The sequence below is a fragment of the Chlorocebus sabaeus genome, chromosome 5, assembly GCF_047675955.1.
Source record: "Chlorocebus sabaeus isolate Y175 chromosome 5, mChlSab1.0.hap1, whole genome shotgun sequence".
NCBI lineage: Eukaryota > Metazoa > Chordata > Mammalia > Primates > Cercopithecidae > Chlorocebus > Chlorocebus sabaeus.
The window spans coordinates 23,352,585-23,424,673 of record NC_132908.1 but is presented as its reverse complement, the minus strand read 5'-3'; the positions used below and the strand labels follow the sequence as shown (position 1 = coordinate 23,424,673).

General features: G+C 40.1%; 1 protein-coding gene and 1 long non-coding RNA gene across 2 annotated transcripts in view; both read left to right on the top strand.

The window, feature by feature from the left end:
* The first annotated feature begins 47,370 nt into the window (after positions 1-47,370).
* Positions 47,371-47,736, top strand: LOC119621145 (cytochrome c-like). Its single transcript, XM_037989590.2, has one exon. The coding sequence runs from the start codon at positions 47,371-47,373 to the stop codon at positions 47,677-47,679; it is 309 nt and encodes a 102-aa protein (XP_037845518.2). The 3' UTR covers positions 47,680-47,736.
* A 20,790-nt stretch (positions 47,737-68,526) lies between these two features.
* LOC140711740 (uncharacterized) overlaps positions 68,527-72,089 on the top strand; it is a 15,944-nt gene continuing 12,381 nt past the window's right edge. Inside the window, exons 1-2 of the long non-coding RNA XR_012093034.1 lie at positions 68,527-69,489; positions 71,262-71,456. This is a non-coding gene — a long non-coding RNA (uncharacterized lncRNA). The remainder of the gene's footprint in view (positions 69,490-71,261; positions 71,457-72,089) is intronic.

The window sequence follows — 72,089 nt, the reverse complement described above, 5'->3', positions numbered from 1 at the left end:
AAGACACAGTTGTAAAGTTCAAAGTCCAGAGGCATAGGCTTACTAAAAGACTAAAACCTAATAACAGGACTAGAGAATGCTTCTCCTTACTCCATGCCTTACCACTACATTATTAGAGATCTATTTACAGGAGTTTATATGCTGTAAATAGCATATGCAGTATATATCAATAATGACTTTAGACACCAATAGTCTAAATGCACTAGTTAAAATACAGATATTGTTAGAGTGGATGGAAAAACACAACCTTCTTTAAATTCATTTTAGTATAAAAACATACTTAGATTAAAAGTAAATGAATGGAGAAAGACATGCCATGTTAACACTAATCAAAAGAAAGTAAGAATAACTATGTTAATTTCAGACAGAGCAAACTTAAAAGGAAGGAAATGTATCCAGGGACAGAGGGGGCATTATGTAATAATACAGGATCAATTCTCTAAAAAACGTAACAATCTTTATAACATGTATACACCTAACAACAGAGCATCAAACTAAATGAGGGAAAAACTGACACAACTGCAAAGAGAAATAAATGAATTCAACACCCCTCTATCAAAAAGGGACAGATTCAGCATGCAGAAAATCAGTAAGGACACAGTTGAGCTCAGCAGCACAATCAATGAACTTGATATAAATGATACCTACAGACTACTTTATCCAAAAACAGTAGAATACACATTCTTCCAAAACTCACATGGAACATTCACCAAGATAGACCATACTCTGGATCATAAGACACACCTTAACAAATTTCAAAGAAGAGAAATTATATAATATCTGCTTTCAGATCATTTTTCCAGTTTTTGAAAAACTAGAAATCAATAACAGAATAACTGGAAAATCTCAATATATGTGAAGATCAAACAAAACACTTCTAAACAACACAGGTCAAAGAATAAATTTCAAGAGAAATTTTAAAATATTTTGAAGAAAGTTAAAAGGAAAACACAACTTATTAAAATTTGTGAGATTCAGTGAAAGCAGTGCTTACAGAAAAATTTATAGCATTGAATGCATATATTAGAAAAAATAATCAAAATCAATCATCTAAGTTTATACCTAGAAAAAGAAGAGTAAATTAAATTCAAAGTAAACAGAGGAAAGAAATAAGCATTACAGCAGAAATCAATAAAATTGAAAGCAAGAAATCAATAGAGAAAATCAACAAACCAAAAGCTGGTTCTTTACTACCTAGGCTAAGTAAAAAAGGAAGAAGACATGAATTACTAATAGAAATGAAGGAGGAGACATCACTACAGATCCATTGACTTTAAAAAGATAATAAAGGAATTGCAAGACCACAAATTTGAAATCTTGGATGAAATAGACCAGTTCCTTGAAAGATATAATCTGCCAAAACTAACACAAGAAGAAATAGACAATCTGGATACGCATATATATGTTAAAGAAATTGAATCAATAACTAATAACTTTCCTAAACAGAAGCAACAGGCCCAGAGGGATTCACTGATAAATTCTATCAGACATTTAGGAAATAAAGTTACCAATTCTCGACCATCTCTTTCAGAAGATAAAAGCAGCAGATGCTTCCCAACTCATTCTATGAGACTGGAATCACCCTAAAACCAAAATCAAACAGAGGCTTTACAAGAAAAAAATAGCTAAATATGAAGATCTCTCATGAACATAGATGCAAAAATTTTCAAATTTTTCAAATTATTTTATTTCAGCAAACTATTAGCAAATTGAATCCAACAATGTATTAAAAGAATTATACACCACAACCAACTGGGATTTATCCCAAGTATGCATGCCTAGTTCAACATTCAAATATCAATTAATGTAATCTATCACATCAATAGGCCAAAGAAGAAAAATTGCATGATGTTATCAATAGATGCGAAAAAAAAAATCATTTGACAAAACCCAACACCCGTTCATGACAAAAAAAAAAAAAAAAAAAAAAAAACTTCCAGTAAATTTGAAATATATAGATTACTACAGTGGTGGATACATGTTCAAACCAATAGAAGGTACAACACCAAAAGTGAACCCTAATGTAAACTATGGACAATGAGTGATAATAATGCATTAATGCAGGTTCACCAGTTGTAACAAATGTACCACTCTAGTGGTATGTACCACTCTGAGAGGACTGATAATGGAGGAGGCTATACATGTATGGAAGCAGGAGCTATATGGGAAATCTCTGTAGTTTTAAAAAATTTTTGCTGTGAACTTAAAACTGCTCTAAGATAAAAGTGATTTTTAAAAAGTAAAATCTAATCATAAAAGAATTTTTTGTAAAAAGAGTCTTGAACCAAGAGCAGAATCCATCTGACTATAGGTCAGTTCAGGTGGCTACAAGGGGTCTCTGATGGGGACAGTTCTCAACCAAGTACTGTGAGGAAAGATGGCAAAGAGAAGGAGAAAGAGAGATTGAGAGAGAATATTTTTTGAAATTTTAAGTCTAATCTATAGAAAAGTGCACAAATCATGAGTATACAGCTTCAAAAGTTTTCTCAAAGGGAATAAACCTTTGTAACTAGCATCAAGATTAAGAAACAGAACATGACCAGCACCCCAGAAGTCCCCTTTGTTCCTCTGATAGGTACTTCTATCCCGACTTCTAACAACTTAGATGAGTTTTGCCTATTTTCAAGCTTTGCATCAACAGGAACCAGACTGCACGTTTTCTTTTATACTTGGCTTTTTAAATTTCACTTCATGTTTGTGAGATTCAGCCACGTTACTGTGTGGAGCTGTGGGTGCAAATTCTCAGAATGGTGAAACCAAGGGTGAGAGAGGCTGCTAAACACGCCAACCTGCTTCAACTAACTACCTATAGAAAAATCCTGATGAGACATAGCTAGGAGGAATATCCGCCACCAAGGGACCATGACACAGGGAAGAACAGATCTTTGGAAAGAAGACACTGACAGTGAATGGAAAGAGAACACAGACACTGGGCTGAAGTGAGAGGAAGCTGGGAATCCTGTATGAGGCTACCATGCACCAGGACTTATTCCTGGGCCGTAACAACTGGGGAAGGGGCAAGTTGAGCAGGCGAGGAGCAACCCATTCTCACCACGGACCTCAGGAATTCTGACCACAAGAGACCCTACGATTCCCATGGACATTTGAGCTGGCAGGGAGAGCTGCTTAGAGAGGTGGTAGGGAAAGGATTCTAGCCTGTGTGGAGCCCAGAGGGTTTGGTGCAGGAATGTCTGCAGAGGAGCACAGCCAGGGATGTCCATCCCTCAAGGCTCACCATACTGCTCTAGGAGACTCTGACCTTAGGGGAACTGTAGGACCTGAACAGAGTAAGGCAATCTTGACTATGAGATGGGTCCAGTCTTACCTGCTGCTCTCTCCCTGAGATTCATCCTCACCATGCCTGCTTGCAGTGCAGCCTCAGATGCCCAATCAAAGTGCTTCCCAGGGGCCCACATCATAGCTCCTGTGCTGGCAGACCATGCCTGACCATTGGAGAGCTCCAGCAGAGTGGCCCCCTCCAACATGCACTAGCCTACCCACAACCTCTCCCCATAGCAGCCTCCCCTGTACCACTTCACTGGCATGCACTTACCCATGGCCACTTTGCTGGCACCTGTGTGCATAGGCAGACCTCCCCCCTTCCCCATTGCTGCCTGCATGAGTGCACCCACACACCCCCACAACAGTGCTGTTGTGCCACCATTGCTGGCATGAACATACCCAGGGAAACCAGCAGCCCCACCCCCTGCTCCATGGCACCACCACCACTGGCATGAACACATGCATGGAGGTCACTAGCCCCGTGCCTGCCAGCACCGCACCCTCACTTTGATAATGCCACACACGTGAACATGCACACAAATTCCAGTGGCCTCACCCATTCCACCCCCATCCCTAGCACCGCCACTTCTGCTGCTGCTGTCAAAGTCCACACTAAGGCCAGCAGTCCCAGGCCCACCAGTGCCCCACCCTAGCTGACAAGCATGCACCCTGCCACACAGCTGCTGTTACTGACATGTGCAAATGAGCACAGATCCCACTGCCACTGCCTGATGAAGTACTTTGACTGGCACTGCCCTTCAAAGTGTTGTAGCCAGTAGTCCGGGAACACCTCAGACCCTCCAGGGCAATAGGTTGCCAACCTTGAGGGGCCAGAGAACCAAGGCTGGAGGACTGATACCAGCCCCCCAGAGTTAGAACATGCAGCCCAGGAGTGCTGAGCTGAGCCTTGAACCCCCCAAAATCGATCAGAAACAAAGCTAGTTGATTGACTCTACCTTATGCCACAATCAAAATCCCAAGCACATCAAAGAAAGCAAAATATGTATATACGTATATACATATACACACACATATGTGTGTTTGTGTGTGTGTGTGTATATATGACAGCAATTTCAATGATTGAAGGAACACACAGATGAGAAAGAACCAGCTCAAGAACTCTGGCCATTCAAAAAGCCAGAATGTCCTTTTACCTCCAAATGATCACAGTAGTTCCCCAGCAATGGTTGTTAACCAGGCTGAAATGGCTGAAATAACAGAAATATAATTCAGAATGTGGATAGGAATGAAGATCATTGACATTCAGGAGAAACTCGAAACCCAATTCAAAGATTCTGGGGAACAAAATAAAATAACATAGGAGATAAAAGACAAACCGGCCACTTTAAGGCATAATTAAACTAAGCTAATAGAGCTGAAAAACTCACTTCAAGAATTTCAGAATACAATTGCAGTTATTAACAACATAATCAACCAAGCTGAGGAAAGAACCTCAGAGCTCAAAGACCACCTCCAAGAATATGGGATTATGTAGAGACTAAATCTATGACTCACTGGCATCCCTGAAAGATAAAGGAGAGAAAGCAAGAAACTTGGAAAACATATTTCAGGATATTGTCCATTAAAATATCCCCAACATTTCTAGAATGACCAATATTCAAATTCAGGAAATGCAGAGAACCCCTGTGAAATGCTGAATGAAAAGAAAATCCCCAAGACACATAGTCATCAGATTCTCCAAGGTAGAAATGAGAGAAAAAAATATTAACAGCAGGTAGAGAAAAGGGGAAGGTCACCTACAAAGGGAACCCCATCAGGCTAACAGTGGACCTTTTGGCAGAAACCCTATATGCCAGAAGAGATCAGGGGCCTATGTTCAGCATTCTTAAAGAAAAATACTTTCAACTAAGAATTTCATATCCATCCAGACTAAGCTTATAAGCAAAGGAGAAATAAGATCCTTTTCAGACAGTCAAATGCTAAGGGATTTTGTTACCACCAGACCTGCTTCATAAGAGGTCTTGAAGAGGGTGCTAAACATGGAGAGGAAAGACCACTACTAGCTAATACAAAAACACATTTAAGTACATAGACCAGTGACACTATAAAGCAACCACACAAACAAGTCTGCATAATAACCAACTAACAACATGATGACAAGAACAAATCTGCACATGTCAATACTAACCTTGAATCTAAATAGGCTAAATTCCCCCAATTAAAAGACAGAGAGTGGCAAGTTGGATAAAGAAGCAAGACCCACCAGTGTGCTGTCTTCAAGAGACCCATCTCACGTGCAGTGACACCAATAGACTCAAAGTAAAGGGATGGAAAAAATCTACCAAGCAAATGGAAAACAGAAAAAAAAGTAGGGGTTGCTATTCTAGCTTCAGACAAAAACAGGCTTTAAACCAACAAAGGTCAAAAAAGATAAAGAAGGACATTACATAATAGTAAAGGACTCAATTCAACAAGAAGGCCTAACTATCATAAATATACATGCACTCAGCGCAGGAGCACCAATGTTTATAGAGCAAATTCTTTGAGACCTATGAAGAGACTTAGATAGCCACACAATAAGAGTAGGAGACTTCAACACTCCCATTAACAGTATCAGACAGATGATTGAGGCAGAAAACTAACAAAGGTATTTAGGACCTGAACTCAACACTGGACCAAATAGACCTGATAGACATCTATAGTACTCCACCCATTCTTCTCAACTGAATATGGCACATACTGTAAAATCAACCACACGACTGGACATAAAACAATAAGCAAGTTCAAAAAAAACTGAAATCATACCAACTATGTTCTCAGGCTACAGCACAATAAAAATAGAAATAAATATTAAGAAAAATGTTCAAAACCATATAATTACATAGACATTGGACAACCCTCTCTTGAATGACTTTTGGGTAAATAATGAAATTCAGGCAGAAATCAAGAAATTCTTTAACACTAATGAGAATAAAGATACAACACACCAGCATCTCTGGGCCACAGCTAAAGCAGTGTTAAGAGGGAAATTTATAGCACTAAACATCCACATCAAAAAGTTAGAAAAATCTCAAATTGACAATCTAGTATCGCACCTAGAGGAAATAGAGAAACAAGAGGAAACCAACCCCAAAGCTAGCAGAATACAAGAAATAACCAAAATGAAAGCTGAACTGAAGGAAACTGAAAGGCAAAAACAAAACAAAAAACACCCATAAAAATAGCAATGAATCCAAGAGATGGTTTTTTGAAAAAATTAATAAGATAGTCCACTAGGTAGACTAATAAAGAAAAGAGAGAAGACACAAATAAACACAATCAGAAATGATAAAGGGGGCATTATGACTGATCCCACAGATATACAAAAAAAAAAATCCCTCAGAGACTACTTTGAACACCTGTATGCACACAAACTAGAAAACCTAGAAGAAATTGATATATTCCTGGACACATACAACTTCTTAAGACTGAACCAGGAAGAAGCTGAATTCCTGAATAGACCAATAATGAGTTCCAAAGTGAGATACCACCTCAAACCAGTGAGAGTGGCTACTATTAAAAAGTCAAAAAAATCAGTAATAAAAAGCCTGCCAACCAAAAATGAAACCCAGGACCAGATGGATTCACAGCAGAATTCTACCAGATGTATAAAGAAGATGTTGTGCTATTCCTACTGAAACTATTCCAAAAACTTGAGGAGAAGAGATTCCTCTCTGTCTCATTCTATGAGGCTGGCATCATCCTGATACCAAAACCCGGCAGAGACACAAAATTTAAAAAAAAAAAAAAAAAAAAAAAGACAACTTCAGATCCATATCCTTCATGAATATCAATGCAAAAATCCTCAACAAAATACTAGTGAATTGAATCCAGCAGCACATCAAAAAGCTAATCTACCATGATCAAGTAGTCTTTATCCCTAGGATGCAAGGTTAGTTCAAAATAGGCTAATCAATGTGATCATCACATAAACAGAACTAAAGACAAAAAACATATGATCATCTCAATTGATGCAGAAAAGACTTTTGATAAAATTCAATATCCCTTCAAGTCAAAAACCCTCAACAAACTAGGCATTGAAGGAATAAAATTCAAAATAAGAGTGATCTATGACAAATCCATAGCCAACATCATACTGAACTGGCAAAAGCTGGAAACATTTCCCTCAAAAAACAGAACAAAACAAGGATGCCTTCTATCACTACTATTCAACATAGTACTAGAAGTCCTGGCCAGAGCAATCAGGCAAGAGGAAGAAATAAAAGGCATCCAAATAAGTAGAGAGGAAGTCAAACTATCCCTGTGTGCAGACAATATAATTCTATCCCTGGAAAACCCCATAGCCTCTGCCCAAAAGCCCTTTGGTCTGATAAGCAACTTCAGCAAAGCTTTAAGATACAAAATGAAGTATAAAAATCACTAGCATTTCTGTATACCAACAACAGCCAAGCTGAAAGCCAAATCAAAAGCACAATCCCATTCACAATAGCCACAAAAAGAATAAAATACCTAGGAATATAGCTAACCAGGGAGGTGAAAGAACTCTAGAGGGAGGACTACAAAATACTGCTCATATAAATTAGAGATAACACAAACAAATGTAAAAAACATTCCATGTGCATGGATAGGAAGAATCAATATGGTTAAAATGGCATACTGCCTGCCCAAATTTATAGATTCAGTGATATTTCTATCAAACTACCAATGGCATTCTTCACAGAATTAGAAAAAAACAATGTTAAATTTTACGTAGAGCTAAAAAACAGCCCAAATAGCCAAGGCAATCCTAAGCAAAAAGAACACAGCTGGAGGCATCATGGAACCTGACTTCAAACTATACTATAAGGCTGCAGTAACCAAAATAGCATGGTACTGGTAGAAAAACAGATGCATAGACCAATGGAACAGAATACAGAACCCAAAAATAATACCACACACCTCCATCTGATATTCAACAAGGTCAACAAAAACAAGCAATGGGGAAAGGATTCCCTATTCAACAAGTAGTGCTGGTATAACTGGCTGGTCATATGCAGAAAATTGAAACTGGACTCCTTTCTAATGCCACATAAAAAATTCAATTCAAGAGGGATTAAATACTTACATGTAAAATCTAAAACTATAAAATCTCTGGAAGATAACCTAGGAAATATCATTCTGGACATAGGACCAGGCAAAGATTTCAGGTGTAGAGGCCAAAAGCAATTCAACAAAAACAAAAACTGACAAATGGGATCTAATTAAACTAAAGAGCTTCTGCACAGGAAAAGAAGCTATCAACAGAGCAAACAGATAACCTACAGGATGGGAGAAAATATTTGCAAACTATGCATCCAACAAAGATCTAATATCCAGAATCTATAAGGAACTTAAACAAATTTACAAGCAGAAAACAAACAACCTCATTAAAAAAGGGCAAAGTACATGAACAGACAATTTTCTAAAGAAGACATACATATAGCCAACAAGTACATGAAAAAAATGCTCAATATCACTAATCATTACAGAAATGCAAATCAAAACCACAATGAGATACCACCTCAAACCAGTGAGAGTGGCTACTATTAAAAAGTCAAAAAATAACAGATGTTGGGGAGGTTGCAGACAAAAGAAAATGCGTATACACTGCTGATGGGAATGTAAATTAGTTCAGCCATTGCCGAAAGAAATTTGAAAATTTCTCAAATAACTTAAAATAGGATTGTCATTTGACCCAGCAATCCCATTACTGGGCATATAACCAAAGGAATATAAATCATTCTACCATAAAGACACATGCACTTATATGTTCATCACAGTACTATTCACAATAGCAAAGACTGGAATTAACCTAAATGCCCATTGATGGTGGACTGAATGAAGAAAATGTAGCACACATACACCACAGAATACTATACAGCCATAAAAAGAAACAGATCATGTCCTTTGCAGGGACATGGATGAAGCTGGAAGTCATTATCCTAAGAGAACTGACACAAGAACAGAAAACCAAATACTGCGTGTTCTCACTCGTAAGTAGGAGCTAAACATCAAGTACATGTGGACACAAAGGGCGTACATGAGGATGAAGGTTGGGAAGAGGGTGAGATCAAAAAACTAGTATCTGGTACTATGCTTATTACTTGAGTGACAAAATAATCTGTACACCAAACCCCCAGACATGCAGTTTTCCCATGAAACAAACCTGCACACGTACCCCTGAACCTAAAATAAAAATTTGAAAAAAAATCCAAGATGAGAGAAATTAACTAGTGGGTGAATTAATCAATTTTCAAGCAGAATTTAGAAGAATCGTAAAGGAGCCAAGATTTTTAGAGTTCAAAAATAAAACTACAATTCCAATCTGTCCCAGGAAACGATTCTCAAAGAAAGGGTCTTAGGGCAAGGATCAAGTCCTAGGAGGGACTGTAAGATCCTTTAGTAAGACATTAGAAAGATCTAAGGTGATGCATCATAGATCCTTTCAAATGTACAATAAACCTGTCAAGAATCTCAAGAAGATGTCTCAGAGATCTTTTCCATTAAACAATGGGACTTCTAAGAAATTGAAGGGTGTTCTCCCACAGCAGCATTATAGAAAGCCAAAAATGCAAAGGTCTTATCTCAAACAGATGTGTTGGTGTGTCTTTTGTCTAGTGTAGTATTGTATAAGAATATTTGAAAAAGGGCTAAATAGAGATTATAGGAAAGTATATAGTCCTTGAAATTACAGTCTCAACGATGAGTTAAAATAAAGATTAGAGAGATATGCTAGGCACCTTTACAATTCAGTAAATTTAAAACCTAGTTTTTCTTGGCCATTTGTGATACGATTTAATGTTGACAATAATATCAACAACATTCTTGCCTGAAGGTCAAGCAAAAGCTGAACAGAACATACTTGGATAGATTAATGAATAAGTGGTCCATATGTCATCTTTGTGTTCACTTTTTAAAATTGCTCAAAGAAATTGTTATTGTCTCTACCTCACGAGCTATATTCAGCCCAAATATCTGAGTCCATCGTGCTCAGCCACATTCTGATTTCATAGTAGGTATCAGAACAGGGAGAAGGGTGCAGAGCAGAAACTGCCCATCTGCAAAGCTGGACTCTAGCTATTTATGCCTAGTGTTCCATTATTGGAATGCTAATCTTGTGGGAGTTATTTATATCCTACTGCTCAAAGTCATCGCCCAGGTCTGATTTTTTGCAAAAATAAACAAACAAACAAACAAATAAATAAACAAAAAAAAGAACCTCTGACATAAATGGGTTGAAAGACTTGTGAAGATTCCCTTTATCACAAGAATCAAGAATCTTCTCAGCTCAAAGCAGTGTCTCCTCTTGTTTCCTACCTGTGGCAGGAAGATAAAGTTGTTAGTTTTGCTTTAACAAACCCACAAGAGAAAAACCAAGCCCTTATGACCTGGAGGAGAGGAGAAAGGGAAGAACTTAATCTGGACCTCCTTAGCAATCAGGTCACAAACAGCGTTAGCTGCTGCCACTGTGTTTTTACCCGTGCTAGTCATTTCAGAATTGGCAGTGACTAAAGGACCAGGAATCCGAGGCATCTTCACATTCCAGCCCTTCTCTCACTACCTTATATAAAGTTGCTGGGACAATGTGGGTAGATCTGGACAGGAATAGGATAGCTGCAAGGAGGGAGTAGGATGGAAAGGGACATTTGAGGCCACTCAAGTAACAAGACTGGAGGTGGAGAGCCTGCTGAGGAACCCATTAGTTCCAGCAGTATTTTTACCAATCCCATTGCCTGTATCAAGCCTGCCTCCCCAGGAGAGCAACACGGAGGAGCATCTGCCTGGCTACTGTGAACACAAGCAAGAGTCCTGGGAATCTGGGGGGACTTGGAACTGGAAAATTCAAAAGATAATGATGATCACTATGAACTATGCATATCTGCTAAGGAGTGACAGTTCCCTGAAACCTAAACACCTCGTCATTTGAATATCTGAGACACAGGACATTGTAAATCCTATAGGCAGTGTTGCTGAATATAAAATTCTACATTTCAGGCATTCAGGGGAACCCAACCAACGCAAAACACATCAGTGCAGACACATGCACAGTTTGATTCAGTAGGAAAGCTTTCTACAGGTACTACAGAGATAAGTAACACAGCAATAGTAACAGAGCAGGGAATACAGAAACCAAGGCAGGACACAGAGAAATTTTAGCCAATGCTAAGTGACTCGGAATAAATGGAAGAAAGGAAAGTGGAGATGAGAGCGGGAAAAGAAGGAACAGAAAACCTAAGACAGGAAGAAAACAGAGGATGAAAAAAAGGAAGAAAGGGCCGGGAGCTGTGGCTCACACCTGTAATCCAGCCTAGCCAACATGGCAAAACCCCGTCTCTACTAAAAACACAAAAATTAGCCGGGCGCGATGGCGGGCACCTGTAATCCCAGCTACACAGGAGGCTGAGGCAGGAGAATCACTTGAACCTGGGAGGTAGAGGTTGCAGTGAGCCCAGATAGTGCCACTGCACTCCAGCCTGGGCAACAGAGCAAGACTCCGTCTCAAAATGAAAGGAAGGAAGGAAGGAAGGAAGGAAGGAAGGAAGGAAGGAAGGAAGGAAGGAAGGAAGGAAGGAAGGAAGGAAGGAAGGAAGGAAGGAAAAAAGAAGGAAGGAAGGAAGGAGAGAGAGAAAGAGAGAGAGAGAAAGGAAGGAAGGAAGGAAGGAAGGAAGGAAGGAAGGAAGGAAGGAAGGAAGGAAGGAAGGAAGGAAGGAAGGAGGAAGGAAGGAAGGAAGGAAGGAAGGAAGGAAGGAAGGAAAGAAAGAAAGAAGAGAGAAAGAAAGGAACGTAGTTTATGATGGAGAAATAATATAATTAAGAAATCTTCTAGTTTCCAAAACTGTAGTTCGTATCATGTAGTATTATAATTATTTGTTTACATCTCTGATTTTTCCTTAAATTCAAGACAGGAAAACTGGATCGCTACTGTAACTTTCACAGCATTAGCAAGGTGCTTGGAGTAGATGTTTAATAAAGATGAACGTAGAGAAGAAAAGGAATCCAGCCAAAGGAGCCTAAGGCTTGTGGTTCTTTTATTTATTTATTTATTTATTTATTTATTTATTTTCAACAGCTTTAGGAGTACAAGTGGTTTTGAGTTACATTAATAAATTGTATAGGGGTGAAGTCTGGGCTTCTCATGCACCCATCATCTGAACAGTGTACATTGTACCCAATAGGTAATTTTTCATTCCTCACTGCCACCCACCCCTCCCTTTCTGAGTTTCCAGTGTCCATTATATTATATCACTCGGTTTGCCTTTGTGTATCCATAGTTTAGCTCCCATTGATCAGTGACAACATGTGGTATTTGGTTTTCCATTCCTGAGTTACTTCACTAGGATAAGGGCCACCAGTTCCATCCAAGTTTCTGCAAAAGATGTTATTCCATCCTTTTTTATGGCTTAGCAGTGTTTCATAGTATATATGTGTGTGTGTGTGTGTGTGTGTACATATATGGAATATATAGATTCTATATACTATGGAATATATATACTGTGAAATATATATACCCACTATAGTGTGTATATATATATATCACATTTTCTTTATCCACTCATTAGTTGATGGGCACTTAGGTTGATTCCATATTTTTGCAACCTTAAATGCAGCATTTCACTGAACTTTTCCCTTAGATTTCAGAGTCTTCTCTATTTCTTTGTTGTTGTTATTTTTGTTTGATTGCTTGTTTGTTTGAAACAGGGTCTTGCTTTGTCTCCCAGGATGGTGTGCAGTGATGCAATCATAGCTCACTGCAGCCTCGATCTCTTAGACATAACCGATCCTCCCTCTCCAGCCTCCCATGTAGCTGGGACCACAGGCATGTGTCACCATGCCTGGCTAATTTTTTTTTTTTTTGACTTTTAGTAAAGACAAGGCCTCACTTTGTTACCCAGGCTGGTTTCAAACTCCCGAGCTCAAGCAATATTCCCACCTGGGCCTCCCAAGCTGCTGGAATTACAGGCGTGAGCCACTGCTCCTGGCCACTTCTCTATTTCAGTGTGTCCTATGTCTTCCTCCCCACCCCCACTCTCTGTTTCTCTCTGTATCTCTCTCACACACCAGAGTTAAGAACCTAGGAGGCATCCATAATTCCTGTCTCTTCTTTCCATCAATTCTCCATCACCGTCATGCTGACTTTTACCTCCAAATTTTCTTGCGTCCATTACCTCCTTCCAATTCTTGGCATCTCTTCCCTAAATCATCATATGATAACTTCATAATGCCATCTTCCTCTTTGACTGCCTCTTGTGATTACTGCCAGAATAGAAAATAAATGACCATCAAGTTTTGGCTTGACATTCTATAGTGGCTCCCTATCACCTACAGGCCAAAGTTCAAGGCCAAGTATGGCCTGGGTTGTGGACACTGCAAAGGCCCACTCCATAGCCCCTTGAAACTCCTCTACTATTTCTGGGTAGTTATTCCTCCAATCCCAGCTTCTGTGTCCTTTGCTTCTAAGGGCTCACACCTTAGATTTTCTTGGGAGGGCTGCCCCTACATGAATGGACCTTTGCCCACAGGTACAAAGAGTCAGAAGTGTCAGGGCAGCCTGCAGCCAATGAGTGACCAATACCAAGGTGTTAAAGGCCAGCTCCCTTGGCTCAAGCAAGGACAAACTCTGAGGTATAACTTACATTCCAGAGCTCCCCAGCAGGACCAGATTAATGCTGAGACTTTCCCCAAAGTCACGCCATTACTTGGCATATTATTTATCTATTGTTGCATAACACATTCTCCCCCAAAAATTAATGTCTTAAAGCAACAAACATTTATTATCTTGCATAGTATCTGAGGGCCAGGAATCTGGAAGCAGCTTAGCTGTGTGGTTCTGGCTCAGGGTCACTCATGAGGTTGCAGTCAACCTGCCAGCTGGGGCTGCAGTCATCTGATGGGAATAGAGGATCTGCTTCCAAGATCACTCACATGGCTGCTGGCAAGAGGCTCCAGCTCCTTGCCAGATGGGCCTCTCTATGGGGCTGCTGTCTTTTCCTAAGGCAGATGATCCAAGAGAAGGAGAGAGCTAGGAAATGAGCAAGACAGCACCCAAAACAGAACCTAACCTCAGAGGTGACATGCAACCCCTCCTGCTATATGCTGTTGGCCACACAGGTCAGTCCTGGTACAGTGTGCAAGGGGATTACAAAAATGGCAGGAAGTGGGGATCACTGAGGATCACCTTGGATGCTGGAGACCACACTTCTTCCCCTTCTGTATCCCAATCCTCACGTGCTCTTATCAGGTTTTCCTAGGAGCACTTTTTTTTTTTTTTTTTTGAGACAGAGTCTTGCTCTGTTGCCCAGGCTGGAGTGCCATGGTGCCATCTCAGCTCACTGCAACTTACCCTCCCAGGTTCAAGTGATTCTCCTGCCTCTGCCTCCCAAGTAGCTATGATTACAGGCGCCTGCCACCACACCCAGCTAATTTCTGTATTTTTCCAAGATCAGGCACATTCAGGATGGTATTTTTGTATTTTTAGTAGAGATGGGGTTTCACCATGTTGGCCAGGCTGGTCTCAAACTCCTGACCTCAGGTAGATCTGCCCACACCTCAGCCTTTCAAAGTTCTGCGATGTAAGGCATGAGCCACTGTGCCTGGCAGGTTTTCCTAGGAGCACTTCTCAATGAATCACTTGTATCTGAATCCTAGTCTCAGGCACTGCTTCTGGGGGAACTCAACCTAAGACAGACTGCAAAGTCCTCCAAGATGTGGCCCTTGCCTAATTCTCCAGTTTCATCTCTTGCCAGCAACACGTGCCCACCCTTGATGTGCCAGCAACATCGAAATGACATTTGAAGTCACCTGCACAAAGCATGTAATTTTTCTATGCCTTTACTCAGAGGGCAGAAAAAGAGTCTTAATCATATTTGTATCTCTGTCACTAGCTACCATTAGATATTTGTTGAATGAATGAATGAATGAATGAATGAATGAATGAATGAATGTGAACATCCTAAAATCTTCACTGTCACTGGGAGCATCCTTAAATGGCTACTGCACAGGGTGGGGGGAGGAAAGGACAATGTGGCTTTGTTCTGTCACCTGGAGCAAGTTTGAGAACTTCACCATGCCCTCTAAACTCTGGGAAAGGACAATAAGGGAATCCATGCATTCATTCAACAAATATTTACTGAAAGCTCACTGTATAACTGGCATTTTCCTGAGCATTGGGGAAGCAGCAATGAAACAAATAAATTTAAAATCTACCTTCAAGGGCTTGTGCAGGAAAATAGTGACAGCTAAAAGATATTGAGTGTTACACGTCCCAGGCACTGTCTTAGGGGCGTGTGTGTGTGTGTGCACATATACATATAGAGAGAGTACCTCATTTAATACTTATGTAATCCAATGAGATAGGTGTTATTACTATTCTCATTTTGAAAATAAGGAGACTAATGCACAAACAATAAATGGTGGGCCTGGAATTTGAACCCAGTTTGTAGCATTCCAGAGACCATATTCTTACCTACTCTACTCAACAAATGGAAGCGCACTAAAAACTGCCTTGATGTGGCAACACCAACAACATACTTGTTTGTTTATCTGGATCTTCTTACCCATACAGTGTGTTTTATTTTAAGACTCTGAAAAGGGGAAATAAGAAACTGCTGATGCCTAGTGCAACTAGAATAAAAACAGCCGCTTTGGGCCAGGCATGGTGGCTCACGCCTGTAATTCCAGCACCTTGGGAGGCCGAGGTAGGTGGATCACTTGAGGTCAGGAGTTCAAGACCAGCCTGGCCAACGTAGCAAAGCCCCATCTCTACCAAAAATTCAAAAAATTAACCAGATGTGGTAGCACGTGCCTGTAATCCCAGCTAGTTGGGAGGCTGAGGCCCAAGAATTGCTTGAGCCCAGGAGGCAGAGGTTGCGGTGAGCCGAGATTGCACCACTGCATTCCAGCCTGGGTGACATAGTGAGACTATGCCTACCAAAACAAACAAAACAAAACAAAACAAACAAAACAAAACAGCAGCCACTTTGAGCCAGAACAGGCCTATGAGGTAATACAGTGAAGAAGTAACAATTTAAATAGAAGTCAGGAGTCAGGGCTGAGCTAGAACTGGTAATGTGGGACTGTTTCCTCTTCTCCATGATAAGGAAGCTAGATGAATGTAGTTCTAATATCTTTTCTTCTCTTTCTTTGATAGCAACCTCAATGGGCTGGCTCTTAAGATTTCCACGCCTTTATGAAATGTAGCCTTGCATTATATTTATCAGCCTGCGTGTGTCATCTCCCCTGCTAGACAAGAAGCCCTGTAGTAAGTGAATGCTCTTTTACACACCACTATACACCATATACACCATGCCATCTCGGGCATGTCTAACCATAGAGAATGGGTCTCTATATTCGAAGACCACCCTCGAAAAGGCTCCTTCAAGGTCACAGAAGGATTGGATAAATGAGTCAAGATTTAGATGCAAGGCTGTCCCATTTCAAAGCAGGTGCTTTCAGCTCACACCTAATGACTCAAGAAAGAGTGGTTGCTTAAATAGTATTCCTGCTGGCTCAGCGTATCATTCCTTAAAGCCTATTTCAAATATTTCTCTCTCAGCCACACACTCTCATTCACAAGTTCAACACTGACTTTTCCAAATCCCCCAGATGGTATCTGTCGCCTTGAAATTGGGCCTTTTATGAGCAAGGTAGGTCCTGGTCTGATTCTTGATTCTCAGCTCAGAAGTACTGTGGGGATGTACTTTGGAAGAGATAAAAAATAAGATTTTACCAATATTGATATTTTTATTTCTTTAGATGCATGAGAATTCATTGCATTGTACCTCACATGCCTTTACATCTTAATTGTTAATTTTTTTTTAAGGAGAAGCATTGTTTTTCCCCTGAAAGATCCTAGTTTCTTGGAAAATTTATGTAGTTTCAATTTCTTTTTTTTTTTCTTTCTTTTTTTTTTTTTTTTTTTTTTCCGTATTGGTTTTTTTCTTTTTTTTTTTTTTTTCTTTTTTTTTTCTTTTTTTTTTTATTTTTTTTTTTTTAAATTTATTTATTATTATTAAACTTCAAGTTGTAGGGTACATGTGCACAACGTGCAGGTTTGCTACATATGTATACTTGTGCCATGTTGGTGTGCTGCACCCATCAACTCGTCATTTACATCAGGTATAACTCCCAATGCAATCCCTCCCCCCTCCCCCCTCCCCATGATAGGCCCCGGTGTGTGATGTTCCCCTTCCCGAGTCCAAGTGATCTCATTGTTCAGTTCCCACCTACGAGTGAGAACATGCGGTGTTTGGTTTTCTGTTCTTGTGATAGTTTGCTAAGAATGATGGTTTCCAGCTGCATCCATGTCCCTACAAAGGACACAAACTCATCCTTTTTTATGGCTGCATAGTATTCCATGGTGTATATGTGCCACATTTTCTTAATCCAATCTGTCACTGATGGACATTTGGGTTGATTCCAAGTCTTTGCTATTGTGAATAGTGCTGCAATAAACATACGTGTGCATGTGTCCTTATAGCAGCATAATTTATAATCCTTTGGGTATATACCCAGTAATGGGATGGCTGGGTCATATGGTACATCTAGTTCTAGATCCTTGAGGAATCGCCATACTGTTTTCCATAATGGTTGAACTAGTTTACAATCCCACCAACAGTGTAAAAGTGTTCCTATTTCTCCACATCCTCTCCAGCACCTGTTGTTTCCTGACTTTTGAATGATCGCCATTCTAACTGGTGTGAGATGGTATCTCATTGTGGTTTTGATTTGCATTTCTCTGATGGCCAGTTATGATGAGCATTTTTTCATGTGTCTGTTGGCTGTATGAATGTCTTCTTTTGAGAAATGTCTGTTCATATCCTTTGCCCACTTTTGGATGGGGTTGTTTGTTTTTTTCTTGTAAATTTGTTTGAGTTCTTTGTAGGTTCTGGATATTAGCCCTTTGTCAGATGAGTAGATTGCAAAAATTTTCTCCCATTCTGTAGGTTGCCTGCTCACTCTGATGGTAGTTTCTTTTGCTGTGCAGAAGCTCTTTAGTTTGATGAGATCCCATTTGTCAATTTTGGCTTTTGCTGCCGTTGCTTTTGGTGTTTTAGACATGAAGTCTTTGCCCATGCCTATGTCCTGAATGGTACTACCTAGGTTTTCCTCTAGGATTTTTATGGTATTAGGTCTAACATTTAAGTCTCTAATCCATCTTGAATTAATTTTCGTATAAGGAGTAAGGAAAGGATCCAGTTTCAGCTTTCTACTTATGGCTAGCCAGTTTTCCCAGCACCATTTATTAAATAGGGAATCCTTTCCCCATTTCTTGTTTCTCTCAGGTTTGTCAAAGATCAGATGGCTGTAGATGTGTGGTATTATTTCTGAGGACTCTGTTCTGTTCCATTGGTCTATATCTCTGTTTTGGTACCAGTACCATGCTGTTTTGGTTACTGTAGCCTTGTAGTATAGTTTGAAGTCAGGTAGCGTGATGCCTCCAGCTTTGTTCTTTTGACTTAGGATTGTCTTGGAGATGCGGGCTCTTTTTTGGTTCCATATGAACTTTAAAGCAGTTTTTTCCAATTCTGTGAAGAAGCTCATTGGTAGCTTGATGGGGATGGCATTGAATCTATAAATTACCTTGGGCAGTATGGCCATTTTCACGATATTGATTCTTCCTATCCATGAGCATGGTATGTTCTTCCATTTGTTTGTGTCCTCTTTGATTTCACTGAGCAGTGGTTTGTAGTTCTCCTTGAAGAGGTCCTTTACATCCCTTGTAAGTTGGATTCCTAGGTATTTTATTCTCTTTGAAGCAATTGTGAATGGAAGTTCATTCCTGATTTGGCTCTCTGTTTGACTGTCACTGGTGTATAAGAATGCTTGTGATTTTTGCACATTAATTTTGTATCCTGAGACTTTGCTGAAGTTGCTGATCAGCTTAAGGAGATTTTGGGCTGAGACAATGGGGTTTTCTAAATATACAATCATGTCGTCTGCAAACAGGGACAATTTGACTTCTTCTTTTCCTAACTGAATCCCCTTGATTTCTTTCTCTTGCCTGATTGCCCTAGCCAGAACTTCCAACACTATGTTGAATAGGAGTGGTGAGAGAGGGCATCCCTGTCTTGTGCCAGTTTTCAAAGGGAATTTTTCCAGTTTTTGCCCATTCAGTATGATATTGGCTGTGGGTTTGTCATAAATAGCTCTTATGATTTTGAGGTACGTTCCATCAATACCGAATTTATTGAGCGTTTTTAGCATGAAGGGCTGTTGAATTTTGTCAAAAGCCTTTTCTGCATCTATTGAGATAATGATGTGGTTCTTGTCTTTGGTTCTGTTTATATGCTGGATTATGTTTATTGATTTGCGAATGTTGAACCAGCCTTGCATCCCAGGGATGAAGCCCACTTGATCATGGTGGATAAGCTTTTTGATGTGCTGCTGAATCCGGTTTGCCAGTATTTTATTGAGGATTTTTGCATCGATGTTCATCAGGGATATTGGTCTAAAATTCTCTTTTTTTGTTGTGTCTCTGCCAGGCTTTGGTATCAGGATGATGTTGGCCTCATAAAATGAGTTAGGGAGGATTCCCTCTTTTTCTATTGATTGGAATAGTTTCAGAAGGAATGGTACCAGCTCTTCCTTGTACCTCTGGTAGAATTCAGCTGTGAATCCACCTGGTCCTGGACTTTTTTTGGTTGGTAGGCTATTAATTATTGCCTCAATTTCAGAGCCTACTATTGGTCTATTCAGGGATTCAACTTCTTCCTGGTTTAGTCTTGGAAGAGTGTAAGTGTTCAGGAAATTATCCATTTCTTCTAGATTTTCCAGTTTATTTGCGTAGAGGTGTTTATAGTATTCTCTGATGGTAGTTTGTATTTCTGTGGGGTCGGTGGTGATATCCCCTTTATCATTTTTAATTGCGTCGATTTGATTCTTCTCTCTTTTCTTCTTTATTAGTCTTGCTAGTGGTCTGTCAATTTTGTTGATCTTTTCAAAAAACCAACTCCTGGATTCATTGATTTTTTGGAGGGTTTTTTGTGTCTCTATCTCCTTCAGTTCTGCTCTGATCTTAGTTATTTCTTCCCTTCTGCTAGCTTTCGAATGTGTTTGCTCTTGCTTCTCTAGTTCTTTTAATTGCGATGTTAGAGTGTCAATTTTAGATCTTTCCTGCTTTCTCTTGTGGGCATTTAGTGCTATAAATTTCCCTCTACACACTGCTTTAAATGTGTCCCAGAGATTCTGGTATGTTGTATCTTTGTTCTCATTGGTTTCAAAGAACATCTTTATTTCTGCCTTCATTTCGTTATGTACCCAGTAGTCATTCAGGAGCAGGTTGTTCAGTTTCCATGTAGTTGAGCGGTTTTGATTGAGTTTCTTAGTCCTGAGTTCTAATTTGATTGCACTGTGGTCTGAGAGACAGTTTGTTATAATTTCTGTTCTTGTACATTTGCTGAGGAGTGCTTTACTTCCAATTACGTGGTCAATTTTGGAGTAAGTACGATGTGGTGCTGAGAAGAATGTATATTCTGTTGATTTGGGGTGGAGAGTTCTATAGATGTCTATTAGGTCTGCTTGCTGCAGAGATGAGTTCAATTCCTGGATATCCTTGTTAACTTTCTGTCTCGTTGATCTGTCTAATGTTGACAGTGGAGTGTTGAAGTCTCCCATTATTATTGTATGGGAGTCTAAGTCTCTTTGTAAGTCTCTAAGGACTTGCTTTATGAATCTGGGTGCTCCTGTATTGGGTGCATATATATTTAGGATAGTTAGCTCTTCCTGTTGAATTGATCCCTTTACCATTAGGTAATGGCCTTCTTTGTCTCTTTTGATCTTTGATGGTTTAAAGTCTGTTTTATCAGAGACTAGTATTGCAACCCCCGCTTTTTTTTGTTCTCCATTTGCTTGGTAAATCTTCCTCCATCCCTTTATTTTGAGCCTATGTATGTCTCTGCGTGTGAGATGGGTCTCCTGAATACAGCAGACTGATGGGTCTTGACTCTTTATCCAGTTTGCCAGTCTGTGTCTTTTAATTGGAGCATTTAGTCCATTTACATTTAAGGTTAAGATTGTTATGTGTGAACTTGATCCTGCCATTATGATATTAACTGGTTATTTTGCTCGTTAGTTGATGCAGTTTCTTCCTAGCCTTGATGGTCTTTACATTTTGGCATGTTTTTGCAATGGCTGGTACCGGTTGTTCCTTTCCATGTTTAGTGCTTCCTTCAGGGTCTCTTGTAAGGCAGGCCTAGTGGTGACAAAATCTCTAAGCATTTGCTTATCTGTAAAGGATTTTATTTCTCCTTCACTTATGAAACTTAGCTTGGCTGGATATAAAATTCTGGGTTTAAAATTCTTTTCTTTAAGAATGTTGAATATTGGCCCCCACTCTCTTCTGGCTTGAAGAGTTTCTGCCGAGAGATCTGCTGTTAGTCTGATGGGCTTCCCTTTGTGGGTAACCCGACCTTTCTCTCTGGCTGCCCTTAAGATTTTTTCCTTCATTTCAACTTTGGTGAATCTGGCAATTATGTGTCTTGGAGTTGCTCTTCTCGAGGAGTATCTTTGTGGCGTTCTCTGTATTTCCTGGATTTGAATGTTGGCCTGCCCTACTAGGTTGGGGAAGTTCTCCTGGATGATATCCTGAAGAGTGTTTTCCAACTTGGTTCCATTTTCCCCCTCACTTTCAGGCACCCCAATCAGACGTAGATTTGGTCTTTTTACATAATCCCATACTTCTTGCAGGCTTTGTTCATTTCTTTTTCTTCTTTTTTCTTTTGGTTTCTCTTCTCGCTTCATTTCATTCATTTGATCCTCCATCGCTGACATTCTTTCTTCCAGTTGATCGAGACGGTTACTGAAGCTTGTGCATTTGTCACGTATTTCTCGTGCCATGGTTTTCGTCTCTTTCATTTCGTTTGTGAGCTTCTCTGCATTAATTACTCTAGCCATCAATTCTTCCACTTTTTTTTCAAGATTTTTAGTTTCTTTGCGCTGGGTACGTAATTCCTCCTTTAGCTCTGAGAAATTTGATGGACTGAAGCCTTCTTCTCTCATCTCGTCGAAGTCATTCTCCGTCCAGCTTTGATCCGTTGCTGGCGATGAGCTGCGCTCCTTTGCCGGGGGAGATGCGCTCTTATTTTTTGAATTTCCAGCTTTTCTGCCCTGCTTTTTCCCCATCTTTGTGGTTTTATCTGCCTCTGGTCTTTGATGATGGTGATGTACTGATGGGGTTTTGGTGTAGGTGTCCTTCCTGTTTGATAGCTTTCCTTCTAACAGTCAGGATCCTCAGCTGTAGGTTGTAGCTGTAGGAGATTGCTTGAGGTCCACTCCAGACCCTGTTTGCCTGGGTATCAGCAGCAGAGGCTGCAGAAGATAGAATATTTCTGAACAGCGAGTGTACCTGTCTGATTCTTGCTTTGGAATCTTCCTCTCAGGGGTGTACTCCACCCTGTGAGGTGTGGGGTGTCAGACTGCCCCTAGTGGGGGATGTCTCCCAGTTAGGCTACTCAGGGGTCAGGGACCCACTTGAGCAGGGAGTCTGTCCCTTCTCAGATCTCAACCTCCGTGTTGGGAGATCCACTGCTCTCTTCAAAGCTGTCAGACAGAGTCGTTTGCGTCTGCAGAGCTGCTGCGTTTGTTATTATTTACTGTGTCCTGTCCCCAGAGGTGGAGTCTACAGAGACAGGCAGGTTTCCTTGAGCTGCTGTGAGCTCCACCCAGTTCGAGCTTCCCAGCAGCTTTGTTTACCTACTTAAGCCTCAGCAATGGCGGGCGCCCCTCCCCCAGCCTCGCTGCTGCCTTGCCGGTAGATCACAGACTGCTGTGCTAGCAATGAGGGAGGCTCCGTGGGTGTGGGACACTCCCGGCCAGGTGTGGGATATGATCTCCTGGTGTGCCTGTCTGCTTAAAGCGCAGTATTGGGGTGGGAGTTACCCGATTTTCCAGGTGTTGTGTGTCTCAGTTCCCCTGGCTAGGAAAAGGGATTCCCTTCCCCCTTGCCCTTTCCAGGTGAGGCAATGCCTCGCCCTGCTTCAGCTCTCGCTGGTCGGGCTGCAGCAGCTGACCAGCACCGATCGTCTGGCACTCCCCAGTGAGATGAACCCAGTACCTCAGTTGAAAATGCAGAAATCGCCGGTCTTCTGTGTCGCTCGCGCTGGGAGTTGGAGACTGGAGCTGTTCCTATTCGGCCATCTTGCTCCGCCCTCCTTTTCTTTCTTTCTTTTTTTTTTTTTTGGTCAGAGTCACGCTCTGTCACCCAGGCTGGAGTGCAGTGGCGTGATCTCGGCTCACTGCAACCTCTGCTTCCTGGGTTCAAGCGATTCTCCTGCCTCAGCCTCCTGAGTAGCTGGGATTACAGGCATGCACCATCACGCCTGGATAATTTTTGCATTTTTTTTTTTTTTTTTAGTACAGATGGGGTTTCACCATGTAGGTCAGGCTGGTCTTGAACTCCTGACCTTGTGATCCACCCACCTTGGCCTCCCAAAGTGCTGGGATTACAGGTGTGAGCCACCGAGCCTGGACTGTAGTTTCAATTTCTTAGTAATGCCCTAGTTCCCCACAAGTCTGTGAGGGTTGAGGTCCTAGCAGAAAACACACATCACACTTAGAAGGGGTTACTGAAGAGAGTTTAATAATGGGGCTACTGAAAAAGGGGTGGGTAGCTATTTGGGAGGCTGAGGGCAAGAGGATCGCTTGAGGCCAAGAGGAGTTTCAGATCAGCCTGGGCAACACAGCAAGACCCACTGTTTCTACACACTTTTTTTTTTTAATTAGCAGGGTGTGGTTGTGTGCACCTATAGTCCTAGCTACTTGGGAGAATGGCAGGGGATGATCACTTGAACTCAGGAGTTTGGAGTTACAGGGAGGTATGATCATGTCACTGCACCCCAACCTGAGTGACACAGTATGACCCTGTTTCTAAAATAAAAAAAATCAAAAGGATAAGGGAAATCAGCATGGGTATGGTGCAGCACCTCAAGACTAACAACAGCAAGAGCCATTACTGCCCCACGTCAGAAGCAGCAAGAGTGGGGAGCGCTTAGAGGAACCTGGTGAGAGTCATGGAGAGGCCTGGCAGAGAGGCATGTGGCCTCTATTCAGGAATGTGACTCCTGCAGCCTGACTGTGGAGCGAGGGCTGAATATCATTCTCGTCTTGCCTTCCCAGCTCCTGCTGGTGCGTCCCATTGACATGACACAACCAGGAGCTGAAGGAGAGGGAGCCTGGGCGATATGGTATGGTTATGTCCCAACCCATATCTCACCTTGAATTGTAATAATCCCTACATGCCAAGGGCAGGGCCACATGGAGATAATTGAACCATGGAGGTGGTTTTCCCCAATACTGTTCTCGTGGTAGTGAATAAGTCTCACAAGATCTGGTGGTTTTATAAAGGCGACTTCCCCTGCACAAGTTCTTTTGCCTGAAGCCATGTAAGACGTGACTTTGCTCCTTGTTTGCCTTCCACCATGATTGTGAGGCCTCCCCGGCCATATGGAACTGTGAGTCCATTAAACCTCTTTCCTTTATAAACTACCAGTCTCAAGTATGTCTTTATTAGCAGCGTGAGAACAGACTAATACACTGGGTAATGCGGCCTCCCAGGTGAGCCTCCCAGAGCACAGAGCAGCAGGAGAAGAGTGGAGCATGGGTCTGGAGAGGCCAAGTGAATCTCCTGCTCAGAAGCCAGAGAGCCGAGGTTGCATGACAACAGCCACGCCCTTCAGCAGTCAGATGTCAGAAAGGGGATGGTAGAGGCTGACATGTAGCATACGGCATATCTAGCATTCCCAAAGTGAACAAGCATCCATTTGTCTAAAACAGGAAATCTCTTCAATAGTTGGATATATTCATTTTGCTTCTCATAATGAGGAAAAATGAATCGACAATATATAAAGGAGAAAGAAGTAGATCAAGTGCTATAATTAGGAAGCATAGCGTAACCATAACATTCATGCACTGAACATATGAAAATTCAAATATGTTGCAGGAGTGGCAAAAAGGGAAAAGAGAACATGTTTAAGCAGCACAGGAAATCCTGCCCACCATGCCCCCCACAAGCTTATATATGAAAGTGAGCATGAGGTCGATGACATTAATTCACTGTTCCCACCAGTCTCACCTCCCTTGAGCCTCTCACAGTGCAAACGTTTACCACACAAAGTGTGCTTCTAGTGTGTGTAGATGTGGTCATATAGGTATTCTTGATTACATAGTTTAGATTATTATATATGTTCATATTTATGTCTACGTGCAGATTTGTTCATAGAAAAATCATGTGTACTATTCTTTAAAAAGCAATTTGGGAAATTTGCAAGGCTTTTTTATGCTTTAGAGCTGTAATTAACACTCTTTGTAATCATAAAACCCATGGAAAAAATTTTTGAGAATCAACTACCTATTTGTATATACTGTTTTCTGTTCACTGACTTCAAAACCTCACTCCTGCATAAACTACTGCTCTACTGCAATCTCTTAACAAGAAGGTAGAAATTAGAAAAGGAGTCTACGGAGTGTCCATTGTGGAAATGGGGAGAGAATCAAAGGAGGTTTCTTAGTAGAATCATGAATAAATTCCTCAGAAAAATCTATTAAGTTTTGTTTCCATACACAACAATTTTTAGATGCTTAACAACACCCTTGGGTCACAAATAAGTGGTTCTTAATTATACAAAGACATAAAAATTTAGATGATTATTCGCCATTCACTCATAAAAATCAAGGAAAGGACTTTAATGCAGGATTGGTTTGAGCCCATCAGGAACCTTCTTGGAGTTAACTGGGGAACTCTGATCTCAAAGTCAGCATAGACTAAGTTGTGTCATAGTAACAAATAATCCCCACACTTTAGGAGCTTAAACAATAAGAGCCTATTTCTCATTCATGCAGCAAACGGAAAAGGGTGGCTCTGTTCTCCACCATCATTGTCCTCTCTCTAGGACTCAGGCTGATGGAGCTCCCACACTGTCAAACATTGTCCATTATGGTGGTGGAAAGGGGACTCTTACACTAGTAATCTAATGCCTTAATTAGGAGCAACACAAGACTCTACAACTCACAGCTCGTTGGCCAGAACTGGCCACATGGCTCCAACCCAAGAGGGCCAAGAATAGCCATCCTACCATGCACCTAGAAGACTGCAGAAGCAGAAACAGTCAGTGTGCAGTGTTGCTGGCTACTGTATCAATACAATGTCCTTTCCCATGTCCAGGGAACACAGACTGGGACCTGGGAATCTGAACAGAGTGGAAGATGGGGATCATCAGACTACTTGGTCAGCAAATCCAGAGAGATTTCAGCAATTAGGCCTGAACCTGCATCCGCGTGATCAATAGAGTACCTTTTAGAACAGTAGTGCCCAATCTTTTTGACACCATGGACTAGTTTCATGGAAGGCAATTTTTCCATGGATGGGTGGGGAGAAGGGGGTATGGTTTCAGGATGAAACTGTTCCACCTCAGATCATCAGGCATTAGACTCTCATAAGGAGCAACCTAGATCCCTCGCATGCGCAGTTCACAACAGAGTTCACGCTCCTATGAGGATCTAATGCTGCCACTAATCTGACAGGGGGCAGAGCCCAGGTGGTAATGTGAGTGACGAGGAGTGGCTGTAAATACAGATGAAGCTTCTTTCACTCGCCAGCCATTCACCTTCACACTGCGGCCTGGTTCCTAACAGGCCATGGACTGGTACCAGTCCTCAACCAGTGAATTGGGGACCCCTGTTTTAGAAGACAGGGAATGTGGAAGTGTGGTCAAAGATGTCACTTGCTAGCATTTCAGTGTTTTAGAGCTATAGTTAAGAAACATTTTAGATCATAATATCCTTTGAAAAAAAAAATTTTGGAGAATGGACCACCAGTGTGTATTCACATAGCTGTAAATTCCATACATCTACTACTATGCTAATATATTATGTACATTACTAAACATACAAAACCAGACATTGAAAATATGAGAAATATAAGGCCAGGCGTGGTGGCTCACACCTGTAATCCTAGCATTTTGGGAGGCCGAGGTGGGTGGATCACTTGACATCAGGAGTTGGAGACCAGCCTGACCAATATGGTGAAACCTCATCTCTACCAAAAAAAAAAAAAAAAAAAAAAAAAAAAAAAAAAATTACTTGGGAGGCTAAGATAGGAGAATTGCTTGAATATAGGAGGCAGAAGTCGCAGTGAGCTGAGATCGCACCACTGCACTCCAGTCTGGATGACAGAGTAAGATTCCGTCTCAAAAAACAAAAATAAAAAAAATGATAAGATGAGACAAATATATGCATGCTCTAATGTTTCCCATTCAATCACACACCTTCCCTGGGGTGTCTGCACCCTGTTTTGGAGAACTTCTCCCTTAAATGACCACAACGTTTAAGTCTCATTCTTAGGAACAAGAGATCAATCAAAAAGGGATATGCATTTATTTTTAAATGTCCATGCTTCTAGGAATATATATATCATGTACCCATTTAACTTAAAAACATAAAATATTCATTTTAGAAAAATTTAAATATACTCTTCTGACCAAGAGCACATAAAATTATCTGTAATCCCAGATATAACCCCAAAATTATAAGTGTTAATATCTTGGTACATTTCCTTTTTCTCTGCACAGCTATCCATATAGGTAAGTATCTTTAAAAAGAAATTATAATGAACACACTGTTTTATAATCTCCTTTTCCCACAGAACACATTGTGAACAATATATTACATATTCCTCTACACGATTTTTATAAGTTTTATCATTTTCCTTATTTCAGTGGTAATATATGTTCATTGTGAAATCTTATTAACTGTGTACAAGCAAAGAGAAAAAATAAAAATTACCCACTTTCCATTACCCAGACATAGCCACTTCTAATATTTTGCTGTTAATGTTTTTTTTTTTTTTGTCCAGTTTCTTTTCAATGCACTCACAATCTTCCATTAATGGGATCACATTGTTCATACTCTTCTGAAACCTGTGTTATCATGTTATACGTATTGTGAACACCTTTCCTTGTCATAAAATGCTCTTCTACAACAGCATTTGAGTAACTCTATGTGACAGTGCTTCCAAAACTGATGATCTCTAAATATTATTAGAAAACATTCTAATAGGCACATTGAGAAAAGTACGTTTCATTGTAAAGTAAGTTAGGAAAACGCTGCCTGTTTGAACCATTATCACGCACATTAGCTATTAAAGTCTGAAAACCCTACAACTAAAAAAAATTGACTTTGTTTAACATGGTGTTTCTCAAATTTATCTGAGCACAATTTACTTTTTTGAGGCACTTCAAATAACATCCTGCAGATGTTGTTATTATTTTACCTTAAGTTCTGGATACATGTGCAGAACGTGCAGGTTTGTTACATAGGTATACATGTGCCATGGTGGTTTGCTGTGCCCATCAACCCGTCATCTCGGTTTTAAGCCCCACATGCATTAGGTATTTGTCCTAATGCTCTCCTTCCCCTTCCCCCCAACCTGCCAACAGGCCTCCCTCCCTGTGTCCTTGTGTTCTCATTGTTCAACTCCCACTTATGAGTGAGAACATGCAGTGTCTGGTTTTCTGTTCCTGTGCCAGTTTGCTGAGAATGATGGTTTCCAGCTTCATCCATGTCCCCACAAAGGATATGAACTCATTCTTTTTTATGGCTTCAGAGTATTCTATACACCCTTCATATATTTTAAGACAAATTTAATAAAGCAGAATTGTCAGCTGAAAGATGAATGTAGATTTTGAAGGTTTCTCTCCTAACAAATTGCTTTCCAGAAATGTTAAACTTATCTATACTTCTACTGGGAGGACATAAGAATACTCATTTTCACACAACCATGCCAACACTGGGTATTACTATTTTAAAAATAAGTAAACATATAAATAACTGGCCTTCCTATTTCAAAAGCAATTAATATTTATTGTCTAAAAATTAAAGTTAATATATGAAAAAAACAGAAAAATCATACATAATTCCACAACTCAAATATAACAATGACCTACATGGGAGGCAGTACATGATCATGGATGTTTTGTTATTTTTTAGAACATGTAATTATGCAAATTCTATATCATGCCATTTTACACTTAATAGTATGTTTTTTAAGGTTATCTCATTGCTTCTGTTTGCTTTTTTTTTTTTTTTTTTTTTTGAGACAGAGTCTCGCTCTGTCACCCAAGCTGGAGAGCAGGGGCACAATCTCGGCTCACTGCAACCTCCACCTCCAGGGTTTGAGCAATTCTCCTGCCTCAGCCTCCTGAGTAGCTAGGATTACAGGTGTGCACACCACGTACGGCTAATTTTTGTGTTTTTAATAGAAATAGGGTTTCACCATGTTGGCCGGGCTGGTCTCTAACTCCTGACTTCTAGTGATCTGCCCACCTCCGCCCCACAAACTGCTGGGATTACAGGTGTGAGTCACCATGCCCGGCCTGCATTTGTTTTAATTATAGCGAAGACTGAGCAGTTTTTCATGTTTATTATCTCAGTGTTTTTTTAAGGCAATTGTTTATGCATGTCTTATGCTCATTTTTCTGTTGAAGTCTTCGTATTTTTCTTACAGTTTTGAGGATGCTTTCTATATATTGAGGAACTTAACTATTTTTCATGTATGATGCAAATATTTTCGCAAATTACTGTTTTTTTTTCAATTTTGCTTATGTGGTTTTGTAAATACTAAATTTCTGATTGTTATGTAGCTAGATCTGCACAAGTTTTTTTTTTTTTTTTTCTTTCTTTTGATGTTCTTCTTTCAAGTAAAGATAAGAAATTCCTCCTATATTTCAAGGTTATATTATTTTCTTCCAGTGCTGGTAGTTTTCTAAAAATATTTACATCTCCAATCCAGCAGAAGAAACAGAAAGCAGGTGCCACACCCAGGAAGACAGGCTCCCTGCATGCGATTTCATTCATATTCAAGCCTTCCCCATATGTTTTAAGCTATCAGGTTGTGTGCAAACATCCCTCAGATCCCATCCCAGTATTCTCTCCCTTTTGTGGTCACCAGAATGTTAAAAGTATACCATGTCTTGGCCTGGCATGTTGACTCATGCCTGTAATCCCAGCATTTTGGGCGACCGAGGTGGGTAGATCACTTGAGGTCAGGAGTTCGAGACCAGCCTGGCCAACATGGTGAAACCCTGTCTCTACTAAAAATACAAAAATTAGCCGGGGGTGGTGGGAGGCACCTGTAATCCCAGCTACTCGGGAGGCTGAGGCAGGAGGATAACCTGAACCCGGGAGGCGGAGGTTGCAGTGAGCCGAGATCTTGCCACTGCACTCCAGTCTGGGTAACAGGGTGAGAGATTGTCTCAAAAAAACAAACAAACAAAAAGTATACCATGTCTTCCTCTTTGTCATGTCTGCATCCAAATTCCAGTAGCATGCTGATTGTGGCATGTTGTTTTCGCCAGCAAGTTCTGTCCACCTAACTCTATTGATTCAAACTATTTTATTTTTAATAACAAAATAGTATACACTAATTATTCTCAAGTACATACACCCATTACGAAAATATCTTACCAACTATCTTTTCATATTCCTAATATTCAGTCTATTTCCTTACTCTGTTAAAATAGATTAAAATAGATTTGTGCTGATTAGCACTACCCATCAAATGATGTCTGCTATAGCAAAGATAATTTGTGGGGAAATTTTCAGGAGGGTTGGAAGGGAGGAAGAATGGCAAGTTTAGCTTTAAATGGAAAGGTGGGCTGCTTTGGGTTTGTTTATTTTATTTTATTTTTTTTTAAAAAGAGTTCTGGGGAAGAGAACTGAAGAATGGAAGAGAAGACACAACAAAAATATAATAATAATAATAGGGTCCTTTTTTCACAGAGCCAAACTGAAATAGACTGAAACCATGAAAGAACAATATAAATTATAATTGAAAAAACTACAGAAATAAGAAGATTGGACTAAAGGAAGATTTTAGCAGGAAGCTGATAGACTTAGATCAGAATACAACAAGAGTTTAAAATTTGTAAAAAAAAATCATCTCAGAAGTGAAGTCTAAAGAAGAAGAAATATACGAGTCAAAATTGCATGTGAATTTATTATTTGACTCAGCAATCCCATTTCTAGGAATCTATTTCAAATACACACAGACAAAAGCATGAAAAGGACATAACACAAAGCTATTCATTGCAGCATCATTTGTCATAGAAAAAGACTGGAAAAAACCCAAGCGCCCAAAAATAGGGGGCTGGGTTCCATAACAATGATGCATCTACACACAATGAAATACTATGAAGCTCTGGAAAAAATTATGAAATATCTATACATACTGCTATGTAATTATCTCTAGGGTATATTGTTAAGCAAAGCAAAAACAAGAAACTGTGTCTCTGTGTGTGGGTGTGCACGTGTGTGTGCGTGCGCATGCGCGTGTGTGCGTGCGCTCACGTGTGTGCGAGCATATGTGTGTGTGTGTGTGAGTATAAACCAAAACTCATTGTTTAAGCAGTGAGAAGAGAATGGAGGAGACAGGAGTAGAAAACAGACCTCTTCAAATATATAATGATCCGTAGATTTGACTTTGAAACCATGTATTTCTTTTAAAAAAAAGCAATCTCTAAAATTCATTTGAATATAGATGAAACAAGATTGGCCATTAGTTGTTGATTGTTGAAACTACATAATAGGTACGTGGGACTTTTATAAATATTTTGTATGCATTTGGGGAAAAGTTTACAACAAAGAAGTTTTTTTTAAAGATGCTATCATGGCCAGACCACCTAATTCTGCCCATAAACCATCACTTTTCCCCATTACGACCTAAAGGAATATGTATGCACAGAAAAATGAACAGAAAATGCAAGGAAAATAGCACTCCATTGTTTGATCTGGCTTTGATCCTAAATCTCAATGCAGAAGTTGGGTAAAATGAGCCGGACCATATGGCTTAGAAGGCTGGAGCTGTAAGGGGCTCTCTTTCTCTCCCTGCATATCTGATGCTACCTCTGCCCAGAATGTCCAATCCACTACAGCCTAAGGAAAGAATTTTCATTTCCCAAGACTCCACGTGCTATAAAGCACATCCAAATCCATTTTCTGAAATCTAACTTCCCTGAGAAGGAATGGAAATAAAAATGGAGAGAAAGGGAGTAGGGTGAGCAGAGAAGAGGTTTGAATCTTTTGCATCCTTTAAACTCCCAACATTAAAATCTTCCTCTAAGCTTTGCTTCTGCTACAGAGGCCAACAATGCGACTGGAATTCAGGATCAACTCTTTCCTTGCTGCTATGCCCCACCCCAAAGGCTTTATATCATAGGCTTCATGATACTTCACTCGGTTTTTCCCATTTGCAATTTAACTTATTGAAATTCTTCAAAGTTTTTTAACCTATGCATGTCCTCCTTTTCTGGTTTCCAATATGAATAGGGTTTTTCATTTTTAAGAAATGAACATTTCAATAGCACATCCAAACACTGTTTTGGAAAGAGGGAGATTAGGTGCGACTAGTTGCTAAGGATGCCATGGCAATGTACTACAGACAGAGTGACTTAAGGAACAGAAATTTATTTGCTCACTGTTCTGGAGACTAGAAGCCAGAGATCAAAGTGTTGGCCAGGGTTGGTTTCTTCTGAAACCAACCTCCGTGGCCTGTAGATTGCGTTCTTCTCCCTTTGTCTTCACATGGTCTTCCCCTCTGTGTGTGTCTGTGTCCAAACTTTCTCTTCTTATAAGGACATAAATCTATTGGATTGGGGTCCACCCTGAAGATCTCATCTTAACTTCATTACCTCTTCAATGACCTTATCTCTTCATCAACTCACATTCTGAGATACTGGGGTTAAGACTTCAACATTATGAATTGGTTGAAAAGAGAGGACACAATTTGGCTCACAACAGATGTCTTGGCTGAAATTACTAGCTTGGATCAGATGGCTTCAGAGATTGTGTGAAATGGGAGTGACTTGAGTACACTGAAATGAACTCGAGAAAAAAAACAGTAAAAAAGAAGTTCAAGGAAAGAGTGGGATGTTCCTGGTGGAAGGAGGTGGTAGGAAATGAGATTTAGAGTACAGATCAAGAAATTAACCATGTGACAAAAGAGGGAAAGGAAAAAAGGTTGAAAAATGATACAGAATCTTTCGTATCTTTTTATGGCAGGAAGTCAAGAAATTTCTTTCTTGATGGCTCCTATTTTCTCTGTAAATTGAGAGGCAAGAACGTCTGCTCAAAGTGATGAGGAAGAATTAAAAAGATTAGAAATAGTCTGGAATAACTGCTATGGAGAATGAATGAGAGACGTATAAAGATTGCTACATCACAGAAATGGTCCTGAGAAAACCAGTAGGAAAAATACTTGATAGTCTCATGTAAATGTTTTTTTAAATTCCTGATAGATGAAAGAGTTACATGTTTTGTAAACATACACAAAAATGTAAATATGTATACATAAGAAAAGTCATCTGACCTTGGGAAAGAGATCTTTCTAAGCATAATCATATTTTTAAGAAAACAAGGAAAAATATTAATGAATTTGACTACATAAAAATAAATATGTAATATAATTACTAGTCAAAAAATCACCAAAATACTAATGAGAAACATTTTTCATCGATAAAATTATAAAAATTAAAGAATGATAACATTTAGTGTTTGCAAGGATATGATCAAACGTGGGTTGCCACAGCAATTGAGAATATAAAAGCTTATACCACATTTCTAGATCCCAACTTGGCAATATCTATCAAGAACATCTAAAGATCATTTGACTAAGTTCTTCTATTTCTAGAAAACTAAACTAAAGAAATAATCAGAAGTATGCATAAAGATTATTGTGTAAGAATATTCACTGGTAAATCATTTGTAATACCAAAAAATTGGCAAAAATTTTCCTACTTTTTAAAGCACAACTTGCAAATGGTTAAATAAATTTTGATGCATCACACTGTGGAATACTATTAGCTATTAAAAATCATAATGTAAAAGAAAAATTAATGGCATGGAAAAATGCTTGCAATGTAATGTTGGGCTAGCAATGAATGAGGGGTTGTACCCAGGAAAGATACAAAGTGCTACACACCTTAAATGAAAGGACCTGGGCCAGTTCACAAGTCAGGATGGGGAAAATAGCGTAATAAAAGGAAATAGTTTGGGATTCTGGAGCCTTAGTCTGCTACTATCTCTGTGCACATAAAGGGTCAAGGAATAAAAGAAACACAGGGGACTTCAGTGATTGTGTCTTAAACACTCTACCATCTTTTGAAAATCCTTCCTATGTTCAGGGAATTTTCCACATTATAAACATTTCCTTCCCAATCCAGAAGCCTGGAACTAACTTTCCCAGCCTCCCTTGCAACTACGGCACAGACATGTAACCTAGGCTCTGCCGATCATACAGGCTCTCCTGAGATTTTAGTTTGAATGACAGCAACCTGGGGAGCAGATACCACACAGAAGTCACTTTCTGATGAGAATATTTAGGGACGCATTGGAGATGGGAGAGGCTGTTAGCATCTGCACTGCACAGCGACAACATTAGGTTTTCCCTGGAGCAGTCTCACCAGGTGGAGACTCTGTTCCTGGCTGTCTCCAAGTTTGACTCAGCCCCCTTGAAGACTCCATGAAGGAGCTACCCGATATCCAATTTAAAAGATCCCTTTTCTGCTCAAACTACCTCAGGTGAATTCGTTCAGTTGTCTGCAACCAAGCACATTCACTAACTCAGACTTTACTATAGCTGCAGTGCCCACTGTATGCTCAATACTTTAAATACATTTATCTCATGGTGTCCTCCCAACCATCCTGGCTCCTCAACCGGTAAGTGGAAGAGCTGAGAATAAATCCCCAGATCTGTGAAAACCCAAAACCCATTTTTTTTTTTAATTTAGACAGAATCTCGCTCTGTTGCCCAGGCTGGAGTGCAGTGGCGTGATCTCGGCTCACTGCAAGCTCTGCCTCCAGGGTTCACACCGTTCTCCTCCCTCAGCCCCCTGAGTAGCTGGGACTACAGGTGCCCACCACCATGCCCGGCTAATTTTTTGTATTTTTAGTAGAGATGGGGTTTCACAGTGTTAGCCAGATGGTCTCGATCTCCTGACTTCATGATCTGCCTGCCTCGGCCTCCCAAAGTGCCGGGATTACAGGCGTGAGTCACCACACCCGGCCCCAAAACCCATTCTTTACTCATGAGAAAGTTTCTATTCTTCTGCAACCGTTTATTTTCTATCTGTAGAACATGCAGTTTGAGCTAGAAAGATCTCTGAGGTGCTCTTCATTTTAAGTAAGTGTATAGCTCTGTGTCCCAGGAGATTTTGTCCTGTCACTGCAAAGTATTCAAGAAATCTCTCTTGGATATCTGACCTGGTGCCCAGCTTTTTCCCATCCTAAGGAGACACCAGTGGAATGAGATCAGGGAGAGCCCCGCAAGTAACCCAGAAGCTTGACCACAAAGCCCATCGGTATTTCCCAGGACTGGACAGACTCCACAGTTACTCTCAATAACCCTGTGTGCACATTCCGCCTCACAAACACTTTCCAGATGAGCTTCCAGGGCTGGCTTTGACAGAGAAGCTGAAACGGAGGATTCCAATGTAAAAAGTGCAGTATTAGCACTGGGAAAATAGGCTCTTCTCCCAACTCTGTTACTTACTGGATGACCCTAGGTAAGCCATATAACCTCTTTAATCCTCCATGCCCTACCCTGAAAAACTGAGCATGGTGATGCTGACCAAATGAGATAACACAAGTGGAAGTGATTTGAAAATTGAGAAGCATTGTACAAATGTGAGGGGCTATCATTAATTTAGAGAGGAATCGAAGAATCTAAAACTGTCTTGCATTTGAATAGTGCTTCTTATTTTGCAACATGCTTTTCTCATTTTTGTCTTCACAGTCACCATGTGAGAAAGTAGGGCAGTTATTATTATCTCCATTTTTACAGATGAGGAACCAGAAGGAAAAGTGACAAAGCCAGCCCTAGAAGCCAGGCGTCCTGATTTCCAACCCCAGACTCACTCCTGCGTATTTGTAGGTAATTTGTCCCTACCCACTGTGGAGATGACACAGGCAAGACGGTAGAGTACGCCTGTCAGTCATAACGTTGAGAGCTGTCTGCAGGGTTTGAGCTCATTGGAAGATATTCGGCCTGCAATGCTCATTTTGGACTAACAAGTGGGCTTTCTAGGAAAAAAGACAGAGTTACAGAGTTTTTCAATTGTAATGGAGGGTGGGGCAGGTTAAAAACCAGAAATAGATAAATGTTAAATGCTGAAAGAGATTCAGTGTACATTTTTAGAGCATGTGCCCCAATCCCATCATCTCCTTTCTGCCATCCTATAACTCGAGTCAGCATCAGCTGTGAGATCTGCACTCTGCATATCAACAGTGGCAGCATTAGGCTGTCCCTGGAGCCATCCTGCAGAAAATTAATGACCAAGTAGGATGCTCAGGTTGAGGTTCACAGACAAATTTGTTTTTATCATCGTTATTGTAACAATTATGAAGAGTAAATTTCAGGTGCTTTGGCTTTTAAACAGCACTTCTGCACCTGCTGGGGTTTCAAAAATAAGCCTAGAAGGTAGATTGATACCATTCTTAGAAATGACTTCCCAAAGAAGACGCGACTAATGAGGTTTTATCATTTGAATCATGAACAAACCCAATCATCCTGTTATGTCACTGTGATAAATTGGATAATTGTCCAACATATCCTTTTGAGGTAGAATAGACTTCAGGCTTGGCCATTTGTTTATTTTATCCCACAAATTATGTGTGCTAGTTCTAAGCAGAGGTATTTCCACATATCCTCTTTCTGCAATGTGACCTACCACAAGAAGAGATGCCCAAGGAACTGGCTACTCCAAAGAGAATGAAGACACTTGGAGAAAGCCTGAACCCAAACTCCATCCTGCTGCTCAAAGCATGGAGCCCTACCTTGACCAAAATGCAGCCAAGCCATAGACCCATACGTATGAAATAAATGCTAGATATTTTAAGCTTCTGCCTTAGGGATAGTTTATTACACAAAATATTGCTGCAAATAATTGACTAATGCAGTTGTTTTCACCAGAAGCAGTGATTGTAAATTTTAGGGCCTATTCGTTTTGTTTTGTTTTAAGGTTCTTGATTTTTTCATAGGTGGCAGGTAAGAATTTCTCTACAACATATGAAGCAAGAAATGTCTATTTATTTATCTCCCTGATGACATGTCCAAGACCCCTTAGTAGTAGACTCCCTTCACAATATATGATCTCATAAAAAATCCTGGACATATGTATCTCCAGACAAATGGAAGGGGGGCCAAGGCAAGAGGGTCCCGATTTTTGTCATTGTCCCTTCACTACTCTACAATTTCAAAATAGTCATTGCCACTGTGCGCAAGTTCAGAAATCACACTGATGAAATGGGAGATTTTACGTTTTACTGCTTGACACTATCCAGGATTTGACCAGGTTAGGCCAAGTTGAGAGTCCTTGGATGATATTGAGTCTGACATTAAGAATAATTTGAGCCAGCTGTGGTGGCTCATGCCCATTATCTCAACACTTTGGGAGGTCAAGGTGGACAGATCGCTTGAGACCTGGAGTTTGAGACTGGGCAATATGGCGAAGCCCCATGTCTATAAAAAATAAAATAATTAGCTGGGCACGGTGGCTCTTACCTGTGGTCCCAGGTACTCAGAAAGCTAAGGTGGGAGGATCACCTGAGCCCAAGGAGGTAGAGGTTGCAGTGAGCTATGATCACGCCACTGCACTCCAGCCTGGGTGACAGAGTGAGAACCTGTCTCAAAACAAACAAACAAACAACAAAAAGAATAGTTTGGGCCAGGCATGGTGACTCCCACCTGTAATCCCAGCACTTTGGGACACCGAGGCAGGTGCATCACTCGAGGTCAGTAATTCAAGACCAGCCTGGCCAACATGGTGAAATCCCATCTCTACTAAAAATACAAAAATTAGCAGGGCGTGGTGGCATGCGCCTATAATCCCAGCTATTCAGGAGGTGGAGGCAGAAGTTGCAGTGAGCCCAGATTGCACCACTGCACTTCAGCCTGGGCAACAGAGCAAGACTCTGTGTCGGGAAAAAAAAAAAAAGTATAAACAAAAAGAATAGTTTGATGGCCATATAGTTCACAGAGTTTATACTATGTCTAGATGATCTCAGGAGTTCAAAGTCAGCTCTGTGTTTCTCCATTTGTTCAAGACTACTTGTATGCCTCTCTGAAAAAAAAATTTTTTTTTTTTTTTGGAGACAGAGTCTTGCTCTGTCGCCCAGGCTGGTGTGCAGTGGTGCTATCTCGGCTCACCACAGCCTCCACCTCCCAGGTTCAAGCAATTCTCCTGCCTCAGCCTCCCAAGTAACTGAGACTACAGGCGCACACCACCACACCCAGCTAACTTTTGTATTTTTAGTAGAGACGGGGTTTCACCATGTTGGCCAGGATGGTCTCTATCTCTTGACCCCGTGATCCTCCCGTCTTGGCCTCCCAAAATGTTGGGATTACAGGCGTGAGCCACCACACTAGGCTAATTGTCTCGGAAAAATTTATATTTGTGTTTGTCGAGGTCCAGCGTATTTCTTTTCCTTTATTAAATTTTAGATTCAGGGGTCCATGTGCAGGTCTGTTACATAAGTATATTGCAAAATGGTGAGGTTTGGGCTTCCAGAAAACCAGTCAATCAAATAATTAACATGATACCCCATGAGTAGTTTTTCAACCCTTTCTCTCCTCCCTCCTCCCTCTTGGAGTTCCTAGTGTCTATTATTTCCATCTTTGTGTCCATGTGTACTCATAGTTTAACTTCCCCTTGTAAGTGAGAACAAGCGGTATTTGATTTTCTGTCTCTGAGTTATTTCACTTAGGATAATGGTCTCTAGCTCCAACCATGTTTCTGCAAAGGGCATGATTTTATTCTTTTCTATATCTGTGTAGTATTCAATGGTGTATAATGTGGTATATAACACATTTTCTTTCTCCAGTCAACCATTGATGGACACTTAGGTTGATTCCACGTCTTTGCTATTGTGAATAGTGCTGCAATAAACACACAACTCCTGGAATGTTTCATTTTATTTTATTTTATTTTATTTTATTTTATTTTATTTTATTTTATTTTATTTTATTTTTTATTGAGGTGGAGTCTTGCTCAGTCACCCAGGCTGGAGTGTAATGCCACAATCTCAGCTCACTGCAACCTCCTTTTCCCAGGTTCAAGCAATTCTCTTGCCTCAGCCCCCTGAGTAGCTGGGACTACAGGAGCCCCCCATCACGCCCGGCTAATTTTTGTATTTTAGTAGACACAGGGTTTCACCATGTTGGGCAGGCTGGTCTGGAACTCCTGACCTCGAGTGATCTGCCCACCTCGGCCTCCCAAAGTGCTGGGATTACAGGTGTGAGCCATCATGTCCAGGCCCTGGAATGTCTCTTATCAAGTGTATTACTAAGTTATTTACAAGGCTGTCCCCATGGCCAAGGATAAATGTCAAGTTCTTTTGCATGACTGTAAATGTTCTTCATGATCTGACCCTTATCTGCCCTAGTAGCCTCATTTCTCACTCTTTCTTATGGCCACAGTATGTTTCATTCATCATGAACAACCTTAATATGCCTTATTCTATTGTTTGCCTTTTATTTTTATAGATGCCTTCCCCCTTTGTTGGGATATGCATCTGGACATTCCCTTCTTATCTTCAAGATCTATTTCTAATAGCACTTTCTCTTTAATAGGGCAAGGACTAAGGTGAGGCAGGTGAGGTGTCCAAGGTGCTAATTTTGTGCCCCTCGGCACCTCCTTTGCCCTACCCTGCACCTAGCCCAGCTCCTTAATGCCTCCCCAGATGTACTCCACTCCTTCCCCAAGAACAGCCTGTCATTCCTTCCTTGTGAACACTCTGTACCTTTCCTCATTATAGCGTTGATTGCACTGGGTTGCTTTTTTCTTAGAACGAGACTATGTTTTATCATCTTTGTAACACCAGCACCGTGACTGGCATTGTGTGTTTGGTGAATAATTGTAAAGTCATGGCCAATCTATATGAGTATTTCCTTTGTTCTAGGCACGATTCCATGCACTTTACTTGAGTTAACTTATTTAGCCTTCACAACAACCTATACAGATATTACTACCTCAGTTTTTATAGATAAAGAACAGACTAAAAGGCGCTGGGTAAATCACACAATGTTGCACAATGAGAATGGCAAAAATTGGGATTTGAACCTGGGTCCTTCTGATGCAGGACACTGTGTGGATAACTGAACAACGTGACTATTCCCACTATATTGCACTGGATAAGAATCAAGGAGCAAAAGACTGTTTCTCTTATGTTATTCGGGATCTAAGGCAATCACTACAAAAATTTCTGTCTCAAGGGCAGGGAGGCTTTAGGAGATGGGGTGACATTTTGGCTTATTGTGCTGGTGAACAAAGTCTCCAAATGCTGACTCTTTGTCCAGTCCCCAAAGGCTCCAGTATTGGGGTAGATGAACCTGAGTGCCACTCTCAATCTACAAATGTAAAAACAAAAGGTCCAAGCAGTGCTTTAGACACCGACCGATGCCTTAGACATTGACAATTGACCAAGGACAATTATTGTCCAAAGGGATGTGAACCCTATCGATCAGCTAGCCAGAAAATTCTGCCTTGTTGGCTGGATCATTTGCTAGTCAGAGGTTATAGAGACAACATTCTCCTCTGTCAGTCTAAATCCATCAGCCATGAGCAGGGAGCACCGGCAGCCAGTCTGGCTGCTTCCCGCTCTGCAGTGTTAACTTCTTGTGTAGGACAACTTGCTCCCCGTGCTTTTACGTTCTCTGCTATTCACAGTGTGCACCTGAAAACAGATAGATAGTTGTCTTCTAGGTCAAAAAATATTCCTCATCACCATACCAGTGGGAAATTGATGCCAAGCCAGAAGTCCTAAATTCAAATGTTTGTCACATAAATGAGGGAACTTGGCTGGGCGGGGAGTCGGGTAAACTATAGGCCATACTCTTTCCTGCTTGCTTGCTCTTTCTTTCTTTCTTTCTTTCTTTCTTTCTTTCTTTCTTTCTTTCTTTCTTTCTTTCTTTCTTTCTTTCTTTCTTTCTTTCTTTCTCTTTCTTTCTTTCTTTCTTTCTTTCTTTCTTTTCTTTCTCTCTCTCTTTCTCTCTCTCTCTCTCTCTCTCTCTTTCTTTCTTTCTTTCTTTCGAGATGGAGTCTCACTCTGTCACCCAGGCTGGAGTGCAGTGGTGCAATCTCGGCTCACTGCAACCTCCACCTCCCAGGTTCATGCCATTCTCCTGCCTCAGCCTCCCAGGTAGCTGGGACTACAGGTGCCCGCCACCACACACAGCTAATTTTTTGTGTGTTTTTAGTACAGATGGGTTTTCACCGTGTTAGCCAGGATGATCTTGATCTCCTGACCTCGTGATCTGCCCGCCTCGGCCTCCCCAAGTGCTGGGATTACAGATCTGAGCCACTGTGCCAGGCCCACATGCTTTGTTAATCAAACCTTTTTATTTTCTGTGTTTCTGATGCTTTGGCAGCTCAGGTCTTGCTGACCCTAGAAAGACTCTCTCCCCCAGGTATTGTCAATTCCTAGAGATAGTAAATGACTCACCTGTGAGCGCCTTTTATATGCAAATTAACCAATCCAGAGTGGATACCCCCAGACATCTCTGTTGTACCCCGAACACCAGATCCTTTCACTCTGGACCACTATTGCCTGCGCTGATCACCCCAGAGTCAAGTACTAGACAACCAGGGACAAACCCTACACCCCAAAGCCCATTGGAAGTATTCCCACTAGCCAATCCTAAACCTGCTTACCGTGCCCTGCCTCACATTTGACCAAGGAAACCACAATAAAGGTTCTTGCCCAAATTTCCCCCGACTCTTTCTACCTCCTGCCCAACCCTAGCGCCCCTGGACTCAAGCGATCCTCCAGCTTCAGCCTCCAAGTAGCTGTGGCTTCAGGCACACAACACACCCAGCCACAAACTGCGTTTTCAATAGCAATCATCCCCAATCTGTTGGCCTTACCATATGTGAATAATAATAATCAAAACCTGTATTTAAAAACATAGAGGGAAAGAGTCCCTACTCGTTTCTTAATGATTATTGCCAGCCACGAACCAGTCCCAATAATACATTCCAATTTTTTTTTTTTTTTTTTTAGTACAGAGTCTCACTCTGTCACCCAGGCTAGAGTGCAGTGGCGCGATCTCAGCTCACTACATCCTCCACCTCCCGGGTTCAAGCGATTCCCCTGCCTTAGCCTCCCAAGTAGGTTCCCACCCACCACCATGCCCAGCTAATTTTTGTATTTTTAGTAGAGACTGAGTTTCACCATGTTGGCAAGGCTGGTTTTGAATGCCTGACCGCAGGTGATCCGCCCGCCGCAGCTTCCCAAAGTGCTAGAATTATGGGCATGAGCCACTGTGCCCAGCCCACATTCTGATTTTTTTTTTTTTTTTTTTTTTTTTTTTGCAACGGAGTTTCACTCTTGTCGCTCAGGCTGAAGTGCAGTGGCGCCATCTCAGCTCACTGCAACCTCCTCCTCCCGCGTTCAAGCAATTCTCCTGCCTCAGCCTCCTGAATAGCTGGGATTACTGGTGCCCACCACCATGCCTGGCTAATTTTTGTATTTTTGATAGAGATGGGGTTTCACCATGTTGGCCAGGCTGGTCTGGACTCCTAACCTCAGATGATCCACCCTCCTCAGCCTCCCAAAGTGCTAGGATTACAGGCATGAGCCACAACACCTGGCCTGTGATTTTTTTTTTTTTTTTTCAGAGAAGCTAGAAGCCTGGATTTTATTAGTCTCTGAAAGTTTAATGTTGATTTAAAATGTTGTGTTGTTCATGTGTGTACTCAAACACTGGAGAGCTAAGGAAAAAGAAATAGAAAATGGAACAGCCAAGCAGAATTGCAGCAGAATATCACCTACATTTTCCTATGCCTCCCTACTGAAATTGGCCAGACTAGTATCAACACATAGTTCTACGTCTAAGGAACAATGTCTTTGATCATTACAAAAGAAAATACTTTTCAAGTTTTTCTAACCTGACTCCCAGTAAGAAATATATTTTACATTACAACATACACATTTTTTCTTTCTTTTTTTTTTTTTTTTTTTGTTTTTGAGATAGAATCTTGCTCTGTCGCCCAGGCTGGAGTGCAGTGGTGCCATCTTGGCTCACTGCAACCTCTGCCTCCCGGGTTCAAGCGATTCTCCTGCCTCAGCTCCCAAGTAGCTGGGACTACAAGCGCCCCCTACCACGCCCGGCTAATTTTTTCTATTTTAGTAGAGATGGGGTTTCACCATATTGGCCAGGATGGTCTCGATCTCCTGACCTGGTGATCTGCCCACCTCGGCCTCCCAAAGTGCTGGGATCATACACATTTTCATATTTATCTACCTGAAATAAAAATGCTATCCTTACTATATGTGATGTACTTTGACATTTTCTGTTCTATTTTATTCCATTTAATTTTTTAATGACACTGATCATTACTACTCCCTGCAGTGGATCACCTGTCACTCACCTGTCAGTGGATCTCAAGCCACAGCTTGGAAAAAAAACACCAATTCAGAGATTAGTGGTACAATCCATTATGTTAGGGATAAGGAAACAGATTCACAGAGATTCACAGAGTACTGCGAGTTGTCCAATATTACACAAGGTAAATGGCAGAGCCAAACCTACACCTAATTATCAAGTCAAGACCATTTCCCTAATGTACTTATATCCCTAAATGCATAGTATACACATGTATAAGTAAGTGTTCAGTAAAGAAGCAGACTGCTAGCATACACACACACGTATAGATGTGTATGTATGTCTCATATGCGTGTGTCTATGTATGTGGTGTATGCATATGACATACATAAATTTGTTATAGAGATTTGACTTTACACAGGCTAAAGTTAAGAGGTTAGCTAGTTTCTGGAAGACTATTGACTTCATATCTGATGCTGGAGCCTGAAGTTCACAAAGAACAGAAATTAACTAGAGCCAATGAGAACAGATTGCAGCCATATCTGTTGTTGTAATCGCTGACCTCAGTCATGTAGATGTCCTAGAAAGGATAAAGGAGGTGCTTTGTCATGGATTAGCACACATGTGGCCCAGGAGTCAGCGAAGTTGAAGGAGGATCCAGAAGAAGGCCTTGACACTGCCTTGAGCCAAGGAGATGCACCAGCAGATCTGCAAAATCACTACTGCTTCACTTCAGCCTCCAAATCTCCTACAGTAATCTCTCTGTGGCTCGTGCTTTCTTTAGCAATTTAGAAAGCATGCTCATAGTTCAATTTTAAAACTGAATATCTATTGCTTCAATTGTTTTTGTTTGTTTGTTTGTTTTGGGATAGAGTCTCACTCTGTCCCCCAAGCTGGAGTGCAGAGGCATGATCTCGGCTCACTGCAAACTCCGCCTCCCTGGTTCAAGCTATTCTCATGCCTCAATCTCCCAAGTAGCTGGGATTACAGGCATACACCACCACGCCCAGCTAATTTTTGTATTTTTAGTACAGGTAGGGTTTCGTCATTTTGGTCAGGCTGGTCTTGAACTCCTGACCTCAAGTGATCATCCTGCCTCGGTCTCCCAAAGTGCTGGGATTACAGGTGTGAGCCATCGCGCCCAGCCTTATTGCTTCAATTATTAAAATCGAGAATACAGAGTATCTATAGATAAGAAAAAAATAGCACACTTTGATTTTATTCCTCTCCCTTCTTTCTCACAGTTTATTATCTGAAATTTCATTACTTTTATTTTTATTATTTTTATTTCAATAGGTTTTTGGGGAACAGGTGGTGTTTGGTTGCATGGGTAAGTTCTTCAGTGGTGATTTCTGAGATTTTGGTGCAACCATCACTCAAGCAGTGTATACTGTACCCAATGCATAGCCTTTTATCCCTCATCCCCTCCCACCCTTCCCTCCGAGTCCACAAAGTCCGTTGTATCATTCTTATATCTTTGCATCCCCATAGCTTAGCTCCCACTTATAAGTGAGAACATATGATGTCTGGTTTTCCATTCCTGAGTTACTTCACTTAAAATAATGATCTCCAATTCCATCCAGGTGCTGCAAATGCCATTATATCATTCCTTTTTATGGCTGAGTAGTATTCCATGACATCTTTATACCACATTTTCTTTATTCACTCGTTGAGTGATGACATTTGAGCTGGTTCCATATTTTTGCAATTGCGAATTGTGCTGCTGTAAACAAGAGTGTGCAAGTGCCTTTTCATATGATGACTTCTCTTCCTCTGGATAGATACCCAGTAGTGGAAATGCTGGATCAAATGGTAGTTCTACTTTTAGTTCCTTACGGCATCTCCACACTGTTTTCATAGTGGTTGTACTAGTTTACATTCCCACTAGCAGTGTAAAAGTGTTCCCTTTTCACCACATCCATGCCAGCATCTATTATTTTTGTGTGTTTTTAATTATGGCCATTCTTGAAGGAGAAAGGTGGTATTAACATTGTGGCTTTCATTTGCCTTTCCCTGATAATTAGTGATGTTGAATGGTTTTTTTAATGCTTGTTGGCCATTTTTATATCTTCTTTTGATAATTGTCTATTCGTGTTGTTAGCCCACTTTTTGATGGGATTGTTTGGTTTTTCTTGCTTATTTGAGTTCCTCAAAGATTCTGGATATTAGTCCTTTGTGGGATGCGTAGTTTGTGAAGATTTTCTCCCACGTTATGGGTTGTCTGTATGCTGCTGATTATGTCTTTTGCTTTACAGAAGCTTTTTAAGTCCCATCTATTTATCTTTGCTTCTGTTGAACTTGCTTTTGGGTTCTTGGTCATGAAGTCTTTGCCTAAGCCAATGTCTAGAAGGATTTTTCCAATGTTATCTTCTAGAATTTTTATGGTTTCAGGTCTTAGATTTAAGTCTTTGATCTATCTTGAGTTGATTTTTATATAAGGTGAGAGATGAGGATTCCGTTTCATTCCTCTACCTGTGGCTTGCCAATTATCTCAGCACCATTTGTTGAATAGGGTGTCCTTTTCCCTGTTTTATGTTTTTGTTTGCTTTGTCGAAGATTAGTTGGCTGTAAGTATTTGGCTTTATTTCTGGGTTCTCTATTTGGTTCCATTGGTCTATGTGCCTATATTAATAACAGTACCATGGTATTTTGGTGACTATGGCCTTATAGTATAGTTTGAAATCAGGTAATGCGATGCCTTCAAATTTGTTCTTTTGGCTTAGTCTTGCTTTCACTATGCAGGCTCTTTTTTGGTTCCGTATTAATTTTAGGACTGTTTTTTCTAGTTCTGTAAAGAATGATGATGGTATTTTGATGGGAATTGCATTAAATTTGCACATTGCTTTTGGCAGTATGATCACTTTCACAATATTGATCCTCCCCATCCATGGGTGTGGGATGTGTTTCCATTTGTTTGTGTCATCTTTGATTTCTTTCAGCAGTGTTTTGTAATTTTCCTTGTAGAGGTCTTTCACCTCCTTGGTTAGGTATATTCCTAAGTATGTTATTTATTTATTTATTTATTTATTTATTTATTTATTATTTGCTTATTTATTTATTTATTTTTACAGCTATTATAAAGAGGATTGAGTTCTTAGTTTCATGCTCAGCTTGGTCCCTATTGGTGTATAGCAGTACTACTAATTTGTGTACATTGATTTTGTATCCTGAAACTTTACTGAATTCATTTATCAATTCTAGGAGCTTATTGGATGAGCCTTTAGGGTTTTCTAAACTCAAGTCTGTATTTTCATAATATTACTGCTTTATCATGGGAATCTTTCAAGTTTATTCACATTTGCATCCTGCTAAATGACAATTCTGTGTGTTAACTCTATGTTCAATTGGATTCCATCACTTTCTGGCAGTCCTTTCAGGTTTCAAGTTTTCTCTTCTAAGATTTATTCATTTTAAATTAATCTACACACTGAATGATAAATTCTTTGTAGAGTTTGTTTGTTGGTTTGCTTTCAGTAAGATACTTCTAAGGCCTTGCATATCTGGAAATTGTCTTTCTATTGCTTTCAAATTTAAGTAGTAAATTTACTTTTGAGTTACAACCTTTTCTCCCCAAAATTGTATATGGGCAATATCCTCCAAGATATACTGTGAAATGCAAAAGCCAAGTAGAGAAATGTGTCTATATCATTACCACCGTTTCTCTAAGAGGAGATACGAGAGACTGGGGACGTCCAGGTTCAGAGCAGGAACCTACGTCGCACCAGCGATGAAAAAGACAATTAAATATGGGTGCTGTTGAGAAAGGCAAGAAGATTTTTGTTCAGAAGTGTGCCCAGTGCCACGCCATGGAAAAGGGAGGCAAGCATAAGACTGGGCCTAATCTCTTCGGGCGGAAGACAGGTCAGGCCGTTGGATTCTCTCACACAGACGCCAGTAAGAACAAAGGCATCACCTGGGGAGAGGATACACTGATGGAGTATTTGAAGAATCCCAAGAAGTACATCTCTGGAACAAAAATGATCTTTGCCGGCATTAAGAAGGAGGCAGAAAGGGTAGACTTGATAGCTTATCTCAAAAAAGCTACTAATGAGTAATAATTGGCCACGGCCCTATTTGTTACAACACAGAAATGTTTCATGACTTTTTTATGTGTACCATACTTTAATAGCTCTCATACGCCAGAATTCAGATCATGAATGACTGACAGAATATTTTGTTGGGCAGTCCTGATTTAAAATTAAGACTGGGTTGTGGTTAAATGAATATGTTCAGGTTTTGAATTGTAATAGGAATTCCAATTCAGTAAATGCTATCACTGTTTATCCCTTCTAAAGATATGATTAGACTTTATTAGTAATGTTCAACTTTTCTGTGAAAAATTGGTGAGTGCTGTCTTCAAACTTACTGGAGATTGGTTTTATATTTAGATTTATATAACTGGTTATGCGAATATATTTAAGTACCTGGGAAATTCCTTCACTGTCTCAGAATCAAGCAAGATTCACCTGTGTTTTGTGTTCATTTGCCTCTTAAAGGCAAGGATTGAAGATAAATAAGGTAGCAATGTCTACTGTATATTTTTGGACTTAACTGTGCCAATCTAATTGGAATTCCCTGTATTTAAAATGGTTCCTTTTATTTATTGAAAGGCATTTTAGTGTGGTTTATGTGTAATATCAAAGATTATTTAACACTTCTGACATTGTATAGATCTGTAAGGTCACATGCATTTAAAATAGTAGCAAGTTAAACTTTACTCTTTAATTCTTTACAATCTAAGTCAAACTAAGTTATAATTTAGGATTGTCTTTAAACAGTCATTCAGAAACATAAAACTATAGAACTGCTGTGTATTTGTGATTGGGAGTGGTGCTTTTGCCAACTCAAAAGGATTAAAGTTGAGGCGATATATACAAATTTTAAAATTATGTGTGATCATAAGACTTAAGATAATTAAAAAGACAACCACAGGGAAAAAAAAGGAAAAGAAAAGAGGAGATACACACATGTACACATTATATCTAATTAACGTGTTAAATACATATATGTTATAATGTTAAACTGTGTTAATTAATATAATATGTTAATATAGTATTACATGTTATATGTTGAATAGTTAGCATATGTTAATGTTATCACACAGTAATAGAACATGTTGTTTTATACATTTATTGTTATATATTACAGCATATTATATTATCATATGTTAAATGTCTGAAATTAACATATATATGTTAAAAACAGAATAAACCTTAACACTTAAAATGCTTAAATTAAAAAAGAGAGGAAATATTTTGAAAGATTCAGGGACTGAAAACAGACTCCTTTGAATGGACCTGGTATTATAGCTCTGTCTTTGAAGCCATGTTTATACTTTACATAATCATAAAACAAAATTAAATAAAGAAAAATTCAATCCCCAGACTACAAAAGTAAATTTAAACAGATGAACCAAGTTGTGAACTCAGTAGGTAACCTAACCTCACCACAAAGGAAATATCCCAAGTGGCTCTAAAGCATAGTAATTTAACTCTGCATCTCTAACAGAATAGATCTTAAGAACAAAAGAAAAGGCAAAGAAAGTCTTAAATTGTTTCCAGTAATAGCATAGCATTGTAGATGATAGTGTTGATACTGTTATTTTAAGATAATAAATCAAATCAGTAATTACATCAGTGTCATCAAGAACTGAGATTTGGAGCTTGGTGGGAAGGAGATATAGACATGAAATTGATGAGGTCAAATAAAATCCCTTAAGCCTGATTTTGAACTGGATACAAACTTATGATGTACTGTATCTTAAAAAAAATACATATGTCCTAGCCCTATCCACCAAAGAGTCCTAGAAATAATAACTAACTCAGGGCACTGGGCTTCCCAGGTACCCAGATTATAGTCTTTCTTCCCACGAAAAAGAACCAAAGATCTTTGATGTTTGGAGAAAGGGTTGATTCTATATCTGAGGCAGGAAATGTATAAGGTAAGTTTGAAAACATCCTGTTGTACAAGAAAGCTATCATAGACAACTAAATTAATCCTTCATTGTTTTTTGGTGCTTAATCTGAGGCCAGCCTTCATTTCTTACTTGGCAGATAGTTTATTTCCCCCTCCTAAGTATTCTTTATCTTTCAGGTTTTATCTAGGAGTTGGGCTCTTCATAATTTTTCTTCTGTCTGAATGGGCCTTTTATTTTCGTTAGTGGAATTTAGGTAGAATGTTACTAATACTCCTCATTTCATGATAGACCTTCATTGTTTGTGTGGTTCTTACATTACAAGTTTATTTATTGCCTTTTATTTTATATCCTCTTCAATTCCTCTCTACATCTTCCTCCCTTTGGCAACTATTTGAATGTGTTAGATGTGTCATCTTCTATTTTCTACGTCCTTGTAAAACTGGTAGTGTTGTTTTATGCATACATATATTTAATTCACATAAATAGCATCACACCGTGGACCTCATTTGATTATTTCATTTTTACACTCAACTACACATTGCTCTGGGTGCATTTCATCTGTTGCTTCTGACCTGAACATTATTACGTGGTGTATATACCATGCCTTTTGCTTATCCATGTCTCAATGATCGAACCTAGATTGCCTTTAAATCTCCACTACCACAAACAACACTTTGATGAATGTTCTCAGAGTTGTCCCCTTAGAAACCTGTGTGATACGTTCTCGGCAAAAACATCCAGAAGTGAAAATGTTTGGTCATATGAGACCTGTGTATTTAATGACGATGTATCACTGGTGTGTTCTCAGTGGCTGTGCCAGTACAGTATTCACAAGCAATGCATGAGGGTTACAGTGTCCCCACCTCTGACAAGTTTTTTTCAATCTTACATCCTGATTGTGCTCTATGCAGTCTTCCATATATATATATATTTTTGTTTGTTTGTTTGTTTGTTTGTTTTTTGTTTCTTTTGATACAGAGTCCAGCTCTGTCGCCCAGGCTGGAGTGCAGTGGCGCGATCTCGGCTCACTGCAAACTCCGCCTCCCGGGTTCACGCCATTCTGCTGCCTCAGCCTCCCGAGTAGCTGGGACTACAGGCTCCCGCCATCACACTGAGCTAATTTTTTTGTATTTTTAGTAGAGACGGGGTTTCACCATGTTAGCCAGGATGGTCTCCGTCTCCTGACCTCGTGATCCACCCACCTTGGCCTCCCAAAGTGCTGGGATAACAGGCCTGAGCCACCGCACCCAACTCTGTATTTTTTGAATATATATTTATCTCTTTTGTTTGTGTCTTTTCTTTGATAATTGAAAATTATTCAACAGCTGAAAGTAAGTTATTTGTGCGCTGTAGTTATCAACTTTCATTTAATATTCTTATTTTGTTTTATTTTCAGTTCTTAATCCTTACCATTTTTTTCTACGAACTAGAAAGCTTCTAAAATGTGTTCTTTTTATTTTTGATTCAATTTTCCCTCTCTATCAGTTCTATACTTTACTGTTTCTAATATACTGTTTAAAAATACATCCTATCAAAATGTGAATTGGTACAGCCATTATAGAAAACAATATGAAGGTCCCTCAAAAAATTAAAAATAGAACTACCATATGATCGCACAATCCCACGTCTGGGTATATATCCAAAGGAAACACTGGTCATTAGAGAAATACAAATCAAAACCACAATGAGATACCATCTCATGCCAGTTAGAATGGCAATCATTAAAAAGTCAGGAAACAACAGATGCTGGAGAGGATGTGGGGAAATAGGAACACTTTTACACTGTTGGTTGGAGGATAAATTAGTTCAACCACTGTGGAAGACAGTGTGGTGATTCTTCAAGGATCTAGAACCAAGAAATGCCGTGTAACCCAGCAATCCCATTACTGGGTTTATACCCAAAGGATTATAAATCATTCTACTATAAAGACACATGCACACGTATGTTTATTGCAGCACTGTTCACAATAGCAAAGACTTGGAACCAACCCAAATGCACATTAATGATAGACTGGATAAAGAAAATGTGGCACGTGTACACCATGGAATACTATGCAGCCATAAAAAAGGATGAGTTCATGTCCTTTGCAGGGACATGGATGAATCTGGAAACCATCATTCTCAGCAAACTAACACAGGAACAGAAAACCAAACACCACAAGTTCTCACTCACAAGTGGGAGTTGAACAATGAAAACACATGGACACAGCGAGGGGAACATTACACACTGTTCCCCTGTGTAACTGTCAGCAGGTGGAGGGCTAGGGGACGGATAGAATTAGAAGAAATACCTAATATAGATGACAGGTTGATGCGTGCAGTAAACCACCATGGCACGTGTATACCTATGTAAAAAAAACCTGCACATTCGGCACATGTATCCCAGAACTTAAAGTATAATTTTAAAAAAATGAAGTCAGTATCTCAATGAGATATATACATTCCCATCTTCATTGCTACATTATTCACAACAGTGAAGATATAGAAATAACTTCCGTGCCCATCATCGAATAAGAAAATGCAGTAAGTATATATATGTAATATATATAGTAGAATATTATTCACAGAAAGACATACTGCATGATCTCACTTATAGGTGGACTCTAAAAAAGTAAAACTCATAAAAGCAGAGATTAGAATGGTGGTTGCCAGGGGCTAAGGAGTTGGGGAAATGGGGAACTGCTGGTCAAAGAGTATAAAGTTTCAAGTATGCAGAAAAGTCTTGAGAATCTAATGTACAGTATGGTTACCATAGTTAATAATACTGTATTGCACACTTAAAATATGCTAACAAAGTAGATCTTAAGTGTTCTCAACACAGGAGGAAAAAAAAAAGACAACTATGTGAGATGATAAGTATGTTAACTAGACTGAGTGTGTTCATTATTTCACAATGAATATGTACATCAAAATGTCATGTTGTACACCTTAAATATATACAACTTTTATTTGTCAATTATGCTTCAAAACTTACGAGAAAAAAGTTTTTGAGTTGGCTCAACTCCTAAGCCTGAACATCCTCTTAATACTACTCTCTCCAACTGCTTTGGCTTATTTTTCTTTTCCTGAATCCAGCCATATCTGATTTAATGAGAATTAGATAATTAACTGTATGTGTAAAATTAGGCTATATAGTTATGGTGTTATTGGAGTGTGTTTGTTAAAATAAAAGTTTTTTGCTGGGTGCGGTGGCTCACACCTACAATCCCAGCACTTTGGGAGGCTGAGGCAGGCAAATCACTTGAGTTCTGGAATTTGAGACCAGCCAGGCCAACATGGTGAGACCCTGTCTCTACTAAAAATACAAAAATTAGCCAGGCGTGGTGGTACACACCCATAATCTCAGCTACTCAGTAGGCTGAGGAACGAGAATCACTTGAGCCTGGGAGGTGGAGGTTGCAGTGAGCCAAGATTGTGCCATGGCACTCCCGTCTGGGTGACAAAGTGAGAACCTGTCTCAAAAAAGAAAAAGTAAAATAAAATAAAAGGTTTTAAGTCTAAAAACTAAAATGAAATACATTTATCCTATGGTTGGGAACAGGCCCCCCAAAATCTGGCCATAAACTGGCCCCAAAACTGGCCATAAACAAAATCTCTGCAGCACTGTGACATGCTCATGATGGCCATAACGCCCACGCTGGAAGGTTGTGGGTTTACCAGAATGAGGGCAAGGAACACCTGGCCCACCCAGGGTGGAAAACTGCTTAAAGGGGTTCTTAAACCAAAAACAATAGCATGAGTGATCTGTGCCTTAAGGACATGCTCCTGCTGCAGATAACTAGCCAGACCCACCCCTTTATTTTGGCCCTTCCCTTCTTTTCCCATAAGGGATACTTTTAGTTAATCTAATGCTAATGACTGGCTTGCTGTTAATAAATACATGGGTAAATCTCTGTTCGAGGCTCTCAGCTCTGAAGGCTGTGAGACCCCCGATTTCCCACTTCACACCTCTATATTTCTGTGTGTGTGTCTTTAATTCCTCTAGCGCCACTGGGTTAGGGTCTCCCCGACCGAGCTGGTCTCGGCACCCTATCTTGTAGTATCTCACTTTTGTGCTGAATTTTTTATTTCTAACTTTCTCAGAGCCAGATTCTTCTTCACTAAATTCTTATTACGTTATTTTGAATCTCATGTTTCATAAAATGCAAGCACTTTTACACTGTGGATGAACAAAACAGAAACTTTCTAAAACTGACTTGTTTCTTTCAGTAGGTTTATAATACTCTCTTTTACTTCTTGTTTGATTTTACATCACATATTCATATGTATATTCATATTTCTTACATATCTTCCCTTTTTTTGTGCCTTGTATGGTGAAAGTTCTAAATAGAATGGTTTTGTCACCAAACATGGTGAGTCTATTGTTTTTGGATTCCATATCTTTCCACTTGGATGCTTTCAAAATATGCCTGTCAAATCATGTGCTGGAAGACTGATAGTAATAGTTCAACCCTTTCTCAGTTACTATGGTTTTTTCTTATATTTACAGGTCCATTGAATTTTTTCCTTCATCCTTGATGTTGAGTAATTTCACTAGAATGTGTGTTAATTATTTGGTGTCAATATTTCCTAGTTCATGTTGTTTCCTTCCAGCTAGCAAATAAAGAGTCCCTTTTATTCAGGAAAGTTCTTTTCTATGATCTTTTTTTCATTCCATTTGTTTTGTTATCTTTTCCAGGGCTGCCAATTATACATATATTGCCACTCCTTTGCCCTGCAATCCTTTCTAACTCTTTATTCTTTTTACTTTTTTATTTTTTAGTTTTCAAACCCTATATTGTGTATTCTTAATTATATTTTCAGCAATGCTAATTCTTGTCAATACTTCCACCATGACTTTCACATATTTTATGTTGTTTTATTTTTCCCTCCATGTTTCTTAAGTTCTACTAAGTCATTTTTCTTCTCTTAATGTCTTCTTTGATCCATTTTATCTCTTACTTGATTTTCTCTTTCATTTCTTTGATTTTGTAGAGAAGTTTTTGTATCATTTTTCCCTGAATTGCTACATGAATTTTCTAGGCTATATTCTACATTTGCCTTTTAGTTTATTTTCTAAATTTTATTTATCTTAGAATAGGAGTCATTTCTTCAGAGAAGCTGTAAGCTAAAAGATACTGTGTATAACAAGCTGGGCAAGTGAGCAGGGAGAGCTGACCACTCAGAATTGAGGATTCTGTCTCAGAACACTTTCCTCCCCACTGTGCTATTTAGTCTCCTCTCCCTGCTATTAGCATTTTTATCCTTCTTTAGGTGGTGGCTCTACATATGTCTGTTGAGGGAGGTCATCCTATTTATTTTGCAATGAAGTACTCTTTCTTCCATACTTTTATCTTATGGTTTAGTGTTAATTTTTCTTCTGCCCCTGTCCATCTCTCCTCTTTCCTCTCTTCTGTACCAATATCTTGCTTCCTGGTAATATTATATGCCTGCACCATTTCTAAATCACCCCCCACCAGTGTGTGGCATTTGAATGAACTCATGGATGGTTCTGCAGCCCACTCATGTTCCCGGTCTTTGCAGACACATTGCGTGGTGCTTACATTTGGAAAACCCTGCATGCTGACTGAGATGTGTAGAGACACATCTTCTCTAGAAGGAATGTCTTGATTTTGTCATAAGTAACTATCTTTAGCAGACATTCTTCATAGGTTATACTTTAGAGCTGCAAATCTTTTATAGCTTTATTGAATACAGAGTTGTATTTATTGCTTTTTAATTTTTGTTTTCAGACAATTTCAAGAAAGAGAGTGGGTAAAAACAATTTTAATTCATAAAAGACTTTGGAGAATCTACATTTGTGTTTTAGAAAGATCGTATTGGCTTCAGCAAGAAACATCACAGAAGACCAGGTTGGGGAAAGGATGTATGAGACAGGAGGTTGCTCAAGCCTGGAAACAGACAGGAAAACCATTAAGAAAACTAATACATTTATGCAAAAGAGAGATGATGAGGTCTAGGAAAGGTCAAGGGCTGAAAGATAAGAGAAGGGTAGAAAGAAGACCTAAGTCTTTGGAGTCATCCGTCCACTGATGACACTTGATGACAAGTTTCTAGTCCAATTTATGTGACAAAATTGGATGGAGACATGCAGGAAAGAGAATTGAGGTAAAACTGAATCTTTGGAATTCTGCACTTAGGAATGGAAAGCCAAAGATTCTCCTGTAAAAGGCGATGAGAGGTAGATACTGAAAAAGTAAGAGGACAATAATGCAATAGTGCGAGGGCAAAGAGTGTTTCCAAATGGGAGATGGTGAGTAGTGCCCAGTGATTCCAAAAATTGGTGCAAGATATGGTCTTAAAGAATGACATTGGATTTAATGGCATGAACATCATTGGTGACCGTTATGTAGTGTCAATAACAGTGAAAAGGGAAACCTGATATCAGGGGACTGAGGTGTGAACAGAACATTTCAAAGTATAATTAAAGAATACAGGAAACTCTTAAAGAAGTTTGTCTATAAACATGAAGGTAAATACAGAAATAGAATATATAGAATCAGCTCAAGGAAAATCTCTTGTATAATGATATACCATATACCAGAGCTTTAGGATACCCCAGTAGCAATAATAAATCATATTTCTACAGAACTTTAGTTCAGGGGGGTTCTGCATACATAAGCTCATTTCAAATTCACCTCACTAAATTATCTCAGTTTTACTCATGAGGAAACTAAGGCTCAGAGAGATAACAATAAAACAACTCTCTAAAGAATAAAATAAGAAAACTCATACTTTTTTTTTTTTTTTTTTTTTTTTTTTTTGAGACAGGGTCTCACTCTGTTGGCCAATGGTGAATGCAGTGGTGCAATCTCAGCTCACTATCAACCTCTGCCTCCTGGGCTCAAATAATCTTCCCACCTCAACCTTCCAAGTAGCTGGGACTACAGGTGCATGCCACCACACCTGGCTAATTTTTGTGTTTCTTGTAGAGACGGGGTCTCATTATGTTGCCCAGGCTGATCTCGAACTCCTGAGCTCAAGGGATATGCCTGCCTCCACCTCCCAAAGTGCTGGGATTACAGGTGTGAGCCATCATGCTTGGCCAGTTCATGATTTTGACTCCCAGCTTGAGCACAAGCCCACCATTCAAATCCTGGGGCAGGGCCATGACTCATGCCTGTAATCCTAGAACTTTAGGAGGCCTAGAAGGAAGGATTGCAAGACTTCAAGACAAGCCTGGTCAACATAGCAAGACGCCATAACTCTGAAACAAACAAACAAACAAACAAAACAAAAACAAAAATCCTAGGTCAACGTCAGTTTCCACATCCTTAGAGAGAGCAAAATAGAGTCAATATTTCACCTGAGCCCAAAAGCACCATGCAAATTGTTAGATTGAAATGCATACTTTCATTTCCAGTGGAATAAAACTGCAGAGTCCAGTTGGCTTTCTATTAACTCCTTCAGAGCATCTTCCCTGCCCAGGTATTTCCATGCAAGGGTGATACTAGTTAATTGCCTGAATTAAATATTTTACAGCTTAAAAGGGTTTGCTAGACTCACATGATTTATAAATATTCGTTCTGCAGGCAAGAGGAAGCAAGGGAAATATGGTTTCTGGTGACTGCCTTTGTAGCAAACTATGCAATAGTAACACTCAGAGATAGCCTCAGTATCTAGGTAAAGTGTTTTTGGAGCCTCAAATCCCTTATAGGAAAACAATTTCTCCAAATGCACAACCATTTTTGCTGAGCCACTAAATACTTCTGCTTGCCCGTGACAGGGACAGCCTTAAGGTGATATGATAGATGCCAAGCAAATGATCAATCGATACACTGACTTAAGTCTCCGTCTATCAGTTTGGCATTGTGTGGACTAATTAGATGATAAAATGTGATGAATGTGTATTAAACTCAGCCTCTCCCTGGAAGCTCCCAGGGGTCCTTTTCCATTTTCTAGCTGACCTTTTAGAGTTCAGCTTTATTATATGTGAATGCAATTAAATCAATTTGTAAGATATTTGCATTAGTGTGGCTTGTTCAGAATTCGATTATTCAGTGTCTGTTTACTGCCCTTCAGAGTCTTGTGCACTGGCTCATTTTCAAGTAGTGGATAAAGGCAGAAAGGGGTGATCTGGTCAGGATTCAATCCTGTGAATACCTTCCCTCCAAGGTATTTCTGAGAACCAACTTACCCAGATCCCTCTCCTCCCAGGTCTCAGGAGGGATAAGAATGAACTTTCAACATGGCTGAGCTTTCATCCCGGCTCTGCCACTTACTGGAACAATAGACTTGAATAAGTCATTTAACCTGGGTGAGGCTTTGTTTCCTTGTGCCAAATAGAGTTGCTTGGCTTTGAGTTCCCTCCGAAATAGATGCTGAGAGTAGGATTTGAGTGCAGGTGTTTGTTGGGGAGGTGATAGTAGCAAGCAATAATAAGACAGTGAGGCAGTAAGAAAGGGATGGGAGAAGCAAATATGAGAGGCATTCGTGAGCAGATTACTGTCGTGGGCAACTGGTGTTCATTCCCTCTGGGGACCTCTTGGAGATGGAGTGGAATATTCACCAGAGTTGTCCCACCCAAGGAGCTAGGAGCTTAGGCATTTCTCCACCAACTGCCATTCATTGTTGGTCCAGGGGTGTTCACTTTGTGGCACTTCAGGTTGGCCACAACACTGGCTGAGCATCCTTCTGATGCCAGAGAATACCTCCAAACAGAGTAGCACAGCCGCTTTCAGTAAAAAGCCCTATGCATGCAGCAACATGGTACAGCACAATGATATCCACTACAGGGGATGGGCTTCATTGTAATGTCAAAGAGCGATAATACATGTAAAGTCCTTAGTACTATGATTGGCACAGCATAAATCTCTCTATCAGTGATAGTTGAGAAAATTATTTCTGGGAATATATAAATCTAGGAAAGTAGCTTTCCTCAGCATGGGAATCCAATTGTGATCCCAAGTATTTGGCAAAGGGAAGGCCACTGTACTCAATGCCTTATTGAGGAGAGTAGAAGGTGAAATCATGGAAGGCTTTATGGAAGAGGTGACATTTGAACTGGATTTTTAAGGACGGGTAGGAGTTCACTGGGTGCACAATGGGAGTACAGACATTTTAAGCAGAAGGGATGGCATGCGTTCTGATATAAAGCTATGACACAGTATATGCTTTGTGACCTGCTTATAGTTTAGAATGGTTGAAGTGTAGGATGAGGGGAAACTTTATGTCATGATGCCAGAATTCAATTCCTAAGAGAATTTCTACATAATTCATGAGCATTATAGTATTAGTATTATCTTATAAGCAACAGGGAGCCATTGGATCTACTAATGCGAAGCTTTTAATAAACACTTTGATGACATACGAAGGAAATAATTTGTAATAGAAATCAGTGAATTAATAACCATAAGTTCAAAAGATTCGCTATACAGGAATGAGAGAAAATATAATATTTTATGTGAAAAGTGCTTCGGGGTTTTCACTGAGCCAGCATGTTACATGACTTCAAAGAAAAAAGTACGTTAATTCAAACTTAGTTAGGTTACATTCATATGAACAGAGCAGTGTCCAGATAAGGGACGAATAGAATCACACTTGATCGGTACTATCTGAGCAGCTCATGAAGCAGTTGTCCAGTTTTAAATGACATGTCTTTTCAAAGGGACATGAGTACACTGGAACAAGCCCGGGGAAGAATAAGCAGAATGTCAGAGTCCAAAAATCATGTAAGATGTAGATGATTGAAGAGCATAGAGTAGGTACGCTGCAGATAGTAGACTCCTAGAACACACCTGAGCTGGCTTCTATTGTGAGGAAGAGATGAGACTGAATCTATGTGGTTCCAGAGACTCCCAGTGAAGTATGTTTCAAGTCAGTGGCACTAATCAAAGTCATCCAACAATAAAATAGTCAGCCCTGGAGGAAGTTCTCTATTCTTGGGAGTAATCGGTAATAAATGAGAAGAATACCTCTCCAAGAGGCTTAGATGAGATGCTAGCTTTTAGAAAGGAACTAACCTCTACAGTTCCTTTCAGCTAAGATGCTATGGTTCTGTGACAATGATTCTTTTCAGGTGTCCCAGCAGGAGACGCACCTCAAAAGGGGGCATTTTACAGGGCATACCACAAAGATGCCATTTCTAGTGGTCAAGAAACAAAAAGCAACATCTCTGTGTGGTCAGTTGTAAATGATTGGAATAAGGGGAATACGAAAAGAAAAAGTCAGTGGTTTCCTTTTGTCGTTGTCTAAGAAAAATAATAGGTATCGAATATCTCCTGTATTCTGGGCACCATATTTAATAGCATTAGCAATAGAAGAAGAAGGAGAAAGAGATAGAGAAGGAGAAAGAGAAGGAGAAGGGAAGAAGGAGGAGAAAGAGAAATCTTAGTAGTAGTAGCTACAATGTATTATTTATGTGTTATTGGATGTTCTCATGGAACTGTTATAAGAACTTTTTGAACTTCATTGCTTTACCCGATGAATTCTTTCTGCTATAAACAATATTACATGATCATTGGTGTAGACAGGGTTCAGATAGAACACCCTTTGGAAAAAGAAGTGACCTCTCACTTAGGGTCTGGGCTAAAAATTGGTCTTCCCTTTGGACAACGTAAGATACTTCCTGTGAAACATCATAAAGCACCCCTCTGGAAACAATGATTCAGGTCATTGCTGTTGAGTCTTTGTGCTTACTAATGTGTAGGCTTTTAAGCATCATTTCAGTCCCACCTGTTAGAACATCTTGTCCCCTTTTATCTCAGACCCTTGCAGTCCTCATTTTTGTCAATTGTGATGCAAGATCACTGAACCTCCATGACATTGAGATTTTCCCATTCAGGATACCTCCCTCCCTCCCCGCAAGTGGATGCATCCAGGGCCAGTCCCACCCCCACCCGCAACTGGGCTATCTCTCTGAAATGTTGACATGTCTATAGATACCACATCTGTCTGCGGAGGATCAGAAACTTCCCAACACACCCCTTTTACAAAGGGATCTACGTTGTCACAAACTGACTGCAGCAGTTCTGGGGTAAGCTTCTGTGTGGAGTCCCCATCCACGCATATCCAACCATGACTCCGACATGCTCACTGATGTCTGTGTATTTGTCATTCCACAATTGGAGAGGAGCTAAATAGCAAATATGTCTCCATCAAGGTTCTCTTTGCTGTCTCAAAACAAAAGAGAGAAATGAAAATGCTACAGGGGAAAGGCTGGAAAATGAAGGTGAGAGAGTGCAGCCAAGCCTCCCAGCAAGGGACTGGAACCAGGAGTAGGAAAGTGGTCAGAAATCCTGCAGGATGCCTCTCTCTCTTCCTCTCTGCCTATTCCTTCCCCTCGGTCCCTTCCTTTTTTCTCTTTCCCAGCCTCCCTCCTTCTCTCCCTTTGTCACTTCCTTTCTGGGGCCAGATGGCCTTTTGTCTCTTCCATGTGTCCACTTTATTCCATCTCCCAGATTGGCTTTTGCTAACTTGGAGAGCAAATGGTCAAATATGGCTGCCCCATATCTCCCGAACTTGCATATTCTTTTTTCAAAATAACCAGCAGAAAATAAATCATATCTCTAAATCCAATTCCAAATTCCTGGGAGAAAGACTATCACTGGTCCATTTAATATCACTGCTCTATTTAGGGTCAAGTGTTCAGCCCTGGTTCAATAAGTCATGGCATGGAAGCAAAATTGCCTGGTTCAAACATGGCTTCCTGATCCCATCCCTGTGGGATGGAGGCAGAAGTTCTTAAGGAAGGAACATATTGGGTGGGGTGAGCTTCACTCCTCTAACTTTATACCCTGATCACAGATAATTTTAGAAAATTCCCTTCCACTTTGGTCAATCTGAGATCTCTTTAATATATTGGCATGCTTTATTCTCATCCCCTGTACCGGGCGATTCATGTAGGAAAACAGACCCCATGAATTAAGTTATTGGTATCAAATACCTCCCTAACAGCAGATTCCCATGCAAGTGGGATGTATAAAGAGGGAAAAAGATTGGGAGAATTCAGGGGAAAAAAGCTAAGGGATCACACTATCATAATCTCAAAACTTAGGCTGATGGCTTAGTTCAGCTAAAGATTATGAACTCTAGTGAGTTGGTTTCCTTCAAGAGATAGCAAATCGGTGGAAGGCCCAAGACGTATACACACACACACACACACACACACACAAGCTTTAAAGGAGGCAAGATAGAAAAAATATATACTTTACAATGAGATATCAAATTTCAAACCTTTCAAGTGTGCTAAAATCCTCAAAAATACAGAATGAGCCTAACATAAAAACTTTAAGTATGCATCTTCCTTCAGGCAGGTGAATATTGAATTTATGTCCTCTAAGAATAACAGTTTTTTTTTTTTTTAATCACAGAGAGAGAGGGTGAAATCTTTATTAAGAGGTTTGGAAAATGCCCAGGCATATGGCTGCTTGTAAGTAGAGAGAAAAGATACTGAAGCAGTTAGAATAGTATTCCAAATCAGACAAGTCTAGGTGCCAATCCCACAATTCAATTGTACCAACTTTTCTTAACCTCAATTTTCATCATTTATGAAATGGGAGTAATAATGCAATGCTTACCTCTAAAGCATTATTGTCGAGATTAAGTGAGAGTATGAGTATAAGGTATTTAGAACTATCTGGCATAGTTAGCTTCCACCTTTAAAAACTAACAAAAGACTGGGCACGGTGGCTCACATCTACAATCCCAGCACTTTGGGAGGCCAAGGCGGGCAATCATGAGGTCAGGAGTTCGAGACCAGCCTGATCAACATGATGAAACCCTGTCTCAACTAAAAATACAAAAATTAGCTGGGCGCGGTGGCACGCACCTATAATCCCAGCTACTCAGGAGGCTGAAGCAGGAGAATCACTTGAACCCAGGAGGCAGAGGTAGCAGTGAGCCGAGATTGCACCACTGCACTCCAGCCTGGGCAACAGAGTAAGAAAAAAAAAAGAAAAAACTAACAAAAAAAAGCAACTTAAATTCAAAGTAAGTAGCATAAGAAAGACACTCATAAAAATCAAAATGAAAATTAATGAAATAGAAAACTGAAAAAATAGAAAAAAATCAATGGAACCAAAACCTTATTCTTTTGAAAAGATTGATAAAATTGATAAACCTCTAATCAGACAAAAGAGAGAAGACACAAATTAACATCAGGAAGGAAAGAAGTAAAATTGCTAAAGAGACTATAGATATTTAAAGAATACTTATGGAAACAGTATGAATAACTTTATGCCAATAGATTTGACAATATAGATGAAATAGACAAATTTCTTGATAACACAAACTACTAAAGCTTACTTAAGAATAAATAGACAATTTTAATAGCCCTAATTATGAACAAAAGTGTAATTATAGTTAGAAACTTTGCCACCAAAAAAAAAAAAAAACCAACAACAACAAAACCACAGAAACAAATGCTAGGCCTAAATGTCTTTAATAGTGAATACTATCAAAAATTTAAGACAAATAATAGTAAGCCTACACAAACTCTTCTAGAAAATTAAAGAGGAGAACATACTTCACAATTGACTCTATGAAGCCAACATTATCTTAACAGCAAAACCAGGCAAAGGCATAAGAAAAACCAATAGACCAATAATACCTCTCATGAACATAGATGCAAAAATTCTTAAGAAAATTTTAGTACATTAAATTCAACAATATATAATTAAGATCATGACCAAACAAGGTTTTCCCAGGAGTGCAAGATTGATTCAACATTGAAAAATCAATCTATGTAAAAAAAAATTTTTTTAATGAAAGAAAAAACTAAACTAAAAAGGAAAGAAAACTTATGATCTCAGTAAACAGTGAAAAGGCACTTACAAAATCCAACATCCATTCCTGATTTAAGAAAAAAAAATTTTACAAACTAGGAATAGAATGGAGCTTCCTTAACCTGATTAAAAGCATTACAAAAATCTACAGCTAACATCATACATAATGGTTAAAGATGGAATATTTTACCTCTAAGATCAGGGCAAAGCAAAAATATTCACTGTCACCACTTCCATTCAGTATTAAAATGGAAGTTCTAGACAGTACAGTAAGGCAAATAAAAACAATAAAGACCATTCAGATTGGAATGGAAAAATTTAAATTGCCTTTCTTCATAAATGACATGATTATCTGTGTAGAAAATCTGACAGAATCGGCCAGGCACAGTGGCTCACGCCTGTAATCCCAGCACTTTGGGAGGATGAGGTGGGTGGATCACCAGGTTAGGAGATTGAGACCATCCTGGCTAACACGGTGAAACCCCGTCTGTATTAAAAAATACAAAAAATTAGGCGTGTGTGGTGGTGGGCGCCCGTAGTCCCAGCTACTTGGGAGGCTGAGGCAGGAGAATGGTGTGAACCCAGGAGGAGGAGCTTGCAGTGAGCCAAGATCGTGCCACTGCACTCCAGCCTGGGCTACAGAGCGAGACTCCATCTCAAAAAGAAAATCTGACAGAATCTACAGAAAAGCTACTAGAACTGATAAGAGTGTTTGGCAAAGTTGCTGTGTATAAGACCACCAACAAAAATCATGTGTATTTTGATATACTAGCAATGAACAATTGGACATTTATAGCATTTGTAATACCATAAAGAAATATGAAATTCTTAAGGATAAGTCTGAAAAAAATGTAGAAGATCTGTACACAGAAAACTCCAAAACTTTGCTAAAAGAAATTAAAGAAAAGGCGAGACATACAGTGTTTGTGGGTTGAAAAATTCATTATCTTTAAGATGTAAATTCACCCCAAATTTATCTGTAGATTCAACACAATCCCATTCAACATCCCAGCAGGATTTTTGTGTAAAAATTGACAAACTGATTCTGTAATTCACATTGAAATGGAAAGGACTTCAAATAACCAGAATAACATTGAAAAAAGTCACTAAAGGAGGACTATCTAATTTCAAGACTTATTATAAAGCCATAATAATTAAGATAGTATAGTATTGGCATAATAAACCAATGGAACAGAATAGCGAGTCCAGAGATAGATCTGCACATTTTAGCAACTGATTTTCAACAAGTTTACAAGAGCAAATAGGGGGGAAAAAGACAGCCTTCTCAATGAATGGTGCTGAACTGGATATTCATATGCAAAAGCTAATAGTAATAAAATAAAAGGAATTTTGTTTCGTGCCTTGAACCCCAGAAATAAAGCCAAGTGCCTACAACCAAGTTATCTTCAACAAAGCAGACAAAAACATATGCTGGGAAAAGGACACCCTATTCAATGAATGGTGCTAGGAAAACTGGATAGCCGCATGCAGAAGACTGAAACTGGATCCTCATCTCTTACCATATACAAAAATTAACCCAAGATAGGTTAAAGACTTAAATGTAAGCTCTAAAACCATGAAAATTTTAGAAGAAAATGTAGGAAAAAAATCTCCTCTGAACATTGACCCAGGGCAAAGAATTTATGACAAAGACCCTAAAAGCAAATGCAAAAAACAAATAAATAAGTGGGACTTAATTAAACTAAAAAGCTTCTGCATAGCAAAAGAAATAATCAACAGAGTAAGTAGACAACCTGCAGAACGAAGAGAAAATAGTCTCGAACTATATATCTGACAAAGGACTAATATCCAGAATCTACAAGGAACTTGAGCAAATCAGCAAGAAAAAAAAACAAATAATCCCATTAAAAAGTGAATAAATGGCATGAACAGACATTCCTCAAAAACAGATATGCAAATGACCAAGAAACATGAAAAAACACTCAACATCACTGATCACCAGGGAAATGCAAATTAGGTATGTATAGTTTATTTATTATAGGTCAATTGTTCCTCAATAAACAGATTAAAAATAATATGTAGATTATAGAAAATGTATAGAGATATATGCACGCACGTTAAAAGAAATAAGACTGGGAGCATCCATGTCAACCTGTTAACAATGGTTACCTCTGGGGATGGGATGTGCTCAGAGATGAAGGGATTTGAACAAAGACTCACATTATATGTACATCGGTGTCACTTAAGTCTTTTACCAAAAGAATGTGTTCATGAATTTCTTGTGCAGTTTATCATTAACAACTGAAAATATATATAACCAAAGGTAGCAGCAAATTGCACCTACCACTGCTAAGAAAAGCCTTTCTGGCTTCAGGTCAAAAGATAAATGAAAGTATAAGCAGCTGTCACCTCCATTTACTTTTTGGTGAAAACAAACGTGTGGGAGCTAAGACGAAAATCCTTCCCTTTAGAAAGATGGTGAAGGTGAAGAGTTTGTTTGTTTGGTTGGTTGGTTTTGAGACAGAGTCTAGCTCTGTTGCCCAGGCTGGAGTGCAGTGGTGTGATCTTGGCTCACTGCAACCTCCGCCTCCCGGGTTCAAGTGATTCTCCTGCCTCAGCCTCTCAAGTAGCTGGGATTACAGGCATGTACCACCGTGCCCACCTAAATTTTGTATTTTTAGTAGAGACAGGGCTTCACCTTGTTGGCCAGGCTGGTCTCGAACTCCTGACCTCAGGTGATCCACACACCTCGGCCTCCCAAAGTGCTGGGATTACAGGCATAAGCCACCACACCTGGCCAAAGAGTTAATTTTATAGTGTCTCTGAGTTCCATGTTCCATAAAGATACAACTTCATTTAGGAAGTGCTCATAAGCATGCATCCTTATTCCTCATATCAGGCGACAGGGTGCAGAAAAGTATCCCATGATAAAAGTGGACCATGTGGAAAGGAGGAGTGAAAGGAGGAAAAGAAAAAGAAGAGGTAAAGGAAGAGGAGGAAGAAAAAGAGGCGGCAGTGATAAGGAGGAAGAGGATGGTCATGATCATGGCAACAGCCATGAAGGTGATGAAGCAGAAATAGTAAGAGAAGTAGATGATGTTGATTGGTGACAATGATGGAGGTAGTGATGATGTATCAACTGTACTTATCTTTTGCTGTCAATTGTGTGTTAGCCTCTGATATCACAGAGCACTGAAGCAATCAACAAGGGGCTTTAAAGGTTCATGAGTTTTTGGCAGGAAGCTCAAAAGCCTGGACACTTGAACTCAGCTAAAGACAACTCAAAAAGTCCATCCCAAAGTGAGTCTTAATTATGCAGATAGAACCCATTGCAGCCTGAGCCTGCACAGGCTATCACTCCAGCCTCCTTGCACCACAAGGTGCTCTCATTTGCAACAATGTAGTATTCCCCAACTCTTGTCTTTGTTAATCACATACCTCATGTATTACTCAGAACTATTTATTCAAAGCTATAGGTACTAATACAGTAATATGTTTATCCAGTCTTCCCAAGTCACGAATTATAATTATTACACCTAACACATATGGTACATGTAACTAATAATTATTATAACTAAAAACACCAATAATGGTTATAACTAATGCATAGTACCTGGGCAGGATGGCTCACGCCTGTAATCCCAGCACTTTGGGAGGCCAAGGCAGGAGAGTCACTTGAGTTCAGGAGTTCAAGACTAGCCTGGGCAATATGGCAAAATCCTGTCTCTACTAAAATTACAAAAAATTAGCTGGGCGTAGTGGAACACAGCTGTAGTCCCAGCTACTCGGGGAGGCTGAGGCGGAGGATCACTTGAGCCCGGGAGGTCGGGGCTGCAGTGAGCTATGATCACACACCTGCACTCCAGCCTGGGTGACAGAAGGAGACCCTATCTCAAAGAGAAAAAAAAAAAAGATTATTACTGATATGTAGTGAAGATTGACTGGGCACTATCTCATTTAATCCGCATAACCTATAAGGTAGTTACTGTTACTAACCTCATTTTACAGACTATGAGAATAAAGCTTTGAGAAGTTACACAATACTACACAGCTAGAAAGAGGCACCGTCGGGATTTGAACCAAGTGTGCCTCTACATGGACCCAAAGGAAAAGCCGGTTTAGGCCAGACAGACTCAAAGGTGAAAAGACAGATTCTGTAAGTCAGGCATGTGAGCTGGGGGTAGGGGGGCAAGTGCGGTGGAGTCAGCTAAGGCCTGTGCCCAAAATTGTAGCAGACATGGTCCTGAGCATTACAGAGCATAAAGGCAAAGGGAGTTTTTCCCTCCCGCCTTGAAGGTTGGAGTCTTTAAGTCTGTTGAAGTAAAGTGGCAAAAAACATCCACAGGAGAAAAATCATACAGATGTATTAATGTGCACAGAGCAGGAAGGTAAGTACCCAATAATCCAATGAAGTTAGAAGGTTGTATACCCTTCCTCATAGGGGAGAGGAAAGTGTGGGATGTAGGCAATTATAGATGCGTAGTAAATTATTTTTAAAGAGTAAAATGAGCCCAAAGAACAGACAATAGTAAATCCTCATTGGAAAGTTAATGCTAAAAACAGACAATAGCTTATGACAAAGCCTGCCTAGGTGTGATGACATTCCTCAGTCTTTCTTCCTGCGATATGAGTTTAACCTTCCCTGGTTAATAAAATTGCAAGAAAGGCATCAAAAGCAATTGTCTTCCTCTGTGGAAGACCTGGTCTCTAGGTAGATGAGGAAACTTCAGAGAACAACCTCATCCACCCTTTTGCTGAACCTCAAGTGTCTTTACAATCAGCGAACCAAGGTGCCATATTTGGGGATGACATTCACTAGGGCTCCTTCAGTAGACAGCCCCAGGGGCGAGAATGAGTTAACACTGAGCCAATGAGATAAGATTTTATTCAACACTTCAGGGGCAAAGCTGACCTCAAAGTATGAATAAAAATAAGCCGACAAGACATAAGTGAAAATACTGATTGGATGAGAAGATAGGAGGAACAAGATAATAAGGGGCTAGGATGGTAGTTAGTTGTGGTGAGAGAAGGAATTGTGGGTGAGGTAGGGGAGCATTTTGATAAAAGCCCAGGATCCTGGCAACTAACCCCACAGCTCATATAAGCAAGCCTAGGGAGGCTACCCTAATCTACCTCATCTATGGAGACAGCTGTGAATCGTTGTTCTGAAATGGAATGCAAAGCTGGGCGCAGTAGCTCACTCCTGTAATCCCAACGCTTTGGGAGGCCAAGGCGGGTGGATCACTCGAGGTCAGGAGTTTGAGACCAGGCTGGCCAACATGGTGAAAGCCCGTCTCTACTAAAAATACAAAAGTTAGCTGGCCTTGGGGCAGGTGCCTGTAATTCCAGCTATTCAGGAGGCTGAGGCAGGAGAATCCCTTAAACCTGGGAGGTGGGGGTTGCGGTGAGCAGAGATCGCACCACTGCACTCCAGCCCCAGCGGCAGAGCGAGACTGTCTCAAAAAGAAAAAAAGAAAGAAAGACATGGAATGAAAGCCATACAGATAAACAAGGCCACCAAGAAAGGTCACAAGGGCGAGGGATAAGTAACAATGAACATGTAATTTTGCCCATCCTTATGAACACCTGAATTCTATCCACTGATCCCTTTTGGGTCTGTGGGCCCGAAGCGGCGATTCCCTCTAAACCCCTGCTTTAGATGCAGGCGCTGCAGAGCCACTCCAAGTTATTTGTTCCAAGACCATGTGTTAAAATAAGCCTATACATTGAGTGGCATGAGGTTAAAGTTAGTGTCTTCTTTATCTTTGTGTCACTGGTACCCAACTAGCACATAGTATATGGTAGAGGCACAGTGAACATAGCAGGGATTTACATGCAGTGTTCAAGATGCTGGCAGGGTGTGAACAGGGTACCAGAACATGGGCTTTATGTAGGATTAGAGTTAGAAGCATTAGCAGCTGAAAAAATGCCAGGAAAATGATGAAATCGGCACAGTGGAAAAAGGGGGTCAGAGACCTAAAGTCTAGATGAATGCAGAAAACAGAGCACTCAGGAATAATCTTCTGCTCACCACTCCTTGAGAAATGTGACATACATGCAAAATTCTGCACCACATCTGGGACTGAAGAAGTAGATCTTTCACCTTAAAATTCCCCACTGGTAGCCACAGGGAGAGAGAATTCTCTCTAATTTGATGCTCATCAAGAGGGACTCTCATCTCCAGGACTGCCTGTGGGAGGTCAAGTCTTCCTCCCCAGGATGCTGCACTTGGATGGACTTGAAAGAGTTCCGTTTGTTCCCAAGTAAGTTCTCTCCATGCACCTGAAGCCACTGTGCCATAGCCTTCATACAAATTATGCATATAAGCAAAGAGGCTTCCCACAAAGGGTGTTGTTTCCCTTTCAGAGATAGAAAGCACATTCTTTCCACACTCCGGTGGCCCCGGGCCCAGAAGGCACACTTCTTCACAGCGCCCTCCAACCGTGTGGGGAGCACTGAAGTGGTAATTACCTTAGAAAGTGTTTTTTCCCAGTATTCGGCTGCAGAAAAATAACACGCCGCCTCTCTTTCCATGCGTCTCATGGAATTATGTAAATAGAACCAAAGCAAACCAGTCTAAATGATTATAAAATGGATTTCTAAGTGATACCTGTTACCAGACACGAATACTAAAAAAAATCCTGTTCTTCCTCAGTCACCAAGATGAAAGAATAGAATATTTAGTAAAGGATTCTTCTCCAGTGGATGATGCCTTCTGGGTTATCTGGCATTGTTGACTTGATAGAGACAACAGTCTCACCCGAGTATACACGAGGGATGAGCTCTGGCCACATTTCATGAAACTAGATGAGGAAGACACTAGATAGGGAGAATGTAAAAGTGACTCAACAAATGGAAGAACGTTTCTCAAACTTTAGCACACATCAACTCACCTGGAGGGGTGTTCAAATGCAGATTTCTGCACCCGGCTCTCAGTGATCCTGCTTCCGTGAGTCTGAGCTAGGTCCCAGGAATTTTCAAGTTTCCAGCTAATAATGATACTAGTGGTCCATAGACCACTCTTATTGTGTGACTTTTGAGGATTACCCCTCCCTTACATTCACCTGGACTGTCAAACTAGGGTCCCTGCCTACTCAACTAGAAGGGTTGGCCGTGAGCCAGGCTGTTCAATCAACAAACCCTCTCCCACAAAACCCAAATTCCTCCAATGGTGGGCTTGAGGCCAATCAGAGCCCACGGAGATGTTGGCCAAGAGATACTCTTTCCTTCTTTCCAAGGTCCTTTGTACTAAGGACTATGTAATTCTGAAGCTACAAGTGCCTTTCTTTGTAGCCCATTGAAAAGAGACTAACACAGAACCAATACAGAGAAAAGGAAAGAAGGAAGGAGAAAGGGAAGGAAAGTTCTGACAATTTTGTCCAAAGCAACCCCTGGAGCCGGTCACACCTAAACACTAGTAGACCCAAAGAACTTTGCTGGGGAGTCAAGAAATTTACCACCCCCGCCCCCCACCTTTTTAAAATCTGAAACATTTTGAGTTGGTGTTTCTGTTTAGAACAGACAGATTCCTCACTGATACTCATTTCTCTTAGCGTCTATAAAAACGTCATTAACTTGAGATTTCTGCCAAGGACACCAGCACTGGGTGAAAAGACGCACACGTATCCTGACTCAAGGGCCTGTAATTCTATCAGTGATTCTCATGGAATTTTGTAAATAGAACCAAAGCAAACCAGTCTAAATGATTATAAAATGGATTTCTAAGTGATACCTGTTACCAGACACGAATACTAAAAAAAATCCTGTTCTTTCTCAGTCACCAAGATGAAAGAATAGAATATTTAGTAAAGGATTCTTCTCCAGTGGATGATGCCTTCTGGGTTATCTGGCATTGTTGACTTGATAGCCAGAGCTCAGAGCTTGTTGTAATTCTATCAGTGTAATTATATCATGGTTCTCCAAGTCCAGCTTTGCTCATCCCAGCTCATATCCCACATAAGTTTGTCAGGCCCATGCTCCTTAGCCTTTGAGTTTCAGAATGGCTCTCCTAAAAGGAACACTCCTATTTGTCCAGTTTGTGATCCCATATTCACTGTGAGCCAGACCTACTACACAACTCCTTAATTTTTCAGTTGGCCGGGAGTGAGGTTCCAGGATGCCACAGCCCTGTGCTCTGAAGACAACAAGTCCATCGATTCAGATGGATCTGATTCACCTGACCTTAGGAGGAATACACTGAATTATTTTTCATGCCAGAGCATCCTCCCAGGTAAAATACTTCCAATGTTACCTACACCTGCCAACCCTAGAACCAACATCAAAATAGGAGGGCCACCATGTTTCTGATACCCCAGGTCAGTGTGTTCTGGAAAGTTCCATCTGCTGCCCATTATTACTTACACTGAATATATTGCTAACCCTGCTGTTGCCCTCCAAACTGTAGTCCCTTAGTCTCAGCCCCTCTCTCGGACTCCCTTAGTGTAATTTCTCTGTATCTTACTCCAAAAATACTGTAACATCATCATCAGTGTTCCTTCACCTTCTCAAACTCCTTCCATCCTGTTCTTGCCTCTCTGCCCCAGTCAACTTCTTTTTTATTTTTTATTTATTTTACTTAAAGAAAAGATCTCACTCTGTCACCCAAGCTAGAGTACAGTGGAGCAATCGCTGCTCACTGCAACCTCCAACTCCTGGGCTCAAGCAATCCTCCCACCTCAGCTTCCCAAGGAGCTGAGACTACAGGTGTGCATCACAATGCCAAGCTCATTGTTTAATTTTCTTTTTCTGTAGAGACAGGGTCTTGCTATGCTGCCCAGTGTGTACTCTCTGAAGTCAAACTCCCAGGGTTCAGTACCAGCTGTACTTCTTATTTATTACTGAATCTCTTTGGGATTCAGTTCTT

Bases quoted from the DNA above. Each gene is read 5' to 3' on its own strand.
- LOC119621145 (XM_037989590.2), top strand. From the start codon at position 47,371: ATGGGTGCTGTTGAGAAAGGCAAGAAGATTTTTGTTCAGAAGTGTGCC.